The sequence below is a fragment of the Macaca mulatta genome, chromosome 4 (genome assembly GCF_049350105.2).
Source record: "Macaca mulatta isolate MMU2019108-1 chromosome 4, T2T-MMU8v2.0, whole genome shotgun sequence".
NCBI classification, from domain to species: domain Eukaryota; kingdom Metazoa; phylum Chordata; class Mammalia; order Primates; family Cercopithecidae; genus Macaca; species Macaca mulatta.
The window spans coordinates 122,158,585-122,230,673 of NC_133409.1; the positions used below are offsets into that span (position 1 = coordinate 122,158,585).

At 37.4% G+C, this 72,089-nt stretch overlaps 1 protein-coding gene across 1 annotated transcript; it reads left to right on the forward strand.

Annotated features, from left to right (window-relative positions):
- The first annotated feature begins 608 nt into the window (after positions 1 to 608).
- LGSN (lengsin, lens protein with glutamine synthetase domain) lies at positions 609 to 41,708 on the forward strand. Its single transcript, XM_001106349.5, has 4 exons — positions 609 to 1,027; positions 26,274 to 26,400; positions 35,621 to 35,787; positions 40,177 to 41,708. The coding sequence occupies exons 1-4, from the start codon at positions 998 to 1,000 to the stop codon at positions 41,374 to 41,376; spliced, it is 1,524 nt and encodes a 507-aa protein (XP_001106349.4). The 5' UTR covers positions 609 to 997; the 3' UTR covers positions 41,377 to 41,708.
- Positions 41,709 to 72,089: the final 30,381 nt, after the last annotated feature.

Consider the following 72,089-nt stretch of genomic DNA (forward strand, 5'->3'; position numbering starts at 1 on the left):
TGGAAATAGGAATAGTTAATTACTGTCTTTAGGAAATGGGGCTTTTGAAATGGGCCAAGAGAGTCAGGCAGGATTGACTGGTTATAGTATTGGCTTGGCCTTCCTCAGGCCCAGAAGACCTGGACAGAAGTGATTAGCCATGGAGACTATACACTTCCACATGGAAAATACTTAGGGAGAATTTGGTTTGGTTCAGAAGAACTCCATATTCTCCTTTATCAACTATACTTGAAGTTGAGTTGATGGCAGCAGAAGTGTGATTTCAAACTCCCTTTACTAGTGAAGAGAAAGCATTCCCTATTTCCTCTACTGAGTTAGGATTGTTTATGGGACCCTATGGGGCAGCCTGTGTATTATTCCATATTCATTATGGACAGTGGGGATGGTCTCGGATTTGTCTTAGACTGACATTGGAGAATTGAAAAGGCTAAGGAAAGATATTTCAGTTTTATAATGAAGGTCCAAAATTAATGTGGAGGCCAGAGGGACCCAGAAAATAAAATAAAAATGAGAATTACTAATGAGTGGATCTTTGCCATTGGTAAAAATCTGGGTCACTTATAGCTGTATTTTTCCATCTGTGCTTTTGTCTGTGGGCTTTGATAGCATAGTTGTCTAATAAGTGTTTCAGCATCTGAATCTGACAATAGATATCATTCCAGAATACAATTGTTATGTAACAAAGATTCTGTATTCTGGAGAAAAAAGTCAATCAACACAATTTTAAGCTTTCTATGTCTTTTGTTTGCAGGGATTCAGGCATAAACAAGCATTTGTCATTCGATTCTTCTAGTGCATTTCTAGCATAGTGTGCCTTAGGCATGACACATCAGGGTCTGATGTTTATCTTTTATTACCTGCCAGACCTCTCTGGAAAAGCCTCCATGGAATTCATCATCTGCAGTCTTTGTTGTAGGTACATATATAAATACATGTTGAACGCATTCGTTGAGGATATTGTGGTTTCTAAAGCTGAACTTAAATAAAAAGTATTGAGATGAATAATGAAGAGGACTTTCTGCAGAAGGTATGAAGCTAATCATTAAAATGTTTTTAACTAAAATATTGACAGCAAATCTTTTAAAAAATGTGAAGTATTTGAGTGCCAGTAAGAATAAGTGTAGCATAATTGTACTTATTATATGTCCACTTTGGAGAAGTTAATGAAGAATTGCCCTTCTCTACTACACAGTAAGTTTATAAAGATAATGAAAACTAAACAGTTCAAAATATTAATCTAGGAAAGCTCATTTGGTTTGAATAGTCATTTAGATTCAATAGGCACCAAGTTTCAGAAGAATACGTATGCTATAAAAAATTTTATTTCTATTTTGGTTGTTATTGAGAGAATAATGTTTTGTTTTTCTCAAAGCTTTGGCCTCATTCTAACAAATATGCTTTGAGATTAAATGACTAAAGGTGGAAACCTGTTTTCAAATTATATTTGAAATGCACAGCATGAATAGTGATAGCCACTCATTGGGTCTAGCATATATTAAAATAATCAGTTGTCAGCATATAGCATTTCTCCTTACTTCTTAATGTGTGTGTACCCAACCTTTACTCTTGTATTTCTGACCGACCATTTTGAAAGACTGAAGTACAGACTTGGAGGCAAGTTGTGGTAAAATTTGGGAGGATGTGGGTTATCTTTATTAAATTAAGAAAATATATTGCAAGAAGCATACCTACTATGTGAAGAGTGCAGTGAAAACCAGTGCATTATGTATGAAATAGTGGCATATAGAGAACAAACCTGGTCCCCACTTATGCATGGAGTGTAGAAGATCGCTAACATCTAAGAATGGGTTCACTGATCTGTATAGTGAATACAAGCAGTTGTTTTGAAAGAGACAAGAACAAATGCACTTTCCATAAGGAAACTGGGCAAGGCTGTGTGAAGAAGGGACTGCCTGAGGCGGAGGTGTGGCTTATCCTGTACTGTCATGTCACTGTTGTAGGCAACAAATGGTGGTTTGTGTGATTATAAAGAATTTAGCTAAAAGTAAATTCATAGCTGCCAATGAAGGCTTATAGAAAGAAAGTAAGGGTGATTAGCATGTACATTATTAGCTTTTGGGGTTTTCGATTTCTAACTATGTAACTTCTTGGACTAGGTTTTACTTACTACTTCTGAACCCACAGCAAGAACTCTGCTTTCTTCCTCAGCTCCCACAATTTTAGCCCAGGATTCCAGGTGATGCAGCTCCTACGAAAGCCCTTAAAAGCCATGCCCTCCTCAAGACCAGTCTAGACCAAATGTTGATTGTTTACTCTTAGGAGGGCAGAAAAATGAACAACATGATTTTTAAACTGCACAATTCTCACAGCAAGAGACATTTTCTGTCTTTTGAGGAAAGTTCCTTTGGAGTTGGAATAGAGCATTGTATTTACTAGATGTTATAACGGTGAATGTTGACTGTCCACTTGACCCAACTCCACTGAGTAAGCTCTTTTATACTCTCCTGTATAGGGTCACAATCTCAGGAAGTGAAAGAATATGGAAGGAGGCAGGGAGATGACATGTGACATTCCTTTTCCAGCTAACTGATGTCTGGTAAAGGAGAAGATTGTGTTTCATACTAGATGCTCTGGGAACGTGAGCAAGAGCAGCATGAAGTAAACTACAAAACACAGCACCTGAACAAAAGCTCAATGGATTCCGAAAGGCAGATAGTGTGTATGGAGAAAATCTCTCAGAATAATTACTTCCCCAACCTGAACAAATTCTTTGTTAGAATCTTCAGTAAAATGAACAGTTATTAATCTTAGATTTGGTATTTCCCTAAAGAATATTTTACTGAGATTCTCTATTTAAAACAATGATGTAAAGTCATGCATTCAGCCACATTCTTAGCAGTGGCAAACAAAAAATTGATTGAAAACACATTCTTATTTCTTATAGTAGACCCTATGGGGTGTATGAAGTTGAGAAATTGAGTGAAAGAGTAGCATATCATAACAATTAAAATCTGTTTATCAAGAACCTTGTGTGTGGTTCTGAGCTGGGTAATATGTCAAGTGAGTAAGATCTGTTCTCCGCCCTTCAGATATTTATAACTCAATACAGAGAACACTGACACAGGTAGACACAGTTCTGACGTTTCCATATCACAGAAGGAATGAATGTCATCTGGGGTGAAGTCAGAGATCCATCCAGCTCTGCAGCCTGTATCTGTTGGGGGCATGAAGTGCAGCCCCATGGGAGGCTCTGCCTGACCTTCTAGAGGCTTGCTTCAAGAGGCTAGAGGTTTACCTACCCCAACTCTCCCTGCTTTATGCTGTTGTCTGTGTGGCTCTAGAGAACACCTGATTCTTGTTTTATATTTTCCATTTGTTTTGTCTTTTAGAATTCAGAAGATTTGTCTTCTGAAGATTTCAAGGTTTATAGTTCATTTTATAATTATTTACCTCAAACCTACCTACTTCCAGTGTATCAACTAGCTCTCCATTTAAGAAATCTCAATGGAGAGACAAGACAAAAATTAGATGAGAGTTTCAAGAGCAGTGGGTTAAGCTCGCACTTCCTGAAATCAGAATGCCTGCATTTTAATCTCGGCTTTGCTACTTACTAGCTGTGTGATGTGGGGCAAATTATTGGACTTCTCTGTACCTCACTGGGACATTAATAGTGTCCACAGGAAGAGATTTTGTGGAGATTAAATAAGTTAACACATGCAAAATGCTTAGAACTGTGCTTACAATATAGTGAGAACTCATTAAAAAGGAGTCATTCATTACATATACTTTATTTTGTTATGTTGACCTCTAATAGCTCTCCTGTTTTCATTTTTACAGACTTAAAGAGTTTTACGCTTTCCTTTACATGATGGAATGTATTTGCTTATGATAGTAATGATAACAATTATATATAATGTACCTTTTTACATAAACATATATCCATCCACTTCTAGCCTATAAGGGCTTTCCTAAGGCACAATGACTAGAACTATTTTTAACAATCTAGTTACAGGCATATTATAATTTTTTAAAAGGATAGAACACCTTCCCCTCTCATATTTAAAGTATTTTTATATTCATATTTACAGTATTTTTATATGCTGCAGCAGCCCATTAGCTGATATCTTCACTAACAGTTCCATAACGTTCTTGGATCTTTTTCATACTGTATTACAGAGCCCATTATCTTAAATATATATTATATATACATGAATATCTAAATTTTTTCCACGTCTTTTTACCTTTGAAACATTTTTGTTGCTTTTCTGCTCACCCACAAAGTCTTCACAAATTATTTTTGTCCATCTGCATGGATAAATATATTTTTAGCCATACAATCTTAATTTCTCTAAAAAATATGGAGAATTTTTTGATATACTTATGAACATACTAAATAAAACAAAACTTTTTGCTTCCTTTATTATTTTAGTTTTCTTTATTATTTAGCTTCATATTATCAAAATCACATGGTGTTAGACCTTTGTAAAAATTATGTTTTTCCTTCTCTGAAAATGTTTGGTTAGGTATATTTTTCTTGTGTAAAACTTCTATTGTAGATTTTGCATAACTTGCCCATAGAGGTGAGATTTGTTTATGGGTTGATGCCACTGTTGACTATTTGCCAATTTGTTGGGAATAAAAATGAGACTCATAGCGTTTCATATGGAAGCAGCTATATCATTTACATTCTGATACTTCTTTCACACAGAGCTCTCAATAATGATTGTTGCTCTATCATTCTTGGTCACATGTCAATGTTCCACCTAATCCACCAGCTTAGATCTAGGTTATTATCTTGTAATAATAATGAGAATTAAAAAGTCAGAAAGTGAAAATTTGATGGTAGAAGTGGAAATTAACCAGGTTGACCCTGACATTTGGCTATCTAATCTCCCCACAAATGTGCTTGGAGATGAGAAACTCAACACTTTGACAAATAACCCATTCCATTTTGGGCCCATTATATCAAGTAAAATTCTGATTCCTTGCAAATTCCAAGAAATTTATCTGGATTTTCCTTCTGTGCTTTGTTTTACTTCAAAAGATAGAGATACTATTGAACTCTCACTCGAAGTGTGGAATTTTTTTTTTTTTTTTAGACTTGGATTTCCTTAGTTTTCAGTATTTTGTCACATATAAAGTTTTTAAGCAGCATGAAAAAATGAAATAAGAGTTGCAAACCACACATATTTTAATTCTGCTATGTTTTAGGTATGAAGCCAGGCAAGTTGCTGTATTTATCAGATCCTCAGCTGCCTCACTGAAATATATATACATATATATATATTTATATAAATATATGTATATATGTGTCTATATAGATATATAGAGAGTGAAGGCATGCAAACACACACACACACACACACACACACACACACACACACCAGAGACAGAGAAAGAGAGAGAGAGAACGTTTTAGCTATTTCAGAAAAGCATGAGAAATAATGTTTTCTCAGTATCTTAAGTGGGGTAATCATAACCCTAGGGAAAACGGCTGATATTGAGGATAACTACAGTGAAAAAACCCTAAAGAAAAGGTAAAATTTATAGAGTAAAGCTACAGAGGCATTGTAGAGCAGACTTTCACCAGCACAAGCCCATCTAAGTGAAGAAGCACAGGTCTAAGCCTTTCTAGAGAAAACTTTGAAGAATGCCATGCCATATTTTATCTAGGAAAGCTGTTTTGACTGAATCATCCTACTGGGTTACCATCAGGTCTTGTTGACATCCAAAGAAGTCTCATTCAGAATCTTTTATAAAGGAGATGTCTGAGTCAAATGTCCTTTCTGGCCTTATACTTCAACATGGTAGGTCTTGTTTGTAATTAATTAATTAGAAATTATTTACTCAATTACTACTTTATGCTAGGCAATATATTAGGCACAAGGATACATCTAAATGCCACCTTCTAAGAATCTTCAGTCTTTGACATGTTCTTCTTGTCAGCCTTTCCTGACTTTACTTCCTATCCCATCTGTCTTGGATTCCATATCCTATTATTTATTTATTTTTTTTCCTTTTTGTGGAGAACAGGGTCTCGCTGTATTACCCAGGCAGGTCTTGAACTCCTGGGCTCAAGCTATCCTCCCGCCTCTGCCTCCCTGAGAGCTGGGATTACAGGCATGAGCCACCGCGCCCCGGCTCCATATCCTATTATTTTAGCATCTTCCTTGCCCAAATCCTCAACTTATTTTTGCCATTGTCCTTCTGAGTTTGTGACCTCATAAAATCTTAAACCATGGTGTCTTCACATTTCCAGCTGAGCATTGCTAGAGAAAATAATTACCTGTGCAGATTGGTGTCGCTACAACTTTAAAGCCTCCAATTCTTTCTGGGCCCTTGATATTTTTCTTTCCTGAGTCGGCTCTTTCTCAGTCTCCACTATAACTATGTCAAACAATTTCCATTCTCCTTAAGCCTTTAGTCTTCCATATTCCTACTCTATCTGAGCACTTCTTACCCTAAAGGGACAACTGGAAGCACCACAACTCTCCACCTTTTCTTATCCAGAATGGGTAAGATAGATTAAGGTTTAAGATCAGTTTTAGATTGAAATTCTACCATTTATTGGGTGAAAACCTTCCTGAGACTCAGTTATCTCATCTGAAAGGCACTCATGAAATGTTAACAATTCTTTTCTTTCTCTCCTTCTCCTCCTAATAGTCCTCTTCCTCCTCCTCATTTTTTCTCTTCCTTGTTTCAGCCAGTTTGGGCTGCTATAACAAATTGCCATAGGTTGGCTGGCTTAAACTACAAACATTTATTTCTCACAGTTCTGGAGGCTGTAAGTCCAAGTTCAAGCATCTGGCAGATCTAGTATCTAGTAAGGCCTCACTTTCTGGCTTATAGATGCACATATTCTTGTATCCTATATGGTGGAGAACAGAGAGAGAGAAGTAAGCACTCTTCTATTTTTTTTCCCCCCCAGTAAGGGTACTAATTGTATCATGAAGGCTGTAGCCTCATGACCTAATCACCTCTCAAAGGCTCCACCTCCTAATATCACCACATTAGGTGTTAGGGTTTACTGTATGGACTGTGGGGGACACAAACATGCCGTTCTTAACTCTGCTCTTTCTTCTAACAATCTACGTTTTTTCTTCCTCTGATAGAGGAAAATGTATTAAAGTTAATTCTGTTGTTTCAACCTCAGATTCCATCTTTTCTGTCCTCCCAGGACCTCCATTTATTTTTTTTCTACTCAATCCTACATCCCCTTTTTTGGTTCCTTTCATTAAGCATGTATTTATATATGTATGTATTTATTTATTTATTTGTTTTTGAGACAGGGTCTCACTCTGTTGCCCAGGCTGGAGTGCAGTGGTGCAATCTTGGCTCACTGCAACCTCCACCTCCCGGATTCAAGCGATTCTTGTGCCTCAGCCTCCCAAGTAGCTGGGATTACAGGTGTGCACCACCATGTCTGGCTAATGTTTATATTTTTAGTAGAGACGGGGGTCTTGTTATATTGGCCAGGCTCATCTCCAACTCCTGGCCTCAAGTGATTTGCCTGCCTCGGCCTCCCAAAGTGCTGGGATTACAGTGTGAGCCACTGCGCCTGGCTGTCTTAGCATTTAAATATATGCAAGTCTTCTCTACCTAAAAGCAACGTAAACTTTTCTTGAGCCTCTATATTCTCCGCTAGTACACATCTTTTCTGTCTTCTTCATACTTTTGAGTTATATTTCATATCTTCATTTGTTAATATTTCTTGTGTGCTTACTGGGTATAGATCCTGGGCTAAACAACTCACATTCCTCTTCAACTCACTGGATCTTGCTGCTGCTCACATGCTTCCACTGTGACTGTCCTTACCAAGGCCTCCAGTAACTTGGGTTGCAAAATACAATGGGCAAGTATTAATACCAACCTTATTTATCATTTCAGTAGCTTGGTCCATTGGTACTTCCTTTTTATGTTTGCTCATTAAATATGGTGGGTTTTCAGTTCTATTTATTTATTTATTATTTTTACTATACACCATTTAAATGAACATCTCAGTTCTGTTTTAGAATTCTTATTTTCTCAGTCCCTGTTCTTTCCCTTAATAATTCTAACCACTGTCAGGGCTATTTTTTCCTTACATTTCGCTTTTGCATTTTGACCCTTATGGTCAATGCTTGCTGGACACTTCCAGGTGACACAATCACCTTAGATTCCATATGCTCAAAATAGAACTCATAATTTCCCTTCTCAAGTCTTTGCTTTTTGGGTTTCCTAGTAGAAATGTGGCTGTCATTTTTCAGTCCTCTGTCTCTGACACTTCCTATATCCAGCCCGATACCAAACTGCGAAATCTACTTCCCAAGTATGTCTGCACTATGCTCATTTCGCCCCCTACTCCAGAGCTATTCTCCTAGTTCAGATCAATGTAATCTCTACTCTAGATTACCCAAGTGGGTATTACAGATATAAAAAGTTCCTTGGTTTATAGTATCCTGACCTAGATGTAGTGTTTCTCAATTCTACAAGGGACACTTAACTGTATATTTGGCACTTAAGAGATCATAATGTCTGGACTAAAGTAATTAATGCCTTTTAGTTTGGAGAAAAAAAACTTATAGATGGACGAAAGCTCTACTTTAATGATACTGAAAGTTATTTAATGAAGCATTAGGTGAGATCTCCAAAGGGAGACTATATAATTTACTAATTATAATGAAGACAACATAACTATGAGTTATTTGAAGAGGACATAAAGTTTAATAAGGATTCTACTTTCATTGGAGACTTAAGAACATCAATCATCCATTAAAAATAGAGCTACTATATATGATTCAGCAATCCCACTACTGGATATATATCCAAAGGGTGTGAAATCAGTATGTTGAAGAGATATCTGCACTCCCATGTGTATTACAGCATTATTCACAATAGCCAAGATATAGAATTGACCTAAGCATCTGGCGATAGATGAATGGATAAAGAAAAAGTGATATATATACACAATGGGATAGTATTCAGCCTTTAAAAGGAAGGAAGCCTTAAACAGGCAATAATTAGCTTAGCCCAGGCATTATGATCTCTTAAGTGCCAAATAAAATTTTCTGTTGTTTGTTAAAACATGAATGAACCTAGAGGACATTATGTTAAGTGAAATAAGCCAGACACAGAAAGACAAATACTTCATGATCTCACTTACATGTGATGTGTAAAAAGGTTGAACTCAGAGAAGCAGAGAGCAGAATGTGGTTAACAGAGGGTAGGTGGTGGAGGGATTGCGGAGATGTTGGTCAAAGAATAAAAAATTTTATTTAGAAAGAGGAGTAGTTTTGAGAGATCTACTGTACCACATAGTGACTACAGTTAATATATAAGGGGACCTCAAAAAGTTCATGGAAAATGCGTATTATAAAAAAAAACTGTACATGGATTTTAAAATCTTTTTGAACCAAAGTAAGTTCAGGCTAATTTGTTATAACGTGTCTGAACAGGATATAGTTTGAGGCACTAAGCATAAGACATCAGTTTGAATAGAGCGTCTATCAGAGCAGCATGAATTCCGCTAAAATCAAAGTAAGAATGAACATCAAATTTATGGTGAAGGTGGGGTGGAAGAATGGTGAAATATTTGATGCTTTATAAAAAGTTCATGGGGACAATGCTCCAAATAAATCACCAGTTTGAAATGGATGACTCTTTTTGAGAAGAGATTAAACAATGTTGAAGATGAAGCTTGAAGTGACAGACCTTCCACATCAATTTGCCCTAGTTGTTCATGTCTTGATTGAAGACGGCTGGCTTTTAACAGCAGAAACAATAGCCAAGACCATAGACATCTCAATTAGTTAAGTTTACACAATTCTGACTGAAAACTTAAAGTACGGCAAACTTTCTACTTGATGTGTGGCAAAACCATTGTACCCAGATCAACTGGAGATAAGAGCAGAGCTTTCAGTGGAAATTTTAAACTGGTGTGATCAAGATTCTGAAGCATTTCTTCAAAGAATTGTAACAGGAGAAAAACATGGCTTTACCAGTATGATCCTGAAGATACTGCCTAATCAAAGCAATGGCTAGCAAGAGGTGGAAGTGGTCCAGTCAAAGCAAAAGTGGACCAGTCAAGAGCAAAAGTCATGGCAATTGTTTTTGAGATGCTCAAGGCATTTTGCTTGTTGACTTTCTAGAGGGCCAAAGAATGATACCTACTTATTAGGAAAGTGTTTTGAGAAAGTTAGCCAAAACTGTAGCAAAAAAATGCCCAGGAAAGCTTAACCAGAGAGTTCTACTTCACCACGATGATGCTCCTGCTCATGCCTTTAATCGAACAAGGGTAATTTTGTGAGCATTTTGATGGGAGATCATAAGCATCCGGTTTACAACACTGATTTGGCTCCTTCCGTCTTCCTTTTGTTTCCTAATCTTACAAAAATCTGTAAAGGGGATTCATTTTTCTTTAGTTAATAATGTAAAAAAGACTACATTAATATGTTTAAATTCCAGGACGCTCATTTTTAAAAGGATGCACTAAATGGCTGCTATGATTGCTTACAAAAGTGTATTAACCTTGATATAGCTTATGTTGAGAAATAACGTTTATATTTTATGTTTTTATCTTTTAATTCCATTTCCATGAACTTTTTGACATACTCTCATATTGTATATGTAAAAATTACTGAGAGAATAGATTTTAAGTATTTTCACCACAAGAAATGGGAGATAATATATATCCTAATAGCTTGATTTAGCCATTCCACAATGTATACATATATCAAAAGATTATATTGTATACCATAAATATATATGATTTTTACTTGTCAATTAAAATTAATAAACATTTTAAAAGGAAAGGAGATCCAGATCACCTTTTGCAGCCCTTCTCTCCCCAGATAAGAAAATTAATCATTTTGTAATGGATGGCTACATCAAACCACCCTGCAGGTTAATTTTTGGTTGTGGCCAGAAAAGTAGGTAACTGTCTTACCAGGACAGGCTAGAGAATCAACAGGAGCCTAGGAAAGAAGGAAACAGTGTGGCCACAAGAAATGATAAAACTAGTTTTGTACAGATGGAGATAGGGTTTGTACGTGAAAATTCCCAGCTGTGAAGGCTGGAGAGATTGTTGAGAGGCTGGATTATGCAGAGCCTTAGAGAATACCAGTTTCCCTGAAGGTGAAGGGAGAATTGTGGAGGTATTTTCAGCAAAGAAATAACAAAACCAAAACTGTGCTATAGAGAAACAACATGGCAGTAGTATGAAGGATGGATAGAAGAAGGGTAACATTGGATGCACAGAGAATGGTTAGAGATTGTGGAGTTGGTCAAAGGATACAAAATTATAGTTAAATAGGAAGAATAAGTTCAAGACATGTATTACACATCATTGTGGCTATAGCTAATAATATACATTCTTGAAAATGCTAAGAAAGCAGATGTTAAGTGTTCTCATCACCAAAATGATAACTATGTGAGATAATGCATATTTAATTAGCTAGATGTAACCATTCTGTAATGTATATATACTTTAAAACATTATGTGGTATATACCATACATAGAATTTTATCTGTCACTTTAAAAAATTAAAGGAAAACGCTAAAAAAAAAAACCCATTAGACAATCCTATAAAAATGGGCAGTTTTAAAAAGACACATCAAAAAACAAGATATTAAAAAAGTTGTGTCAATTCAGGTGACAAAAGATGGAAAATGGAAACGCTTTTTTTTTTTCTTTTTTTTTTTAGACAAAGTCTTGCTCTGTCGCCCAGGCTGGAGTGCAATGGCATGATCTTGGCTCATTGAAACTCTGCCTCCCGAGTTCAAGTGATTCTCCTGCTTCAGCCTCTGGAGTAGCTGGGATTATAGGCACTTGCCACCACACCAGGCTAATTTTTGTATTTTTACTAGAGGCGGGGTTTCGTCATGTTGACCAGGCTGGTCACAAACTCCTGACCTCAGGTGATCCACCTGCCTCGGCCTCCAAAGTGATGGGATTACACACATGAGCCACCATGCCTGGCCAGAAACATTTATTTTTAAATGTTAAATCAATTGAAAATAATTGCCATGTGTATTTACTCTTTCTAGTTTGTTGTATGTTACTTTCACATTTTTACTATTATAATGAAGGTGGCACTGAACATACATGACGTATCTTGGATTATTTTCTTAAACCAAGTTGCTAGGAGTAGGAATACAAGGTTAATAGGTATGGGTATTTTAAAAGTAGTTAATACAAGTGTGTGATGTAGTCTTTTAAATAACACTTCTCTAAATATTTTAAGCACGTTTTCTTTTTTCTTTGAAGAAGATACTTCAAGGTAACTGAAGGCACATTCTTTCATCTTTGACATATTCTTTTAAGTTTGATAATTATTGATCCCCTTTTCCACTATTTCTAACAGAGGTTAAAACTTGATGAAATTTCGTTTTGCTTGTTTGCGTTTCCATGCACCTCTCTCATTAACAAAATCAGAGTGTTTGGCAAATGCATTAATGGCTACACCTCAGACTATAACTATTATACAGGGGTCAAAAAAAGTTTGTTTTGTTTTTGTTTTTGTTTTTTGTTTTTAATATTGACATTAAAAAGGTAACTGTTAGAGAAAATTAAAAGTAAATCAATAAAATCAGTGATATTTAGAACCTAAATAACACATTATTATATTGGAAATAAATTTATTAGGTCAAATTAGGGTCTACATTTAATGCTTGGCAGTATTCCTTTAGGTTAAGCATTTTTTGGTTAATTTGATCAAGTCACTGAGTTGAAATGCAAAATGACAAACTTATATTAAACCATATAAACACCATTTCAAAAGAATCACCATGGTAAGAAAAACACGAATTATAAAAATGTCTTGTAATGAACTTGAATGTAAGAAGGAAACATTCTTTATGGCCATTCCCATGTATGAGACAAAAAGGAGCCATCTGACGAAACAATAGTGAAAACATTTTGAAATTGTGAAAAGCTGCTCTGGTGAAAATATCAAAAGAATGAAAATCAACCTGTTGTAGGAGAAATTTGGGATTGTCTAAATTAAGCATAAATTAAATTTGTATATGTATGCCATGCAATCAAAATGAAATTGCATATCTGTACTTAGGCTCATGATTCTTCCAGGCTGGTTTACCTCTCTCTCTATCTTCAGCTCAAATGCTCCCTCTTCTGTTTAAGCTTGGCCTATCTGAAGACTGAAATATTCTGCCTGTGCAGTAATAGCATTACTGTAGAATCCAAGCAAGGCTATTTGGGTCACACTGCTCCACTCTGAGAATCCTTGGACTGCTTAATATGCCTTCAGGATCCTGAGCGGTTACCCTATTTTATTGTGTTTAGAATATAGAACTTCTTAGATAAGGGAATAGAGCCCGACCCAAAGAAAATCACCTCTAGGCTGCTCAGGGCCTGTGAAGTAATCTAGAATGAGTTATCTTTCCATGGGAAGTCCTCAGTAATGCATGGTGCCTAGGTAATAATTCTGGCTGACCTCTATTTAGTACTCACTATGCATCAGGCATTGCTTTTCCAACATAATGTTGCAACTAGGGAGAACTGTATCACTGAGTACTTGATAAATGGTCAAATATTTCTAAACTAATTGGTAAACAGTGGCTAACAAGAGCCTCTTAATGGTCTACTCTACCCAAACTTTTCTACCTGTCCTAGCATTTTCCTGGGGCTCTTGGACTTGTCCACAACCCGTCAGTTAAATAGTTAAAGAACTAGTACCTGGCCCTACACGGGTCCTCCAGGACCTTGCTACAGCTTCCCAGCACCCCAGCAATGGTTGGGAGGATATCCTGATGACAGTGTTCATCAAGAATGTGCCAAGTACTTGGTGCTCTGGAGCCAACTGGCTGGGTTCAAATCTTAGCTTTGTCACTTATGAGACTTGTGAGCTTAGGTTAGTTGAGTAGTCTTTCTTTGACTCAATTTTTCTCATCTCTGAAACAGGATGGTAATATATTTATCACATGGGATCTTTTTCAGACTAAATAAATTAAGACATGTAAAGCATTTAGAAGAGATCTAGCACATAATAGGCGCAATGTAAGTGTTGGTTATTTTTATTAGATGTACTGATGGCTAAATGTTGTCACTATCACCCTTCAGTGCCACGCTAGATACCACTGTTGGGGAAAAGACAGGTGGTCACTGCTGATACAGTTGTGCCTCATATCTCTAGAGCTGCTCCATATTCTAAACAGCATTCCAGTAGTTTTGAGACCTAGTTGTGTGGTAGTTGAGAAAGTTTATTTCTTTACTTCTTACCTTATATTTTAAATCAATTGACAGTATTTAACAATCACAAAATTTCAAATAAAAATCCATATTTCTGGCATTTTTTGAAAATTTGTAAAACTGGCGACATGAGGGCCACGTTTTAATATGGCAACAATTGGCTGGACTCCTGTTTTGGCTCCTTCTTGGGAAGGGGTATCAACTATTGTGTCTGCCCTCCAGCCCACTGTGTTTTTTTGTAATCTGTCTGGTATTTGAGTTTGCTCTCCGTGAACTAGGCTAACCTAAGCATATCTCTTTCTTTAGAACATGGAGGCCCTTAACTGCCACAACAACACTTTATTGCCTCTACTAGATTGTAATATTCTTTGTGAATCATGTTTTATATTTTATTTATTTTTATGTCTTTGATTTTGCCTTATCCATACTAGGTTACATCCTCACTCTTGGGACAAATGAAGTTTAAACTGGTGGTGATCTGAATTAAAATGGGTTTTACTTTTATATAGAAAAGAGTTATAAAAATACAATTGAAAAAGAATATATAATTGAAGAAGTTAAACAAGTTTTATGAGTTACACAGATAACATTATATCATAAAAACAGAATTCCATTTAAGTCAATTGTCAAGCTGTGGTGATGTAGGAAGAACCTCAAACAAAATACGTGGATTTGAATTCCCATTCTTCCTCAGATATGACCTTGGACAAATTACCTAACCCCTGTGGGCCTATTTCTGCTTTGGAAAAAATATAGGTAATAATAAATACTCCCTGTATGTTGTGGGTATTAGATGAAATATAAAATATTGTCTTGATATGACAATGCTTTTAAAATGTTAATATTTTTATAGGTATTGTTTTAAAGACTTTTTTTGTTGTTGTTGTTGAGACAGAGTCTCACTCTGTCACCCAGGCTGGAGTACAGTGGTGCAATTTCGGCTCACTGTAACGTCCACCTCCTGGGTTTAAGTAATTCTTATGCTTCAGCCTCCCAAGTAGCTGGGACTACAGACATGTGCCACCAAATCTGGCTAAATTTTTGTATTTTTTGTAGAGATGGAGTTTTGCCATGTTGCCCAGGCTGGTCTTGAACTCCTGGCCTCAAGTGATCTGCCTACCTCAGCCTCCCAAAGTTCTGGGATTACAGGCATGAGCCACCACACTTGGCTGGATATTATTTAAAAGACTTTAGACAAATTAAATTTAACAGAGTTTAATTGAGCAAAGAATGATTTGAGAATTGGGCCTCCCTGAGAACCAAAATAGGTTCAGAGAGACTCTGAAGCTGCCACATTGTTGGATAACATTTATGGACAGAACAAGAAAAGTGATGTACAGAAGACAGAAATGAGTCACAGAAACAGCTGAATTAGTTACAGCTGGGAGTTTCCCTTATTTGAACATGGTTTGAACAGTTGGCTGCCTGTGATTGGCAGGCATCTGAAATTCTAATTGGTACAGGAGTAAGTTATAGTCTGTTTATAAAGTTCTAGGCCAAACTTAAGATATGTAAAGAGGCAGCTTTATGTAAATAATTCCTCCCTTTGGGTCAACCTCTTAAGATTGAGAGGTTGACCGAAACCTTAGGCATTGACGTCACTCTCACACCATTGTAAATGGACTTATTTGGTCTCAAATTCCACTGGGAAATAGCAGTACAGTGGATTTTGTAAGGTGGGAATATGGAAACAGAATGAGAGAAAAATAACCTGATTGTTTACTTTAGGTTAATTTTTTGTAAAGGTTAGAGCAGAGGGGACTTCTTTATTATGCTGGTATCTCCTGTTTTCAGAAGAAAAAAAAACCTATTCTGCTTTGGAATCTATCTTCTTCCTTAAAGTTTCACTGTGATTATGTTGTATTAGCATGAGTGATTTTGTTTTGATTTGGTCTGTTCTGTTGGGGCCTAATGCAAGAGTTCAGTCCAAAACAATGGTCTTCCATAATTTTAACAATTCTCTTTTTTTGGTCAGGTTCTCACCTAGATGAGAGTGTGACCAAAACTTAGGGCTTTGGTGCTACTTCATATTACCATTATTTTGGGTTTTCTGTCTTAGCACGTTATTGTTAGGTTATAGTGTCCTCATGATCAGGCATTTCTTTGAGATTTTGTCATTCCCGTCAAAGAGACCATCTGACATTCTACACATGGCTGTCTGCAAACATTTAAAACTTTGGAGAGATATAGCATACCAGGGAGAATACTGTTGTGACTGTCAGAATGAAAATGATAATGACCACTATAGTGACTGGCAGGAGCATACCAAGAATTTGGAGTATGCTCCTTAGCCAGGGTTCCTATTGGTTCCTATTAATCAACTAAAATTAAATAGCTCAAAGAATAAGCCAGGTGAAAAGTCTACATGTTTTAATTAAGGATCCTGTTATTAATCTCTTGTAACTGAATCTCTACAAAATCCAATGTGTTTATTCATATACAATAAGAAGTGTAAGCCACTGTGCAGATTTCTCCCTGTTCAGCCTGTAGGTAATCTAGAGCTATCTAGCACAACTTTAGAAAGAGAATTTAAAGAAGTCTGCTGCACAGCCACAGGGTTTGCAGTAAAATCTGCTATAGAGACTACTGTAAGGGATACATTTCTAATCATTACCTCATTTACTCTAAGCCATAGAAAAAGGGACCTAACAAATGACGCCCATCAAGAAAGTGGAAGGCTCCTGGCAATGTTTTATTTAACCTAGGATGTAGGTTAAGAGAAGTGGACTGATGTTCTATTTCTGACTGATTATGGAGTAACAAAAGTGTCATTAAAATTCTTAGCCTACACTGGCCCTTCATCCTGCATCCGTCAAGAGATAAGGTTGCTCATGTATAAGGTTGTCTGTGAAATCTAACACAAATAAAAATATACTCCATGGGTACACACAAGGCCCCTTTTCCCACTCTGTTGTTCAAAGAGGCATAAGCAAGGAAAAAGTTAAGAAAGGTTAGGAATCTTATGATGGGAGAGAAGTCTTGTTCCATGATCTTGGGAAAGCTTTCTATGTCTAGGATGCCATCTGCTTCTAGGGAGAAATTTCTCTGGTTAGCTTTACCTTAAGGTCTCTAAGAAGTATTTGGTTTCAAGAGGCTGGATGGGCCTTCTGAGTTGTAATATTACAGACTCAAGGTTCAAAGTCCCAGCACTTTATTGCAGTGTGGGTGGCAAGGGAAGTCTTTCTCTGATGGTGTTTCCAGAAGGCCCAATCTCTAAGTTTTAGACCATGAAGGGTTTGACTGTACTCGGTCAGTGGATCATAAAAAGCTCTTTTTACCTAATGAAAATACACTTTGGCACAATGCATTAAAGCCTGCATTGTAGCATTTAGTCATATGAGAATTTAGGTGCAGAAGATACATAAGGTTCTATTATTAGAGGCCTTGCAGTGACCGTTTCATAAATAGTCAACTCATGTTTTGATTGGAAGAGGAACTGATTGTCATCAGTCTGCAGTACCTTTGACCAAGACAATTCAGTCCATTCAGTTAGATTTGCCTAATCCTATTATATCTGTAACATCTTATGTTTTACAACTTGTCCAGTGAAACAAGTACCTTTATTGTTGGAGATTTCTCTAGGAATGTCCCATGACAGAAACACATTTCTTGGTAACCGTTAAGCTATTTTAGCTATGGTTATTGCATTAGCCTTCTTGCATGAAGAAAGCTTGTGTATAACTAGAAAACATGCATTACAAATAACAATTGAATAGAAGCCATGTGTAAATGTTCAAATGGCCCATCAAGTAGCAAAAATGTCCTGAAGTTTTTATTGTCTTCCTGGGATTATGGATTTGACAAAACAAAATAAACCACTTTATATGGCAACTTAGAATAGTCATGACACCAATAAAATTTTAAAAATATAATTTGGACGCAGTCTCGGCTCACTTCAACCTCTGCCTCCTGGGTTCAAGTGATTCCCAAGTAGCTGGGATTACAGGTGTGTGCCACCATGCCTGAATAAGTTTTGCATTTTTAGTAGAGATGGGAGTATCACCATATTGGCCAGGCTGGTCTTGAACTCCTGACCTCGAGTGATCCACCTACCTTGGCATCCCAAAATGCTGAGATTACAGGCGAGAGCCACCATGCCTGGCCAAGTGTAGAGCTTTCAGTGATGGAAGTTTTAATCACACAAGAAGGACCAGGCAGCTCTCCAGACTCTCCATGAGTCCACACTCGACACTGAATTTATATTATCTTAAATACAAATTTTGTTTCTTCAATTCAGGTGCACAGCACTGTTTGTTAAATGGGTTATTATAGGCAACTTGACTTGAACCACGAACCTCATTCAAATGGTGTATTTTAACAATTTCAGTACTGGCTGATCTAGCATGGTAATCTGCCAAAGTATTTCCTTGGTATTCAATTAGTTCTTGTGCTACTTAAGTTAGCAATTTTATAAACTGGTCAACTTCTTCATTAGAGTTTTTAGTATTCCTATCCCGTCCAAATGATATAATTCTAGAGTTATCAGAGACCTGTATTCAAGAGTGTTTATGAGCATTCTTTCAAACCTTTCCATGAACCTCCTTGAGGACACAACATTTTAGGATTTTACTTGATTGTAATGGGCTTTCAGAAAGTTCATCAGAATTCATAAACTGTCAATAAGACTTAAAATGGTTATGGTTAAAAGGAAATTTGGCTGTTTCTGTATCCTATAATAATTTGACATAAATAAACATAATTATTACTGATAACTATATTAAGATATATCAGAATATTAGGAGTCACATACAATTTTGAAACACATATTCACAATATATTCATAAAAATATAACTCAGAGAATGTTAAGTATCATTTATTTTACAATGCTTTCCATTTTATTTACCATATCAAAGAAGCCTATTTATTATCTCTTCTTTGGATGCTTCAGGGACCTTTTGGAACATCCTAAAGTTAGTTTGAAGTAAAAAAGACTTAATTTTAGAATTTGAAATTTGATTTTAGGAAGCCTATCAAATATGCCAAAGGTTTTAAACACTGTTAAAATAGAATCGCAGATTATGGCAAAATAATAGTAATTCATTTAGCCTAACTGATAATTAAAAGGTTTTCAAAAGCAAAAATCCTTATTCTTTGATGAAGAGGAGACTCAGTTTTCCTAATCAAAAGACATAATAAAGACAGCATAAAACAAAATCTGTCTCTCCTCTATTTTTCTTTGCATTTTACTCAAAAGGTGGATGAAAATCTTTCACTCTTATTAATACTACAATAAATTCTTATTCAAAGGAAAAAACAGAATTTTACTTTTTTCCCCTGTGAACTCTGCAGAGAAATATGAATTTGACTTTGTATTAGTGTATAATCAATACTACAGCTAATTTTAATAAAACCTTATAAACAAATACATTCACCTTCAATCAGCTTTTGAACACACAGGATTTCCATAAACCTTTTTATAGCCTCTTACATTTTTTTCTATTTTCCCTCAAACTTGAATATCCATTAAATTTTATATATGTCATTTTTTCATTTTGAAAGAACCTTTAAAAAACCTCTAAACTAGACAAAATTATTTTTTCTCAACAAACACACATTTTCATTTTCTCGTCAAAGACAATCTTGCTTTTCTTGTACACTTTGCATATGCAATTATTTATTTTATTTTGTTTATTTGTTTTTTTAAGACAAGAGTCTCACTCTGTCACCCAGGCTGAAGCACAGTGGTGCAGTCTTGGCTCATTACAATCTCCACCTCCCGGGTTCAAGCCATTCTCCTGCCTCAGCTTCCTTAGTAGCTGGGGTTACAGGTGTGCATCACCATGCCTGGCTAATTTTTGCATTTTTAGTAGAGACAGGGTTTCACTGTGTTGGCCAGGCTGGTCTCTAACTCCTGACCTCAAGTGATCCTCCCAGCTTAGCCTCCCAAAGTGCTAGGATTACAGGCATAAGACACCATGGCCAGCCAAATTATTTACTTTAGTAGTTATAGTTACATATATTAACTTAAATTTAACTCTTAATAATTCTAACTTCCAGTGTAAAACCTAGAAAGTAAATGATTTTGAAGTGTTTTATATCAGTATCTGCAGATGAAAACCATTTCATAATTTTTTAGAAAGACGTTTCCTCAATTATTTTTAATAGATCTAAATATATTTACCTTTTCAATATCATATAAAATAAGATGCTAAAGCATAAATTTATGTTAATAATTAATATTTCAGTATTTTAACTTACTTAGAAATGACTCAGATATTTAATGAGTATTTATTTCTGAATTTATTCTTATTTTTTATTTTTATTTTTTGAAGTAGATCTTGCTTTGTCACCCACATTGGAGTGCAGTGGCATGATCTTGCTCACTGCAATTTTTGCCTCCCAGGCTCATGTCTTTCTCCCACCTCAACCTCCTGAGTAGCTGGGACTACAGATGCACACCACCATGCCTACCTAATTTTTATATATTTTGTAGAGATGCATCTCACCATGTTGCCTAGACTGGTCTCAAATTCCTGGGCTCTAGTGATCCTCCCACCTCAGTCTCCCAAAGTGCTCGGATTATAGGAGTGAACCACTGCTCCTTTCCCTATTTCTGAATTTAACACGGCTTTAAGATTTTAAGTTTCTGAAAATAATTTTGAAAAAATAACATAGGTATTCTCCCGAATGTCTTTCCCAGTCATCATGGGTCCTGAGTGGCACCTAGGATGGCTAGGAAGGCCAGGGCCCATCTGGGTCCCTAATTTATACACCAAGTGTAGAGTCAAGGACAGAGGACGGAGCTATGAAAAAGATGTCTGGAGGATCCAACCCCTCTCAACATGGCCAGGAGGCAAAGCTGGAGGAGGGAGGGCAGGACAATATTGGGCTTGGCTGTGCCCTGCAGCTGGTGGCCCAGGTACAGTGGACATACATGTCTCCAGGCCTCACCATGACCACCTCTCCATGCCTCAGAACTCAAAGGCTCAAAATCAAAGACATAAGCTCACAGTAAGATGTGTGAAAGGCCTCAGGGGTGCCCAGTAGTCAGCCTTTTCAGTGTCAGCTTACAGACAAGTCAAGCACATATCAAAATTTTACGGAAGCAGCAATTTTATGACCTTAAAACATATAGCTGGGAGGCCGAGACGGGCGGATCACGAGGTCAGGAGATCGAGACCATCCTGGCTAACATGGTGAAACCCCGTCTCTACTAAAAATACAAAAAAACTAGCCAGGCGAGGTGGCGGGCGTCTGTAGTCCCAGCTACTTGGGAGGCTGAGGCAGGAGAATGGCGTGAACCCGGGAGGTGGAGCTTGCAGTGAGCTGAGATCCGGCCACTGCACTCCAGCCTGGGTGACAGAGCGAGACTCCGCCTCAAAAAAAAAAAAAAAAAAAAAAAAAAAAACATATAGCAAAAACAGCATAAACCTTTCTGACCAGTAGACCCAGAAAAAAAAATTCTGAATTATATTTAGTATTGGCAATTCTGAAGATATTCGTATTTTATTTTGCCAACAATATAAAAGCGTGCTTCATTTGCCAAATATTATATAAGATCAGAAAGAAACATCTGATACACATAACAGATATATACATATAGACAGACACACAGACAAGAGCAGAAGTTAAAGTTTTCAGAAAAATTTTTCATTTGCTAGTTTCCTAATAGTTTTTCTTTCCCCCAGTTCAGACTATCAATATTCCAATTACCTGTTTCATTGTTCTAAGCAATTCTTAGCTAGAAAATCCTAAAATTTCACTTCCAAAGGGATGACTTTTAGGTAAAATAATGTAGAAATTTTATCTCTCAAATGCATACAGCTGAGACTTTAGGCCTACGTGTTGTACCATCTTTTGCACTAATCAAGGAAGGAGGATGTGGATAAATGCCCAGTAAAGACAGGATGGATAGGAAAAGGTACTTTAGAGGTGAGACTTCTTACATAAATCTAAGTCAATGATAAGAGTCTCTAGTAACTTAGTCTTTCCTCTCTTCCTACTGCACAGAGGCAGACACCCTTAAAAATGGAGGTCTCCTTTATAGATGTAAATTTCCTTTAAAAATGTGTTTCAAAATAGCCAGCTAAATGCCAGAAAGGTGAATTTGGAGACCAATTTAGTTCAATAGGCAGTCTTTTTAAGTTAGCCACTATTTTTTAGCTAAAATTACTGAGTTCAGGTTGGAGTCTATTAATTAATAAGGCCAGGAAACAATTCTCTATGTGTGGTCTCAGCATGGATAGCTCAGAAAAGAAAAAAGTCTACTTTACTTGAGGGCCTACCTTCCATGAACACTTTATATAACTCGCTTTTTATCTTTGGGGCAGGATAGTAACTAAGCCAAAAGATTAGCAGATTCAATTTTTCTTGTCAATTAGCTGCTTAAGCTTTCTATTTGCCCTTTGAAAGACTTTTAAAAGAGGCAATAGAAATACTAACTTTTTTAGAAGGTTCTGCACATCATAGGCGTCCCTGGATATGCCTAATTTGGGAGCCTTCATTTTTAAATGCACTTCTTAAAGTGTGGTGTTGGTGTTATTTGGACCATTCCACTATAATTTTAAATTATAAGCTTTTGCCATTTTTGTACGTATTTGTGGCTCGTAGGACCTAATAATTATACATGTAGAGGTATGGGGTAGACAAAAGTAGAGTGCTCCATTCTTCAGAAATTAAGGATCCCATTTTTATGTTGAATATTGGTTTTGGCTCTCACATCTCGATCAACTAAGCCAAAGGTTTTTCCCTACCTAATGCATTGTAGAACACAAAATCCTGGTGAATTTCTGAAAGCCAGAGTTCACACCTTCTGCAGTATTGCCATTTATTGCCAGTTTGTCTGACCAGTCAGCTATCTAAGACTTCTAACTGGATATAAACCAGTTAATTATTAAGTCTAACCCAGTCCAGTGTCTGTCATGACTTCTGAACCTAGTTAAGATAAAAAATGTGCACATCCAAATTTAAATAATCAAAACACAAACACAAGTATCTCCATAATTGGAGAGACAACTTACCCATGATCCCCTGTTGATTCGAGAGAGCAATGGACACGATGGAACTGGTGGATACCTTGCTTAATCACTCCGTGCTCCTGGGGGTTGCTGGAAGCTCTACTTCAAATCTCACTTCTGAGGCCATCTGTTAAAAGAAAACCTTTAGAAAAATTAAATTTTAAATTCAATTAAAGAACAATTCAAGAGTCAGGCAGCCCTCAGAACCAGAATACATTCAGAGCGACTCTTAGACTGTCACATGGTCAGATGATATTTATGGACAGGAAAAGAAAAGTGATGTACAGAAGATTTCCATCTTGGTGCAGAAGATGGAAATGAGACACAGAAACAGTGTTTGAATATGTTTTGAACAATTGGCCACCTGTGATTGGCTGAAACTCTGTGATTGGTAGAAGAGTAGTTTCTAGTCTGCTTAGAATGCTTAAGTCAAGCTTAAAATATGTAAGGAGGCAGCTCTAGGCTCAGTTAAATTTAACAATATGATTGTATTTATATTAGTGTTTACAGATGAGAATGCCAAGGCTCTAGAAGGACTTGCTACTTTGTGGAAAGGTCAGAATTACAACACAAACCTCAATCATCTGGGCTAGTAGGTTTTTCACTGAAGCATCATTCACATTGCACCTAAGTGCAATTAAAAGATTAAGGATTAAGGAGAATAAAAATACTCTACTGGAGGTGGGATAAATGAGGGATCCAATAAATTTGTTTCATTATAGATATGTTTATATGCTGATCACCCTCGTATGTAAAAGAAAACCAAAGGATTGAATGAAATGTATTCTTCATTTGAAACTCCCACTCCCTTTTTTGAGCATTTTTATGAAGTAAAAGGTATGTACTACAACTTAGTTTTTGGGCTTTTTTATTTTTTTGATACCGAGTCTCACTCTTCTTGCCCAGGCTAGAATGCAATGGCGCCATCTCGGCTCACTGCAACCTCCGCCTCCCGGGTTCAAGCGATTCTCCTGCCTCAGCCTCCCGAGTAGCTGGGATTACAGGCACGTGCAACCACGCCTGGCTAATTTTTGTATTTTTAGTAGAGATGGGGTTTCACCATGTTGACCAGGCTGGTCTCGATCTCCTGACCTCGTGATCCACCCGCCTTGGCCTCCCAAAGTGCTGGGATTACAGGTGTAAACCACCACACCCGGCCGTTTTGGGGCTCTTATTGGTAAAATTCTCAGTTAGTAACTAGGAACATTTTTTTTTTTTCCTTAAGAAACTTTCCCTTTTGATCTGGTTTATATGAGGGCAAGTGAATGTTTCTAAAAATACCTTTCTTTTGTCTTAGATCTCTGGCTTTTAGGAAGCAGAATGGCATGTTGAAAAACAAGGTATTTTTAGAAACTGCATCTTTCATTCACTCTTGTGGCCTGGGGCAAGTTACTCTGAGTCTCATTTTTCTTATTTGTAAAATGGTGAGATTTTATTAACTTAAGGGGTACCATGAGAAAACATGCTTGACAATGTGCTCAATTTTAACACATTGTTATTTAATTGTTTATTCAGTTGGAGGTTAGAGTTTGAAACTCAAAGAGATGTTAAAGTTTATCTCACCCGATTCCTTCAATTTATATATGAAAAGATTATATATGAGAAAGGGTCAAGCTAAGACAAATTTAGTCTGCTCATATTGCATTGATAATTATATACCTGGCTAAGTATTTCATTTTCTAAACAATACTTCTTTAAAAGACTATATAAATAAATAAATAAAAATAAATATATACATACGAATTTAACAAAAGTAAAATTATAGACTATGCATTTCTACCAAAACAATTTTAGACATGGTGAACATGTACAATAAATCTTTATATTTCTGCCAGATTCTATCAGAAGTGTGTTGGGAAAATTTATGCAAATATTGAAATTAAATCCTAAACTACTTACAAAATTATTTATTATATCATATATTAAGTATCATATTATCCAAATATAAGGTTATGTGGAGTGAAAAAGACCACAATTTTCTAATAAGTGAAACTTTAAAATTACAGAAAAGCCTTTGTTCTAGGAAATATAACTTTGTTAATAACAATAATAGCAATGCATCATAATTACATACAAACAGCAAAAAATGAAAATCTTTCTTTTTCTGTTTTAGCCTTGGGAGGATGAACTGGTTTTATAGGTAAACTGATACAGTTGCTCCCCAGCAACTACTCAACATATATTTATATAACTTGCCTACAGAGGTGAACCCCCTCGGAGGCTGCTTTTCATGAAGATACTAAGCTCAAAGCATTTACGACATGCTTTTTGACCCTGACCCTGTCACTTTCCTCTCTCTTCAAACCACTATGAGGGGTTTGTAAAAAACCTTAAAAATATCAGTGTCAGCTTTTTCAAAATTTTTGGTATATTTTTTTCAGTGACAGCTTTTGTGTCTTGGGACTGCAGGGGTGACTCTGTGCACTGTTAGTGCTGAGATTCCTGAGTTCCCAGCACCAGCCCTTGCCTCACTGCCCAGCTCCCCACTGGGCACATCCTCTCATGTCGAAGATTATAACTAGATTGTGAAAGCTAGGTTATTTTGTTTTAAATGCATTTCCTTAGATTTTCTTAAGCTATAAAATGGTTTGGTCATGATGTTTGTTTTACACATATAAAACACAGTCACAAAATAGCACTTCATGAACTCAAGTACTTTTTTGCAGTGAAGTAAATATTGATGCAATTATTAATTGCATTATTAATTTTTCCTTTTACATAAGGAAAAAGAGAGCAGAAAACACAATTCTTCAGATGCCTATGCCTTCAGACAAAAAGGTTAGAAATCCTAAAAAATAGAAATCATAAAAAGTAAACTTTTTAGTTAAAATAGGTTTTGCAAAAATATTTAGGAATAAATAATATAAAATTCCCCAAGTAAAAAATAAACATAGAAATCTTGAGTAATTAGACAAGGTTTTAATTAACTTAACAATATTTTCTGTACCACATATAAAAGGAGATAGAGAATATCTGGCCTATCAGCACAACGTTGGGCTTTTAAATTTTGAGTTATTCAGGTGAGTGTGGAAGTGACAAAATTTTCATCATTATAAAAGTCTTCTATGCTCATTAAAAAATTGAGCTATTCAAATATACTCTTTTGACATCCAGATATCATTGTTTGAATAATCTGTTATTTGGCTTTTTGTTTATTAATTATCAACAGGACTCAACAAGAGATGAAGGCAGTGAGACTGAAGACAACAGCATGAATAAATTAAGAAGGAAGAAAGTCACTAAACCACGTGTTTGTTCCACTGAAGTCGGAGAAATGGATATGTCCAATTCAAATGGTATCTAACTACTCTGAGCCCTCAGAAATGGTGTGGTCAATGGCAATCTCCATTTGGTCTTTCTTTTCATAAAACATCTTCATTTCTTTTTTGGGAGAAGCAAAAGGACAAATAAAATTTATTCCTATATAGGTGTCATAAAAGATGGCAAATATAAGCTTACAATGTGAATATATAAAAATAACCAATCAAAATATTTACAATGTAAAGAGGGTTAGGATTAGGATGATAGTAGTAGAAAAAAAAAAAGAACAAAACAGAGGAATGTATGAGTAGGAAGAGAGACAGTTTTCTGCTCTGAAAATGAATACAAGAATCATTACAGAGGATTTGAGGGGCCATAAGAATGGTATGGAAGGTGTTTTCATAACACATTTTGGAACTCCAATTAGATCTCAACAGATCTGAGACACTGCTAAAACTAGAAGTTAATTTGGGCGACAGGCTCAATCCTAGGAATCGCTGTGTCCCCAGGAATTCCCAGCATACGATTATAATAAAAAGAAATCAGATTTTAGTAGAATCTATCTATCTATCTATCTATCTATCTATCTATCTATCTATCTATCTATCTATCTATCTATCTATCTGTTTAGAGACAGTCTCACTCTGTCACCCAGGCTGGAGTGCAGTGGCATGATCTTGGCTCACTGCAATCTCTGTCTCCCGGGCTCAAGCGATCCTCCTGCCTCAGTCTCCTGGGTAGATGGGATTACAGGGCATGCCACCACGCCAGGCTAATTTTTTTGTATTTTTAGTAGAGATGGAGTTTCACCATGTTGGCTGGTCTGGTCTCGAACTCCTGACCTCAAATGATCCACCTGCCTCAGCCTCCCAAAATGCTGGGATTACAGGCTACAGACATGAGCCACTGCACCTGGCCTGTTTTTAAATTCTCTACAAGCAATGCACTTTCTTGGCCAGTGACTAGGGTAGACCACTCCCATTGCCCCTCATTTAATATGTCACTGCTAGGAATATACTATTTTCTCAAGTATTCCTCTCCATATTATATTAAGAGACAGCTGAAAACAATGGGAACATATTTTAACATTTTTCCTTATTACTACAGAGAGGATCAGAAACCAAATTGTGTGCCACAAATTAGGGAATACAAGCAAACCCATCATGGGACCTGGTTCTGATGAGTCTCATCTGTCACATCATGACAAGGAGTCTCAGGATGAGACAACAGTGATAACACCATTGCCCCCCAGAACAACCACCAATGTTCCTGGAGGTGAATTTAACCCAAACTCTGGTAAGGATTTACTGGTAAGGGTTCTGGAACAAACTGGTATGTGGTTCTAGCCCCTAACCCTAAGTCTGTATTTGAATTAGAGAGAATGTAATGTTGGTTGAGGAATACTAGCCTGGAAGTCAGAACACTTACAAAGATTTTTATACCTATCTTTTATAAAATGCTTTGTAGTTTTCTTTACCCTTTAGGCTGTTCATCTGGAAAATAGCGGGGTTGCAATGGAAGATGTCTTGCCTTTTCTAAAAGTAAAATCCTATTATTCTAAGTTTCTGGCTGATTGATAGTGATGTAACTATTTTGGTACATGAGTGTATTGATTAAAACTCACTTGAATGAAAATGCTGGAAATTGGTTATAAAAGGAAATCTAAAAGCCAGGCACAGTGGCTTACACCTGTAATCCCAGCACTTTGGGAGGCTGAGGTGGGGAGATCACTTGAGAAGTGGAATTCGAGACCAGCCTGGGCAACATAGGCAGACCCCGTTTCTACACAATAAAAAAATTAGCTGTGTGTGTGGGCACATGCCTGTGGTCCTAGCTACTTAGGGGAATGAGGTAGGATGATCATTTGAGCCCAGGAGGTTGAAGCTACAGTGAGTTGTGATTGTGCTACTGCATTCCAGCCAGGGTAACAGAGAGAGACCCTACCCCACTACCCGCCTCAGAAAAAAGGAAATCTATAATGACAGGGTTAAACATACAAGATTTGGAAAGATGAGAATATACCAGAGTGGGAAGTTAGAGGGATAGTGTCTACCATGTTACCCTCACTTCTGACACAAATTACAAGTTTTGGAATTCCCCAAGTTAACCTTAGTTTAGATAATTTGCTGGAAGGACTCACTGAACTCACTGAAAGCTGTTATATTCAAGGTTATGGTTTATTACACTACAAGGATACAGATTAAAATCTGCCATGGGCAGTCCAGGCAACTTCTAAGCACAGAATGTTCACTTGTTCTTTGTTCACTTGTCCTTTCTTAGTGGAGACACGGACAGACAGCATTATTCTCTTGGCAATGACATGAGGAATATTGCCAACCAGGGAAGCTCACTTGAGTCTTGGTGTCCAGAGTCTTTACTGGGGCTTCATGGTTAACTGGGCATTTGGCTGACCTCACTCTCCAGCCCCTTTGGGGATCAAGCAGTTACTGCATGACTTGAAGTCACCACTATAAATAACATTGTTAGAGTTTCTGGCGTGGCCTAGAACCTCTTGGTAAACAAAGACACTCTTGTCAGGCAAGACATTCTAACTGTTTGGAAGGGACCAAGGGCAGAGACCACAGCTCTCTTTGGGCAAGGTTAAATCCTTTAGTACACACAGGGCCTGAGGAGAAGCTACAGCCTGGAAAATAAACACTATCAGAATTCTATATGTATTAGTCTTCTATTGCCACCATAACAAATTACCACAAACTTACTATCTTTTTGAAAATACAAGTGTACTATCTCACAGTTTTGTATGTTAGAAGTCTAGGTTGGTTCATCTGGTTTCCTTGTTTCAGGCTTTCCAAGGCTGAAGTCAAGGTATTGCCATCTGGGTTCTTATCTAGAGACTCCAGGGAACAGTACATTTACAAGTTCATTCAGATTGTTGAGAGAATCCAGTTCTTTGTGACTGTAGAATTGAGGTTCTTGTGTCCTGGCTGTCTGTCAGCTGGGGTGACCCTTATCTCCCAGAAGCCTCTCTCGGTTTTTTTTTTTTTTTTTTAATCTCAGAGATAACAATGCCTCAAATCCTTCTCATATTTAGAAATTCTCTGAATTCCCCTTCTTCCACATCCCTTTTCTGCCTTCAGCTGGAGAAAGCCATCTAATTTCAAGGGCTTACATGGATAATCCAAGATAATATCCCTATTTTAAAGTCCATAACCTTAATTACATTTGCAAAGTCCCTTTTGCCATGCAATTTAACATATTCACATGTTCCAGAGATTAGGTATGGTAGGAATTTTCGTAGGGCTATTCTGTCTACTGATACCAAGAGGAGGCAGGGAAATACTGTGTAGAAGAGGGCAGTTCCCCGGCAAAGGCCCCACCCTCAAGCCTGGAAACCCATGGCCCTGAATAGGAACAGGCGTTTCTGTTTTTGTTCCAAAATGTTGCCTTTTCCAAGACCACTCTGGCCCACCATGTCCCTATCCTATGCCCATATAAACCCCAAGCTCCACTGACAGAGCAGCAGAACAGCATGGCAGAGAAGGAGCATCTGAAGGTGGAGAGGAGTTTAGCTGGGGACGGTCAGAGAGGAGATCCATCGCGGGACAGCCAAACTCCAGGGGAAAATGGTATTCCCACTCCATCCCATTTCCTGCTCCCCAACCATCCCACTGAGAGCCACCTCCATCACTCAATAAAATCCCTACATTTGCCGTCCTTCTAGTCCATGTGACCTGATTCTTCCTGGACTCCGGACGAGGAGCCGGGTACCTAGAGAATAGGGTGTAAAAGGCTGTTACCCGGACTTTCCACTGAGCTGGTTAACACTTAGCCGTCCGTGGATGGTAGAGCTAAAAGAGCATGGTAACACCCCTAAACACTGCCATAGGGCTGCAACCCGAAAGTGCTCACCTTGGCTCACCTGCACGTTCCCCCCTCCCATAAGTGGTTTGAGTGCAATGGCCGAGTAAATGAGTCATGTCCCTGTGGCAAGCCCCGCGAGGAGGTCAGGGAACTCTCCCATCTCACTACCACACCATCTTTCATAACTGAATTTCTCTCTACTTTGGCTTTATGAATTTATCCAAAGTGAAGAGCATGAGCACTACCAACCTCTGAACATCAGGCAGCTGTTGATACAAATGTCCACAGGGGCCAGACAGTTAATACAAAAGATGGGCTGGTATAAGAACATAGGGAGTGGTTCTGGTCATGAGTAAACTGGAGCAGAGAGCAACAAACTATGGCCCAAAGGCAAATTCAGCTTGCTGGTCAGTTTTTCTAAGTAATGTTTACAAATTGTTTATAGCTGCTTTTGTGCTGAAATGACATTTTGCTAAATGAGTAGCTGCAACGAATACCATATGGCCTACATGGTTTCAAATATTTACTATCTGTTCCTTTACAGAAAATGTTTGCCACCCCGTTAAGTAGAGGTTGCCTGCCCATCTAGACTACCTCAGAGTTCCAACTAGTTGTTGCTGTGGAGAAATACCTACCCAGGGTTGCCAGATCTAGTTTCAAAATAAATTTGAACTCAAGATTTTTACATAAAATTTTCTAATAGTGAAGTGCTGTCCACTATTTCAAAAAAGTTTCTGAACACTGGGAAGACTAATCGGATAACATCTGCTGGCCACACTGGCTCCTCCAGAGCTTATGGTCATTGTTTTATATATTCTAGTTTTAGCTGCAAAAGAGAGATGGATTTTCCATTTCTTTGTCTTAAGCCAGAAATCTGGAGAAAGATCTTGTGTCGTGAGCTCTCTTTGCACTGTCAGTTGTGACTTAGGGCATGGGTACCGTTACTAACTCAACTTCTTTAGCTCAGAAGTTCCCTTTTTGGCCCAGAGTGTATTAAGTTCTCTATAGGCCCTCAGTACCAAAAATTTAAAACACAAACCAATACATATACATAATTAAAAAAAAATTTTAAAATAAACCCCAAAAATAAGTGTAAGGAATTTTGATATGGTATTGCTTCTTTGGAATAACTTCTCTGAGTTTCTCCAAAAATAATACTTTGTTTTTTTCAAAGAAAAGCCCCCTTTCCCTCCCACTTTTTATTGTATTGCTTTTTTTCCCCGCTTTGTACCTGGTTATTCTGCCACCTGGGCTTTCCAACAATGTCTGCGCTAATATGATGTGGGCAGAAGGTAGCACAAACAGGGTGACTCTCACCATAGCCACAATGATGAAAGATGGCTGGACCTTGAAACAGCATGGTACATTATACTAGGTGTGCAGTAAGCTGAATGTATTCCAGGGTTTTCTCTCAAATGCACTTTTCCCTTTCTTTGAATTGGTGTTTCTGAAGCCAAAACGTCTCTTCAATCTCCGTTTTATAAGTGACCATGGCTTGTTCTGTATAACTGATATATGTCCTCATTGTCACTGAACACGGACAAAATTTCTCCAAGGCCTACTAGTTGCTATAGAGCTTTGACTTTTTTTAAAAAAATGTTTTCTTATTTTTTTCCCTAAACATGCACAGCACTAAAACATCTTCTATAAAAACACATTGATTTAATTTATTAATCCCTTGATGGAATAGAAAAGAAGAAAATCTCCCAGGAACCACACTGTAGGAAAAACAAATGAGCTCCTGAACTGGCAATTATCTGCCAGCTATTCATCTTGTGCAACTGGGAAAGGCTGACCAAAAGGTTTAATTGTAAATAACAAGTATGATTTATTGAAGAAAAATTCAGACAATGATGCAGCAAGATCAGTCGATGCCTTGAAAATGAAATGGGATTGGAAAGGTTTCTCATATTTGGTGAAAGAAACTTTTAAATGAAAAATAGATACTTAGGATATATACTAAAATATATGATGACAACTTTTACTTATCAATTAGACAAGGTCAAATCACACAGGATGTATTCATTCATTCACTCACTCACTTATTTAAAAAATATTTGTCCAATGGCTATGAGATGCCTATACTGCTACAAGTACCAAGAAAACAGCAGCGGGTAAAACTAAGCCTTGGCTCTCAAGGAGCTGATAGGCAATGGGGGATGACAGAAACATGTGAGTATACAGTGTGGCAGGTGCCAATAAGGACACTGAAGATAATAGAAACAGAATGATACACTGTTATGTGTTGAATGGTGTTTCTCCAAAATTGTTAAAATGATATCCTAACCTTCGGTACCTGATAATGTGGCTGAATTTGGAGGTACACTCTTTAAAGGGGTAATTAAGGTTAAATGAGGTCAGCAGGGTGACCCCTAATTCAGTATAATTCATGTCCTCCTAAGAAGAAGAGATTAGGTCACAGACATGCACAGAGAAAAGAACATGTGAAGGTGCTGGAAGAAGATGGCTGTCTATTAGCCAAGGGGAGAGAGACCTTAGAAGAAGCAATCCTGCTGACACCTTTGGTTTCCGACCTCTAGCCTTCAGAACTATGAGAAAATAAATTTCTGTTTAAGCCGCCTGTCTGGGGCATTTGTCATAGTAGCTTTAGCAAACTAATACATGTACTCTACTCACTGTCCAGTCACAGAGCAACTTAGAGACTTCAAAATGAATCAAGGGTTAGAGCTGTCTATGTTGTGATCAAGTCTCATACAATTAATACTTCAGGGGATTATGGTTTTTGTTTTGTTCTTTTTTCAGCCCTTTTACTGTGTGAACTTATCCCACCCTTGCATTTGATGGCATGTTTATTATCTATACCTGCCCCACTTTATAATATAAAGTTCTGTGAGTGTAGGGCTCTTCCTGGCTGATTCCCAGATACACGTTCAGTATGAATAGTATGTGATGATGAAAAATATCTATGTTGAGTGAATGAATATTATTATTAATTTTATTGATTATTTTTGTTTTTTGAGATGGAGTCTCACTCTGTTGCCCAGGCTGGAGTACAATGGCACCATCTCAGCTCACTGCAATTTCTGCCTCCTGGACTCAAGAGATTCTCCTGCCTCAGCCTCCTGAGTAACTGAGATTACAGGCGAATGCCACCGCCTGGCTATTTAAAAAATTTTTTTTTTATTTTTATAGAGATGGGGTTTCACCATGTTGGTCAGGCTGGCCTTGAACTCCTGACTTCGTGATCCACCCGCCTCAGCCTCCCAAAGTGCTGGGATTACAGGTTTGAGCCACTGTGCCCAGCCGAATATTATTCTTATTTTAAAATAATATGTATTCATTGTAGAAAGTTTAGGAGACACAGATAAAGCAAAAAGCTAGTAAGACTACCTGTTATCCTATTACTGGTGAACCAATAAAATTACCTTTCTCCTTAAAGGGATGTCTTCTTTATAGCTTATGTATAATTTCTTATTATGTTTAGAATATTCATTATCTAAAAATTTCCATATTATTATTATTATTTTTTAAGACAGTCTCTCTTTGTCGTCCAGGCTGGAGTACAGTGGTGCGATCTTGGCTCACTGCAACCTCCACCTCCCAGGCTCAAGCAATTCTTGTGTTTCAGCCTCCTGAGTAGCTGGGACTACGGGAGCACAACACCACACCCAGCACATTTTTGTATTTTTAGTAAAGATAGGGTTTTGCCATGTTGCCTAGGCTGGTCTTGAACTCCTGACCCCAAGTGATCTGCCCACCTCAACCTGCCAAAGTGCAGGTATTACAGGAGTGAGCCACCGCGCATGACCCAAATTTCCATATTTTAAAATGCCTATCAATTTTGCTTTAAGGAGCATTATTCATCTTGGGCTGAATACCTAATATTTCAGAGTAGGTTGGGAATACAGCAAGTGTTAATTTAGCATGAAACACTTTAATTGCTACAGTTTGTTTGTTTTAAATGGAAGGTAGTTATAAAGCCTCCAGAGTTTCAGAGTAGCCAAATGTATCAGTGATAGCACATTATCACTAATGTATTTGCATATATGGAACCAGTAATTTGTTTTTCCCATGCTTCATGTACTTAAAATCTACTTAATCTATGTTTCTAAACTGTCAATCTTTATGCTTAGTTTTAAAGCCTAATTATATCTTGCAAAAGAATACTCAGGTATCTCTTTAGAATTATAGCTGCTCAACATCAATGATGTGACGGATTGATGAGTGTTTGGTTGCAGACTTGATCATGATACCATTTACTAGGGCTAGAGTACTTGTACTCACTTTATGCATTTAAGTAGCACTTATATGGTGCTTACTGTCTGCCAGTAACTGTTAATAACCTGTTTAATCCTCCTAACAAGCCTGTGAAGTAGGTCATATGTTACTGATGAGAAATTCAAGGCATAAAGAGGATAAGATTGTTGCTAGGGCAAAGGTAGGATTGGAATGGAGGTGGATGGGCTTCAGTGTTTTGTGCTAACCCAAACTACACTCTGCTGCCTCTCCTAAAAGTTCTGACAGCAACTAACATTTATAATGTATACTATTTGCCTGACAATTCTATGTGCTATAGACATACTAATTTAATTTGTGGTAATAAACCACCCAGCGTGAATCAAAACTCTGCATTCTAGTTTCAGTTCTGCAGTGAACTGATAGTGTGGTTTTGAGTAACTCATTGTGCCACTTTGGGACTCAAGCTAACGAGTTGGTTAGATTAAATGATTTATCTCCAAGGTTCTCTTCTAGCTCTGAAGTTGGAATTTGCAAACTATCTTAAATTCTTGAAAAGAACATTTTTTATGTTTCTAATTTTAAATTGAGTACGCAGTCCAGATTTTTAATCTCCTACATGCTCATTCTTAAAAAAAAAAAAAAAAGACACATTTGTTTGCTTATTTAAGCAAGTTTTAAATTTGACAGAAATGTGTAGACTTCTTAGAGTTAGATGCCGTTAAAAATATATAAAGCCCTTTGGGTAAAAAACTCCCAGAATGAGACAAAACCCCAGAAAATAAAACCAAATTCACTTTTAATCACATAGAAATTTAAATTTAGAAATTAACAGTTAGTTCAAGAAGCCCAAATATGTTCAATAATAGTCACCTACAGACAGGCTTTTATGGTCCCTTTTTTGCTGTGAACTTATGCAAATATGTTCTAATTTCCATAAGCAAAAGGATTTTCAGTAAGTATCTACATATGATTTCGCTATATCCTTATGCAAATAATGTCAATTTTGACCTCGTCCTAACTGATAAATGATCTCAGGTTGTTTAGACACAATATTCTTGGGAAGATGGTAAGGGTAGAATGAGAAAAGTAAGAGATCCAACTGTAAGCCAGTGACATGATGAATATTAATGTTTTTATTAATAATATTGACTAATTCACTACTCTGTAATCTCCTTTTGCTTCTCAGTCCATCATGATCTCCTGAGTTAGAACCTATTTTTTTTTATTTTGCAGATTGCATGAGGGACAGCAGTCAAATTCTGGCCCCACCTCAACTCTCTTCTAGAATGAAACACATTAGACAAGCCATGGCCAAAAATCGCCTCCAGTTTGTACGATTTGAAGCAACAGACCTCCATGGCGTGTCCAGGTCTAAGACTATCCCTGCACACTTTTTTCAAGTGAGTTTAACACAGAGTTGTGACTGAATGTAATTTCATGACCATTAGCAGGCAAATGGTTCTTATTACTGTTTCTTATTTTCTTGTAATCTATACAGCAATTCAAGCTGAAAATCAATAACTTATTTTGTTTCTTCCCTTGTTCCTCCCAAACATGTTATTGCTCCCCAAGGAGCTAAACGTGTACTCTCGGCTCTCAAACAGCAATTTCTTTACCCAATAGAAATACAAAACTAATTAAGACTGGTAAATTTAGTCCTTCTGCCTTGAATAATTTTGCTCTACAGAATTATTTTTTCTCCCTTACTGCAATTATGAAGATTGTATTTTATTTGACACAAGAAAATTGCAACAGAAGACCCAAGAGCAAACATAAAGAGGAAAAAATGATTAAATAGAAATAATTTGCTAGATAAAAAACATATTCCTTTCGGCTCCAAATTCTGATAAGAAAATAGTCCATTGTTGTTGGATGACTTAATGAATATTATTAAATTCCTGAAAATGATGATATCAACAAATACTGTGTTTTTGTTGTTTTGAGACTTCCTTAATTTTTTGTATCAGTTTTTGTCATGTGTTTATTTTGATGACTGAGTTGTTGTGTTAATTAAATATCAAATTTCTTAGCAAGGGACATCAGGTCAGTACTATTTAAGAAAGTGTGAAAGTTAAGCATCCTCTAGGTTTAACTATTTTAAAATATTATACTTTTATCACATTAATATCAGATTCTAATTGTTAAATTTGCTTCATGTTGGGAAAAACTGGACATCTTCAAAAACACTTTTTAAAGAATTCTAACAGATTCAAACTTGTTTCTTAAGGAATTATTTGGAGCTGCTTGCAGATATTGTTTCCTCTTCATCCAGGCAAGAATATATGTTGTTTAATTTTTATAAAAAAATGTGGATTTTCTTGTGGACAGGCCCAGAATATAATTCAAATGAATCTCTTCCAATCATAAGGAAAAGTAACTGGCACTTTAAGTACTTGCCAAAGACCTCAATATAAAACTGTTTGCTATTCAGTTTTTATCAAATTTTAATCATTTATTTTACTAATGGCACCTACAAGTCCATATATAGGACATTACTCTAGTTTCTCAGTGGAATCCTTTTACAAAAATAAAACAGTATGCTGCTTATACTTGCTAAGGATTGATATAATTGACACAAAGAGAAAAATTCTGCATACTATTTTTATCCAACTGTTACTGAAAATATTTTTCACTATTTTGTTCAATATCCCACATATAAAAAACACTTTTTTTTCTAGAGTTTAGCTAGAGAAAAAGTTTGTCTATCATGAAAATTTTAATGTAACTCATTATACACCTTCTCAATGGCTATATTTATTCTTAGTCCCAGTTTCCTAATAACTAACTTCATTATTTCATTACCTTGTTATTATTATTTTGTTCTCATTTAATGATCATAGAGTATCGATATTTTTTTAAGAAGCCACTTTAAATTCATTTTTGAAACTTGTGAAGGTATAAATAATGATATTAGCACAATGAATATTTGTAATTTAAGACAAAATAATTTATTTTGGAAAATTTGCTGTGACTAGACATTAAAAATAGGTTTAAGAGGCCAGGCGCGGTGGCTTATGCCTGTAATCCTAGCACTTTGGGATGTTGAGGTGGGCGGATCACCTGAGGTCAGGAGTTTGAGACCAGCCTGACCAACATGGTGAAACCCCGTCTCTACTAAAAATACAAAAATTAGCTGGGCCTGATGACAGGGGCCTGTAATCCAGTTACTTGGGAGGCTGAGGCAGGAGAATCACTTGAACCTGGAAGGCAAAGGTTGCAGTGAGCCGAGATCACGCCATTGCACTCCAGCCTGGGCAAAAAGAGTGAAACAGCGTCTCCAAAAAAAAAGAAAAAAACAGATTCATCTGTGCAAAGTAACCTAAATATCGTGTGTGTGTGTACTTTATTCCATCTCAAAAAAAAAAATTCATTTGTGCAAAGTAACCTAAACATTGCATGTGTGTGTGGTGTTTAAGGTTTAAACCTTACAACCAACTTATATTATCTCTGTTCTATCAAAAGTGTTGATTTTTATTTAAATTATATGCAAATAATGTAGGCTCTTTCTATATTTGATCTAGCCAAAACATGATACATTGCTATAGACTCGTAACTAATTCTTGGCTTATTTCAAAAGATAACCTTTACTATGGTCCAAGTTTCATTTTTGATAAGGATTTAAGTTATTCTGCAAACATGTTATTGAGCCCATAGTGATCTATATTGAAGATGAAGTTGTTCCAGTGCTTTATATCTATAAACGCTGCTTCAGACAATATATTATCATGAGTATATTCATGTATATTCATATATTTCCCATAACTAATAGAGAGTAGTTTGCATTCTCTATGTCCAAAAAAAGAATAAAGCAAATTACAGTGCCAGAAAAGAGTGTTCAAAAAAAATACGTATTAAATAATCTAAAGAATAAAGTGTGACTTTTTACTATTTTTTGAGTTCATGAAGGACTATTGGAGTGAAATGGCAACCCAGCTGTTCTCTACTACTCACAGCCAAGTGAATACAAACACAGATTTAAATTGCAGGAACTCATAGAAGTCTCATGAATAAAATATATTATTTCTCATTTTAGTTATGTAAAGAACTAATATACGGAATTTCAAACTAAAAAACTGACAAGCAGGGAAATGACATTATTGCTTATAGTGAAAATATGAATTAAAGGATTCCATGCTATAGTATTCAAATATCCCACAGTATGCATGCGTGTGTGTGTGTGTGTGTGTGTGTGTGTGTGTGTGTGTGTATAAAGTTTACATGTACAGGTCTATGAGTGAGTTGGAAAATTAGGTAGGCACCAAATAGTGCTTGGCTCACTCAACTTTATTATTAGTGAAAGTAGACTTGGATCAGTTCAGTCAAATAGCATTCAAAAATGTGTGTAGAGATGGTGGAAAGTGAAGGAGGCAGTGGTTCATGGGCAAATGCAGAAGAGTGAACCAGTAAATTACTTTGGCTAATACCAGCCCCTCTTTGATAGCCATGCTTCTTGGATTCTGGAGGTAACATAAGAAATAATCTGGCTTCCTTCCATCATGTGAGGATACACGAGAAGAAGCCATATACGAACCAGAAAGCAGCCCTCACCAGATACCATATCAGCTGTTGCCTTCATCTTGTACTTCTCAGTCTCCAGAACTAAAGAGGAATAAATTTCTGTTGTTTATAAGCGGAAAAAAAGAGAAAGAAAGAGAAAGAAAGAAAAGGAAAGCATCTGGCTTACAGATTGCTAGGTTGTTTTATTAACCTCATGATCTTCACTGACTTCATGGGAACCAACCTTTTATACTCAGTGATTTTTCTCCATCTATTAAAGTAACCTTCAACCTTGTTGATATATCTAATACATAATTTCCAGAAATTGTTTTACGCGTCTGTTCAACTTAATAACCTTATCACTTCCCTGTTGCCTGGCACAGAGCAAAAGTTAAATAAATGACCAAATTCACTGAAACCTAGAAATAAACGACTAGAAAGTACCTTAGCAATCGTCTAGTCTAACACGTGTTTTACCGATGTGGAAGCTGAGGCACATAACCCAGTGACTTGCCAAAATTCACAGAAGCAATTAATGAAAGAGCTAGGATGAGAAGGCAGATCTGTTGACAACCAGTTCATGCTGACTTGAAGGTTACAACATTTTGGAAGCTCTAACTTTGGAGTTACAGGTCCACATTCACAGACAAGGGTTCTGGGACTCTGAGACAGTGAGGTTTTTAATTCTTAAATGGGTTGTAAAAGTGAATAAAGAGAGGAATGCAGCTGTCAGCGTCCTGGCTCCCCTGGTGTTAGGACAAATGTGCTGTGTGCCACAGTATTGACCGTAGTCTGCAATTTGAGAAGGATTGAGAATTGTTTACTGTAGACTTTTGAGGGTCAGTTAACTCAGGGTTACAATAAAATAAGCAAAAATAAAGCCTTATCTGAAGAATTAACAACTGTACTATAAAATAAAAAGTGCTTCAGGAAGTACTTTTGATGATGATAATTTCAAATAATTCCATAAGGCTTTACCTTTATTTTTTGCTATAACGGATTTTCTTTATCATTATATCTTTTATTTATAACTGCTATTTTGAGATCTAAGAGCATTTAAGGCCTTCAAGGCTTAAAACATTGCATTGTTTGGGGGTTTTATTTTAAAATATTTGACATTTATCTGATACCAAGTTAGTGTTAACCAACAAATGTTAAACATATATATATATATGTGTGTGTGTGTGTGTGTGTATATATATATATTTTTTTTTCATTAGCAAGGCTTTTTCTCCCCCAACCCTTTTGTTTGTTTTCAAAACCTAATTTCTTCATTTTTTTTCCTTCTTTAGGAGAAAGTGAGCCATGGAGTTTGCATGCCCCGAGGTTATCTTGAAGTGATACCGAATCCTAAGGACAGTGAAATGAATCGCATAAGAGCCACATGTTTTAATAGTGACATAGTCCTAATGCCAGAGATATCAACCTTTAGAGTTTTGCCATGGGCTGATAGAACTGCAAGAGTGATATGTGATACTTTCACTGTGACTGGTGAGCCTCTTTTGACTTCCCCAAGGTACATTGCAAAGAGGCAGCTGAGCCAGCTGCAGGCCTCTGGCTTTTCCCTGCTTTCTGCTTTCATCTGTGATTTCTGCATTTTTGGTGTGCCCGAATTTTTAAATTCAAAGACTATATCATTTCCTGCTTCAACATTTTTAAATAACCATGATCAGCCCTTCATGCAGGAACTTGTTGATGGCTTGTATCACACTGGAGCAAATGTCGAGAGTTTTTCCTCCTCTACCAGGCCTGGTCAGATGGAAATCTGTTTCCTGCCTGAATTTGGCATTAGCTCAGCTGATAATGCATTTACCCTCAGAACAGGTGTCAAAGAAGTGGCAAGGAAATACAATTACATTTCCAGCTTCTTCATTGAGACTGGATTTTGTAATTCAGGGATTTTGTCTCATAGTCTCTGGGATGTCGATAGGAAGAAGAACATGTTTTGCAGCACTTCTGGAACTGAGCAGCTGACGATCACTGGGAAAAAATGGTTGGCAGGACTCTTGAAGCACTCTGCCGCACTCAGCTGCCTGATGGCGCCTACTGTTAGCTGCCGAAAGCGTTATTCCAAGGACCGTAAAGACCTGAAGGACAGTGTGCCTACAACGTGGGGATACAATGACAACAGCTGTATATTTAATATCAAGTGTCATGGAGAGAAAGGCGCCCGGATAGAAAATAAGCTAGGCTCAGCAACAGCAAACCCTTACTTGGTGCTGGCTGCAACTGTTGCTGCAGGCTTAGATGGACTTCATAGCAGTAATGAGGTCTTGGCTGGTCCAGATGAGAGCACAGACTTTTACCAAGCGGAAACTTCTGAGATCCCTTTAAAACTGGAAGATGCCCTTGTGGCACTGGAAGAAGATCAATGTCTGAGGCAGGCTCTAGGAGAAACCTTTATTCGATATTTTGTTGCCATGAAGAAATATGAGTTGGAGAATGAAGAAATAGCTGCAGAGAGAAATAAATTCTTAGAGTATTTTATTTAGAGTAGAACTCATAACTACTCCTTTAAAGATGTAATTGTTACTTAAAGCTAATCTACCAAAACAAAGACTGAACTTTTGTAATTAACAACAGTAACAATAACAAGACTAGGAATGCTTTTGACTTTTTTTTTTTCCTCCATGGAATATTTGACAGATGAAGTAGGACTGCTGAGAAGATTCTGATAACAGAAACAAACAACAAAGTCGTGTTGAAGCTACAATATGCAAACTTACCAGATCTTGTCAGTTAGTTATTTCCTATGTGTATGTTGACCTGGATAGGAATATCCAATTTTGGGGGGCAATAAATATATTTGCACATTAAAAAAAAAGACTTAAGCATTAGAAAGCAAATTTAAATGACTAAAAAAGAAAAAAAATAAAAGGAGGAAAAATTTTAATGGTACACATAGGTTATGACTTCCAGGGAGACAAATATACTAATATAGTCTTGCTAATCAAATAATATTGTGAATCTAGGTTGTGTGCATCATTATGGTCTTTCTAAACAAGTTAAATAAACTTTTGCCAAAATAATGACAGGTAGGCAGTTTTCCCCTAAGTCACTTCTCTTTTCACGCTTTTCCACTAGCTCCTGAAAAGCTTATGAATTTCAAGGTTATAATGTCCTCAAGAAACAAATCCCTAAGGAATAGAATTGGAGCTGGGAACAACGAGGTCAGATTTTAAAAGTAGTTAAAGCCTTTCTTTAAACAATGCCTCGTATAGAAGTTTGATACATAAAGTATAGATAGAAAGAAGTTTGTGTGTGAGGGTAGGCGGGCTCTGTCTACTCTGCTTCACTCTTTGAAACTAGATGTCCCTCTGAAACCTCTCGTGCTCTGTGGAGTGTCAGAACAACTTCCCGGCTAGCCGGGGCTGTTTGGAGTTTAAGTTTGTTATTCAAATTACTAAATCTGCTGCTCACAGAGCTTGGTACCTCCCCAGAGAATATTACATGTTCCAGGCCTTTGTTTGAATGAGATAATATTGTAACTATCACTAAAGTTTAGCTTCTTTTGGGAGGAAGTCCAAAATCCACTTACTAGCAAATGAAAATGTTGTTCTACTGCTTAGGATCAAACAGCAGATTTTATGTTCAATTAAAACTGACTGTGGTTTCAATTTAGATAGCAAACACACAAGGAGAGGATGAGAATTTGGCTCAGATCCTCTTATTAAAATTCTTAGTACTCAGTAGCTTAAATAGTGAAAGTCAGTCTGTCCTTCACTAATTACTCCCTTCTTTTCTCCACACACAAAAGAAGTGTGTTTGGATACATAAGAAGAAAGTTCCCAGCACTTTGGGAGGCCAAGGCGGGAGGATTGCTTGAGGCCGGGAGTTTGAGTCCAGCCTGGACCACATAGAGAACCCATTTCTAAAAAAAAAAAAAAAAAACAAAAAAAACACAAAACAAACCCTGGCATGGTGGCATGTGCCTGTAGTCCCAGCTAATTGGGAGGCTGAGAAGGGAGGATCGCTTGAGCCTCAGCATTTGAGGCTGCAGTGAGCCATGATCACACCACTGCACTACAGCTTGGAGGACAGAGTGAGACACTGTCTTAAAAAAAAGAAAAGAATAAAATTCATGGATGCATATGGGGTAGAGAAAAAGATAGTGTAGGGTAGGTGGGGGAAGGAAGGGAATCTGTCCTGAAACCTCCAAAATGAAATCCCACACATTACATCATGTGAGGGATAAGGAAGACTCTCATGCCAATTTTCTAGTTGTCTGCCTATATTCATTTCCCCCTCTGTTCTCAGTAATAAAGCCTCAATATGTTCATTGAAAGCAATGAAAAATGAAATGATATTTCTGAGCCTTCATTAAGGTTGGATGTGGTCATGTTATTAGGTTCAGTGCAAAGAGGTGAAAGTAGAAGTGTTGTATGTAAGTTCTTTAGGACATTTTCTTTTCTTTTCTTGTATTTTTTTTTTTTTTTCGAGATGGAGTCTCACTTTGTCACCCAGGCTGAAGTGCAATGGCGGGTCTTGGCTCACTACAATCTCTGCCCCCTGGGTTCAAGCAATTCTTCTGCCTCAGCCTCCCAAGTGGCTGGGATCACAGGTGCCTGCTACCATGCCTGGCCTTTTAGTAGAGATGGGGTTTCACCATGTTGGCCAGTCTGGTCTTGCACTCCTGACCTCAGGTGAACAGCCCGCCTTGGCCTCCCAAAGTGCTAGGATTACAAGCGTGAGCCATCATGCCCTACCACACTTTAGGACATTTTTCTAAGTGACAGATGCTGTGTACTCTGCCTTTTCTCTCTAGCTACCTTCACCCTTCCTGCTGACTGGCCTACAGATAATATGGCTAGGATAATGTCCTTGGGAAGGAAGGTTTGCTCCACAGGGTGCAGTAATAAGGTGGAACCTCTGCTTTGTAGAGCAGTTTGACTTGCCTACATCCAGACATTTACCTGAGAGAGAACCAAACTTCTATCTTCTTTAGGCCACAATGGTTTTGATTCTTTGTTAGTTGCAATGAAATTTTTCTCTTTTGCATGTGTGTTTTGAATGTGTGTATGTGTGTGTGTGCGCGTGCGTGCATATGAGTGGGGCATTTGAGGGATTTGGGGATGAAAGAAAAAAGGTATAAGAACCAGTGAAAGACCACTTCCTCAATATTCCCACTTCTAAAGAGGATAATCCCACTTCTAAAGAGGATAATCTGAGTTAATCAAAGGGATCCACACATGCAAAAAATGGGATTGGCTCTAACCTATCCCTATAAACTGGCATATCCCTTTATAGTCCATAGGCCTTAATGAAATATGTCTAATGCATTGACTTCATTTTACCATAATAAGTAAAAGATGCTGTAAAAAGTCTGTTAATCACAGTGTTTGAAGCCCTTTTTTCCCCTTTCACATTAATAGCATAACTTAAAACACAGTACTCAGGATGCCATGTGAAGACATTATATATATTATCTTCAGAATTAAGTGTACAGTAGTGAGTCAACAGAAAATATTCAGCCATAGATTACAAATCAGTTGATAACGTAAGTTGGTGTGGCAGTCTCCACCAAGATTTCAGTCAGGTGTGTGCTGATGTATATTCTTGTTCTTTAAGGCAACCCGAAAAGAGGCATTGGCCAACAGAGTTCAGGGCCAAAGACAAATTGGGGTAGGTACATGTCAAAATCAGTTACCTATTTTTCTATTTCTTTCATCTGTTCATAGGCTTTCTATTGTTGAAGGGACTTTCTGCTGATGCTTCTACCTTCTTAGGCTGGGTTAAGAGGGTCAGACATTCATTCAGCAGCACTTATTGAGCACCATTTGTTTGCTAGGCCTTTTGCTGGGAGCCATTATACTAGGGGAGACCAAAACAAAGATGAGCAGACAATGAAAGAGTTTTGGATCTGGGTGTCTTAAGCAGAACAGAAATAATTTTTTTTTGGAGGCCTAATGCTGAAAAAAACTATTTGGAAAGCTTCTTTATGGCTCAAAAAGGGTTTTTTATGAATAGCTTTACAAAAATTACTTTCTTATTTTCATTTACTATAATTGTTCTAATCAAAGCTTAGGGGAAAAATGTGATTACTGAATTTAAAGTTGGTTATTAAATGAGTATACATAAGAAATGTAAATTAAAAGCGATAATGTTTTAAGACTAGAAACTAAAACATTAGTATTGTAGTAACAAGTTTCTATTTTCAAGGACATTCTATAATCTAAAATTTCATTTTACAGTGTCTGAATAACAACAAAGCTTGAAATGATTATTTGAAGGCAATGAAAGATAAAAAACTTTAATCTGAATAAAAATGGAAAGCATACAGTGAAGTCTGAGCTTATCAGTAAAACAGAACAGTCTATTGACATATCTCCAGTCATCTGTTTGACAAAATATACTTACCAATATGTTTATGATATAGATATAAATGGACAATACCTTTAACCCTGGGTTTTCTATTATAGGGGTTAGAATTTGTATCTTTAAACATTACCTATGTGCACAGTGCCTTCCCTATTAAAGCTCTTCTCATGCTGCCTAAAATTAGGGGTTTGCATGATACTTCCTAATTAGGATGTGAATTCTAAGAATAAAAGGAACAGATCTTACTTACATTTGCATTAATACTTCTTGTTCCTTGCGTATTTTCTGGAATTCAATTAATGTTTAATCAATCAATCAATCAATCAATGCATATGTTATTAGCATAATACAATACTGTGCTTGTTCAGTATAAAACACACAAATTCACATATCCTGAGAGAGGGAGGAATAGAGACAGTGGAGAAGACCAACAGTTTGTGTTTTTTCATTGATCCTACAATTTCTGCCATTAGAAGAACTTCTTCAGGTTTTCTGCTTCTAGAAACTCCTGAATAAACACCATTTGATTAGCTTGATGGGGATCAAAAGAACAAGAACAACAACAACAACAACAACAACAAAAACAAAACAAAAAAAGAGAGAGCAAGGTGAAGTTGTCATGTTTTTTAGCCATGGGGAACCTTTCAGTAGCTCTCTTACATTTGTGGAATCCCTCTTCTTTGGGCTCTTGTCTCCCAAGTAGAAGTCAGAACCTCACCTTCCCAGTTTCTCTTGCTGCCATGGTACAAGGACCATGCAAGATGCAGTCATAAAACCCTCAGGGACTCCACTCTGCTGAGCCTGAAGGAGGCAGCAGCGACAGGCATCCATGGGTGCCATCCTGGGGTGGCATTGTGGGGGGGCATTGGTTTTGCTATTGTCCAATGCCAGTGGCTGTCAGGTCTCTGGAAGGGTCAAGCATAGCTTCTGAACCTGATTTTCTGGACCTCCCAGATTCTATTAAATATCTAATTTTTTAAAAAAAATTCCCTTTTTCTTAAAGTAGTTTGAATTTTTAAAAAGAAGCCTGACTGAAAAACAGTATATAAAAAGACAAGCAACGAGCAAGAAAACTTTGATAAGGGAGAAGAAGAAAGAAAGGGAGAGAATTACCCTTAATCAGAAGACTAGGAACAATTGAATGTGTATACTAGATACAGATTAAACAAAGGTTTATTAAGCTCCTAGTACATAACATACATCATGTGGGCACTTTCTCATTCATTTCCTTATTTCATGCTGTCTACAATTTTATGAGAAAGGTATACTTATTATTTTTAAAAACAAGAGATTTAAGACCCTAAAAAGTTGTTGTGTTGAAAGAACTAGGAATCAAATCCAGGTTTCTACTCTCAGTCTCATGGTCTCTGTGCTACACCAAAATGCCCTTCACTACACGGACTCAGCTGAGTACAACACCGAAAATTATGCTGAATATTACATTTTAATTTTAAGGCTTCTAGGCATTAAAATGAACAGACGTAGGTAGTAGATATGTGCTTGATATCTCTATCCAGACCAGAAGATCTTATCAAAAGTATGATGCCATAACATTATTTCAGAACTTTTGTCAGATAATAGTAAATCAAGCCTTAAGTAGTTTCATAATTTTTTTGAACACCAAAAAACACCTGGCTGAAATTTCTGACCGTCCTTAGAATTTGAAATAGTGCCAATCATTTATTTTGTTTCATTTTAAGAAATATTATTTGACAAGAACTCAGCATTCATTGAGATCATAAAGGATTTGATACTTCTCTCTGGCTGCTTAAGAAATAAAAGATAAGAAAACACATTGAGTTTTGAAAATAGCCAACCTACATGGAGGGGAAATGTGTAAATTAAGGCAAAAAGAAATTGGCTGAGAACCTGCTACACAATGACATAACAAAGCTTTTTCTTTTCTTTTCTTTTCTTTTTAAGATGTTCCCTAAGATTAATACAATCAGTTTTACCTGGAAAGAAAAATAACACTTTAAATAATAACTATAAAAATTTAATGTTTATAAAACCGCTAATATATGATTCATTATATACAAATGAATATCAATTTATTGGGCATATCCAAGAGACTACTGGATAAATTGTTACATTATAGAAAAGTTTTCAAACATAAGCTAGAGGGCAGCAACGTACCATTAAACAGTCAGTGTTGGTGGCTCAGAATTCAGTGCAAAGCTGAATATTAAACATAAAAGTAACTGGATTTCAAATCTAGTTACTGTGAATAAATGAAAATTGAAAAAATGTATTAGAAATACTAACAGCAGAAAGGCATTCCCAACCACATGACTTGCATTTGAATATATTTAGGTTAATAGATATTAAATACAGGCTCAATATCAGAGGGGAAGGGGGAAAGGATTGTTGGCAGGATATGATATTACCAATATTTAAGGGTATATTCAAGAGATGTAGAAATATAAAACCGCAGAAACATTAGCTGCATTCTGTGATGCCTAAAATTAATCTAAATGTCTTAAATTTTGGATGACTCTGCAATGGATTTGAAATAAATAGATCTGAAAAGAACTAAAGAAGAAATCTTTAATAAACTATGAAAAAAAGAAAATCCAGTAATTTGTTACTTTGGAGGTTCATTGAAATGAATCACATTATAAGAGCTTCTACAATATCTACAAGTTAAATAAATGCTACAAAGTGTTTGTCTTCTTTCTGTGATCACTAGAAAACATATATATCAATTCACTTTTTATGAGGTAAACAGAAATTATGATACTTTAGTGTTTGAAGTGAAAAACGATTATTAGATAGATAATGAATTGTTTAAGTTAGACACTAGGTAGCATTTTTATTCAATTTTTGAAATAATTGCTTTTGAGAGCCATTTGTATGTAAGTTACTGAAGGGGAAGATACAAAACTGGACAATACATGTTTTACTCCCACAAAGAGTTTTTAACTTAATTAAGAGAAGTGTTTCTAAATGTCTATGGACAGAGGATAGAATTTATGTTGTGAGGAGAAAACAAAGCAGCATAGGGGAGGATGACACTGATCAAACAGTGCGAAGGCTTGGGCTGGATCACAGATTTCCTTAGCTCCAACCACCTTTCTCACAGGATGGCAAGGGTTATAAGGCCCCATGACCTCAGCACTTGAAGAAGGGAAAGAAATGTGGCTAGGAAGGGGCAGATAAAACTAACTCTAATAGGGCTGTGTCTCGTGGCAACACTTCCTTAATTCCCTGACAAAGAACAGGCGTCTTATATCAGACTTATCACCTTTCTACTTTCTCTCTACTTTCAGCGCAAGTGGTGCCTCTCACTGTTGTCAGAATCCCACCCCTCTGGCCTTCTCATGCACTAATGCTAGTAATACCCTCTCTCTACTGTATCTCCAGTAATGTCCCTCTCCGTTTCTTTCCCATCAGAATTTAACATGTTGACATGGTTGCAAGGTGCATAATGCAACACACACACATGCTCACACACACAAGGACAAAATCTATTAACCCCAAGTACCCTTCTCACTTCTCTCCTTCTCTTTAAAATCAAACTTATTTGTTAGGTTACATGTCCTGGCTCTTTCTACTTCCTCTTACTATTTACTCCCCATAGCTTCCTGTCACTGCCCCTAAATATTTTGGTTTCTACCTCCACCAATCCACTCCAACTGTTCTCATTAAGATTAATAGTAACCTCCCTCTTGTTAAATACAGGGGATATTTCTCATTCATGTTTTATGACTAGTAAACAGAATTTGAAACTGCTGACCTCTACCTCTTTGTCAAAATCCTTTTCTGTTGACTTGGAAGACAATAGAGGTTCTAGATGTTCTGTCTCTGGCCACTTCTCAGCTTTTCAACGTCTTGTGAATTCCTCTTTTCTGCCTGAAATTTGATGTTGATTATTATTCAAGATCCTTCCATTCTTGGTCCTTTCCTCCCTCTAAAAATTGTCCCTACAACATCTATTTGTTATTAATATTATTTTCTATGGATTAAGATATTTATTTATTTATTTATTTATTTATTTATTTATTTATTTATTTATTTTTGAGACAGTCTCATTCTGTCATCCGGGCTGGAATGCAGTAGCGTGATCTTGGCTCACTGAAACCTCTGCCTCCCAGGTTCAAATGAATCTCCTGCCTCAGCCTACCAAGTAGCTGGGATGATGGGAACGCACCATCAAGCCTGGCTAATTTTTGTATTTTTAGTAGAAACGGGGTTTCACCATGTTGGCCAGTCTGGTCTTGAACTCCTGGCCTCAAGTGATCCATCTGCCTCAGCCTCCCAAAGTGCTGGGATTACAGGCAAGAGCCACTGTATCTGGCCAAGACTCTTGGTTAAAAGTAATGGAAATCAAATTGAATTTGATTAAACAAAATAAGGAATTTTTTCAGTTGAGATAGAAGAGTGCCTCAGGGACCCTAAGACCTTCAATGCATCTAGGTGTTATGAGTGAATCTAACCTGAAACAGAAGTACTGTAGATAACCCAGGACATCTTTTCTATCTGTTCTCACCTCTGTTGTGTTTCTCCTCATGCCAACATCATCCTTTCACTTCTGCTTTAGACTGGCTTTCTCTGTTTCTTTCTCTACATGATGGAAAATGCCTACTGAAACAACTTCCCAAATTTACGTCTTTTATGTTGAACAAGCAACCTGTCTGAAGCTAGTCTCTTCTAGTCTGAACTCCAAATTCATTAGTACAGTTTGGGCAATGTACTCACTCCTCATCCAGTGAACTATGACCTGGAAGGGAGATGGCACATTGTGTGAATATGGCTGTTCTCTCTATTATAATACGGATGGGACAGGCAAAAAGGGAGTCCTGGTGGGATGGCATAAAAACCCAATGATGGTGATGGTAAAGCCTACACTTTCAGTTTTTACTTATAAGCAAATGATTGTCAAATTAGTTTCTCAAAAAGTACATCCACTGGAATGCCCCACCGGTATTTCAAAGTCAACCCATCGGTGTTTAATTTATGACCTCTTCCTCACTCTGTTGGCCTAAAAATCTACATATTGGTTCTTTACAATTTTTAGAGTCTTCACTGGCCTCTCTCTACAGGAAGTCCCTTGTCACACCTGGTAATTAGTCATCTGCTGCCGCCTATTGTTTCAGACTAGGAGGTCTGGTGAGACATGCAGTCTCTTCTCTTCACATGGTGAGGGCATCCTCGAGATCCGTCTCTTCTGCCATCTCAGTGCTACTTCAACTCTTTCTGGCACTGTAGGTGCTGTAGCCTCAGTTGTGCCCTTCATCCAATGACGGACCTAGGAGGCCCGCTGGGCAGCTTGCTTCAGCTACAGTTTCACCTCATTCCACATACTGTGGCACACAGCAGGCCTGCTGTCTGTCTGTCAATGTTCTTGACACATGTTCTTGAAAAAGTAATCTGATTTTTAGAACCACAATTCCCCCATCTAGTAAATGAGGATGTCCTTTTTACCTATAACAAGTCTGTTACACTAATTGTTTTCCTTTTTTTTTTTTTCATAAAAATACTACATACAAAGTCAGATCCTGTTGCTAAGAAGCTTCACAAATGTATTACATTAAGCTTCTTTGGACATCCCTCTTAAGAGGTAACACTAAGTGAGTGATTGCATGATTTAATTACTCAACACTTCAACTGACCACTATGCTATGGGTTGGAATAACAGAAGCCTAAAGCCAAGTGGAGAATAAAGAAACATCTTGACTGAAATCTACAAAGCATTTGAATTGGACGCTACATGTACTTCAAATCATCATGGCTTCTCTTCATAGAATGAAACAACAACCAAGAATTCAACTGGCAAGGTCACCTGCCTCAGTTGAAGCTCATGGAGAAGGTGGGATAGAACGGATCCCCCATTTTAGAAATACTCAATTTTCATACTCATGTTCCCAGTTAGAGAAGCCCTATGCTGCACAGTGACCTTATGGTTGCCAGAGCTGTTTTTCTGTCTCACTGGTATGAGAAAAAAGAAAAGAATAGTAAAAAAAGTGTGGCAGTTTCAGGAATCACACTGGTTGCAGGATGCCCTGAAATAGCATTGTTCAAAGCAACTTAAACTGGAGGCCTTGTAGCAGCAGAAGCATTAGCTCTGAGCTTTTTAGAAATGCAAACTGACAGGCTCAGAAATATGTATTTTCACAAGTGCTCTAGGCATATTCTCTGAATGCTTAAGTTTGAGGAGCACTGTCCTGCAAGATCAAGACCTGTCCAATAGTTCATGGAGGTTTCCATAAGCCCTGAATCTGAGGGCAAAAAATTCCACAGAGCCTTTTGCTGCTTTCAAGATGCCACTTCCATGCTTATAGTTTCGTGTGCCCTTCGGGCTAACGTTTGCTATTCTAAACTGCTACAGAAGCCAAACAGGTGTTCTAACACCTAGAATATTTCTTAATATCCAAGGAAGGTTTTTACATGCTTAAAAATGTATGTTATCTGCTGCGCTATTAGGTCCAATGTGATGACTATTAATCAAGTTTGCAGTGAAGACAGTTAAAAGCTTCTTGACGTGTAAATGATCTCATTTCACTTCATCACTTACTTCTTTTAGGAAGGAGAGAGATTCTATAGAAAATAGTTGCTGATTGAATGGCTTCTGTTTTATTTGTTTTGGGATATTTTTAAGAATATAATTTTGGCAGCACATTTAACCTTTTTGAGCTATCTGATATTCCCAGGAGGGAAAATTCTTGCAATGTCAAGAGATCACATGCTTTTTGTTTGATACTGGTTGGTGTTATACAACACCTCTTTGTTCTCTTTAATAATAAGCACAGTTATAGGACAGAAACAGCTATGTCAGGATATGTACTTACAACAGGAAAGGACATTTTACACATTGCATTTTGCCCACAGTACTGTAAAGAATTCTGAAATGCATTATTCACATCAGATACACACACACACACACACACACACACAGAGAGAGAGAGAGAGAGAAAGAGAGAGTATAATGGGATAGAAGGAAATAATGTATTTACCTGTAATTGATCGAAATCTCTACAAAGAAACACACACAACTGAACAACCTGAAAAAGTATAGTCACTATGCTTATTGGAGAAGTTGAGTGTGGAGTCTTACATGGTGTAGTCTCTGGAATTAGACTATCTGAGTTGGAGGCTCAGCTCCACCACTTACTATTTCTTGAGTCTTCGGTAGGTTTTTTTTGTTTTGTTTTGTTTTTTACCTTCTGTGCTCAGCTTCTGCATTGGTAAAATGAGAATAAAACGACGTACAATAAAACATCGAAAGTCAATGTGAGGAGTCAATCAGTTACTGCATGCAGAACTACTAAAATAGTGCCTGATATTTGTTAAGCACGTATTTAATTTTTTTTTTCAAATTTTCTGTTTTCTTTCTTTTTTTTCTTTTTTCTTTTCTTTTCTTTTTTCTTTTTTTTTTTTTTAACTATTCCAGTTGGAGAAGGAAGCAGGAATTAAATATTTGCCAAAGACCTTCAGAATTTTTAATCTTTTGTGACAAGAGAGAAGACATGGATTTCTCCTTACCATGTCCATACGGTTTAAGACCTCTTTAGTTGGGAGCTACAGCTTAAAAGAAGGAGTTCCCTTGGGGGCAGACATGCTGTGTGCGTGGTGGGGAGAGGAGGAAGCAAATGTGGGACCAGTTTCAGGATTTTAATCTCAATATGTTCTGATGTCTTGGCTTGTTTCCTTCTTTCCATTCTCAATAATTCTCATTGCTTTGGATAGGATAAAGGAGTACTTTTTGTGTGTGTGTGTGATTTTTTTAAAAAAAATTTACTTCATTACTTTTAATAGACTGCAGAGGTATTTAGTTGTTGACTGACAGAAAATATAATGATACATCAGATTCAAGCAGTCCCTCAAACATCATTCTTCACAGTTAAATTCTATATACATTTAAGAAAATGAGAACATTCAAAAATGAAACTTTCTGGAACACATCTGACAGATTCGTATCTGTCTATAAAGTTCAAAAGAATCTTTCTAGCACACTAAATCACAATGTATTTCTTGAACAATAAGACTGAAATACAGGGCTATTCACTCATTTTCTTACTACTAAGTACATATTTATGAGTTAGAGAAGAAACATGCAGAGTTAAGAAAAAGACAGATTTGAATAATTTATAAAAAGGACAAAACCCCAACATATACAAAAAATGATGTTTGATACTGAGTTTCTTCTAAAAAGAGCTTATTTTATTAAATTTCAAGAAAAGTAAGCCTTTTCTAATAAGTAACAGATTTATAATCTTATAAAATAATAACTCTTTCCCAATTAACTATGGTATTTACACCAAGAAATATAATAAAATTTTATACACTTTATGGCTTCTTTTACGTAATTTTCAAGTTTGAAAATCCTCCCACAATACACTTTTTTTCCTGAAAATTTAAAATATCACTCCTTAAATAATAATCTATTTTATGCTATCTTATTTAGTTTTGTAGTTCAAATAATAGACTTTTCTAAATAGAAAATAAAATGTGGGCAAATGAAGATAGTCACTAGCCATCTCAAAGTATTTATAAAATATAGCTAATCTTAAAGTGAATTAACACTAAAGAGGATCACACTGTTATTTCCCCTCTCAGATTTGGGCATATTTATGCTATGAACTTTGTTATTAATAATTTCCTGATGAGGGTAAAATCTTTCATCTTTCTTACCAAGAGGAAGATTAGTAATGCACATGTCTTAAGCCAGAAGATGTTCTGAGGTTGCTTTTTAACGACTTCCATATAGTAAGACTGTGCTTGCCGTTGCCCAAGGCATGGCTAAAGCCATGTCTCAGGCTACAGAAGGGCTTCTACTGAGAAATTCACGATGAATTAACACAATTTCAAGTTTTATTACCATACAGGGACATAATACAATCCTTTGGGATCCATATTAAATCAGAGTTTCACCATGAAGTGACTCAGTTGGTTTCATAATATTACACAGTGAATAGGAGTCTCACAATAAAGCTTCAGCATGAGCTTCTATATCATACAGTAAATCAATAGCGTTTTACAACAGAATTACATGGTAAGCTTCTCTGTACTTTACTTTAAATCAATGGAGATTCACAATAGGATTCACCTTTTAGCTTCTATGAATTGCATGGTAAATCTGAAGTCTTTATTCATTTTAAAGCTGGATGGTTGCCATCACATTAGACAATAAAGCTAAAGGAAGACCATTTTTGATAAGAAAGAAGTCCCATTAGCAAGACTTGCCTCAAAATATCTAATGAGTTTCTCGAGAATAAAGGTAGTTACCTCTATTATGTCAAATGTTGGAATCACTTGGAGGGAAGAAGTAAAATCTTCTGGAAATAACAAGAAAATCTTCTGAACCAAACTCATGAAGAAACTGAAAACTAAGAGAAGTCTTTCTGTTTTGGGAAGCTAAGATGATGGTGGAAAAAAGGATTCAGCAAGAAAAAGGAACTTGCAAGAGGGAAGAGGATGGTATGCTGGTCAAACACTGAAAAATCCTATCCATAAATAGTAAAATCTATTTTCTTTCCAGAGAGTGTTACTTGACTTCATGGTCTTTTTTTTTTTTTTTTTTTTTGAGATGGAGTCTTACTCTGTTGCCTAGGCTGGAGTGCAGTGGCATGATCTTGGCTCACTGCAACCTCTGCCTCCTGGATTCAAGCAATTCTTCTGCCTCCTGAGTAGATGAGATTACAGGTGCCCGCCACCATGCCCAGGTAATTTTTGTATCTTTAGTAGAGATGGGGGTTTCACCATGATGGCCATGCTGGTTTTGAACTCCTGACCTCAAGTGATTTGCCCACTTTGGCCTCCCAAAGTGCTGGGAGTACAAGTTTGAGCCACCACACCTGGCCCCACGGTCTTCTTTAATTAAAACAGTTGTGGGATGTAGAATTAACGGGAAACAATTTTGTTATTTTTGAGACGGAGTCTCAGTCCATTGTCAGGCTGAAATGCAGAGGCGCGATCTCAAGGGGAAACAATTTCTATAAAGATGTTTTACCTTGAAACATTTTCTCCATTATGGAAAATGCCTGCTCTTTAGTAGAGCATTATTAATTTTCTATAGACTAAATTGAAGTAGGGTGAATTCAGGTGGTTTTAGTTTTCTAAAGGGGGAGGGAATGTAAGTACCAAATTCAATTTTAAAGCAATTTTCTTTATAAAGCAAACATGTAGATCTTTTAGACAGTTCGAAGTTTGAAGTTTCCAAGTACATCAAGAAGTAAATGTTTTGGAGATGTGGAAGATACTAATTATGCCTAACCTTTCTTTCAAGTATGAAGAACCTAAGGTTCTGAAAATTGTATATGACTTCCTCAGGGCTCGTAGTTATTGACAGAGTTAAAACAATATGAGGATCAGCCTGGTACTTTTTTTGTTGTTGCTCTTGTTGTACAATGTCAGCTTCTCACTATCCCATATTTAAATAGGATTTGTGTGTGTGTGTGTGTGTGTGTGTGTGGTCACTGGAACTTGTAAAATATTTTTAGCCTTGAATTTGCCCTTTTATTTGCATTTTGCTGTGCTTTAAAGTCTTTTATTTTCTAGAGAAATTTTGAATCAAATTGTATTTTAGGTTCTAAACTTGTTTTCAAACTTATTTTCTGTTGACTTATAAAATTCTGAGCTTGTCCTGCTGGAGTTTGGACCCATCCCATCCCCTGATTTAAATTGACTTAGATATAAACTGGAGGTAATTTTAAAATTTTCTCTACTTTCCAATCACCAAGCAGACTATTGCTATTTTATTTCACGTTCTTATGACAGACACTGAGGAAAGCATCCCAACCCTTGGGGTGATTTGAGAGCACACTGGACCAGAATCAAACACATTAGGGAAAAAAAAGGACAGGAAGTAGATTTTAGATAAAAAAGTATATTCAAACGTGTTCCAGAAAAAAATGCCAGCAGGTGTTGATGACTCATAGCCTGCCAGTCCTTTATCACCTCATTAGCTTTGATTGCCTGACCCTGGATGCTCACACCGGCTTCCTGTTTTCTCTGAGGAATCTGAATTATCCCCCACTCAACTTAAAGCTTTTACCAACAATGCCCTTTGGGAATTGGAGTAGTAGAGAAATGCTGTGTAAAAAGTGTTGTATCTGTTTTTGGCACCTTTACTGCTAACCATCAATAATCTTTGAGATTTTAATTTTATCTTCTGTGTGTCCATTCTTACACAGACAAAACAGGCAGTTATAAGGATCCTAGAGTGCCTAACAATTCTGCCTGCCTTTCTTCCCATCACGGTTCTGAAATACACAGAGACAAAGTTTTAAGCAAAAATTTTCAATAGAGATTATATAACTCTGTGTGTGTGTGTTTGTGTCAGCGTTTGTACGTGGATATGTGTAAGCAAGTTAGAGTATAACCTACGTTTCTTTGAGTGAGTGAAAGGTAATATTTACATTCAGCTTAAATAACTGTTGGATAAATAAATGAAATTAGGATACATTGTTCTTTCACATTTCAGTTTTGAACACTTAAATGTTTTGATCCAGTGGAGGACAAGCCACCCAGAAGCTGCAAACCCAGTTCCCTGCTCCCTGTTGGAGCTATAGTCAAGATGAAGAGGGATGTTCACATGTCATCACATTCAGGGTGACAACTCTGCAACTCTAGCCCAGAGAGTGGAATACGGAAAAGAGAGAGGAGAACTGCAGAACAAACAACCAAAATAGGCTGTAATGGTAGGTAGCTAGTCACACAGGAGCAGGGCAGGAGAGAGCCCCCCAACTCCCAGGAATGTCAGGCAACCATCAGGTGATGGTCAGGCAGTTGTTACACAGTCTCTCTAAAATAATAATTGGTTGCAGCAGCACCATGGAAAGGCAGTCTTCCAATAGACAGAAACACCTGAAACTGGTGATCAGCAGCTTCCTGAGAAGATCTGAGGAGTTGGGTGAGTGGGCACAAGCATGTGCACTAAGAGGCAAAATGGCGGATGACCTTCCTTTAGGAACACTGGACTGGTAAGGAAAAAACACCTCAAGTGAGCATGCGTACAATTCCAGTAAACACACTGCACATACTCCCCTCCCAAGTGCTAGCAGGCTGCTGTGCATGTGGACAGCCCCCCCCCCAAAGGAAGAATGGGGGATAAGGAACACAAGACCCTGGAATCATGCTAATGTATAAAACCCTAAGTCAACCGTTAAACTGTACACTTACTCTCTCAAATTGCCCAGTTGACCCTCTTCCAAGTGAAACTTACTTCCTTTTATTCCTGGTTTAAAGTTGTTTAATAAAATTTCACTCTCGCTTTAAAATTTGTCTCAGTCTCTCCTTCTGCCTTATGCCCCTCAGTCAAATTCTTTCTTCTGAGGAGGCAAGAACTTAGGTTGCTGCAGACCTGTACAGCTTTGCTTCTGATAACAAAACTCGGACTGATTATTTCCACCCTTAGAGATTCTCAATATTGGCTGCATATTGTAGTTACCTGGGGAGCTTTAAAAAAACTTTAAAAATACCCCACCTCCAGACATCCTGATGTGATTGATCTTGGCCAGAGCCTGAACATCAGGATTTTAAAGATGTCAAAAGGTGATTCTAATGTGCAACTGAGTCATTCTTAAGCTTGGCCTTAATGAAGTATTGACTATCAGTTCTGCTTTTGATTTAGCCAGTGGTTCTCACACCTGCCTGTGAATGAGAATCACCTTAGAAGGTTTCACAGAGAATTGCTAGGCTTCTTCCCAGCTCACCTAAACAGAATTACTTGAAGGAGGTGCTCCTAAAATTTGCATTTAAAAAATGCATTTTCAATGATATTTTAGCAGCCAACCATTGAGAAACAGATTTGTCTCATCTGACAATTACTAAATTAATTTCTACTGGTTTATGTCTGTTGCACTCATAGGAACTTCAGTTGTTAGTACTACTCGTTGATGACAGGGAGGAGAGTGTGCAGGGAAGTGGAAGTTATGCTGGAAAACACCTTCCAAGTGTGAAAAAGAATAGGGGGAATATAAAAAAGGAAGAGAAAATTTTTGTGTAAATTCAATACTATTTAGTTATAAACCTATCTTTTTGTGTCTGGAATTGGTTCCTTCCGGTGGCTTCTTGGTCTCACTGACTTCAAGTATGAAGCCACAGACCCTTGTGGTGAGGGTTACAGTTCTCAAAGATCGTGTGTCCGGAGTTTGTTCTTTCAGATGTTCATATGTGTGGGGAGTTTCCTCCTTCTGGTAGGTTTGTGGTCTCGCTGACTTCAGGAGTGAAGCTGCAGACCTTTGCAGTGAGTGCTATAGTTCATAAAGGTAGTAAGGACCCAAAGAGTGAGCAGCAGCAAGATTTATTGTGAAGAACCAAAGAACACAGCTCCCACAGCCTGGGGGACCAAACCTGGTTGCCACTGCTGGCTTGGGTTGCCTGCTTTTATTCCCTTATTTGGCCCCACCCACGTCCTGCTGATTGGTTCATTTTACAGAGTGCTGATTGGTCCGTTTTTGCAGAGTGCTGATTGGTGTGTTTACAAACCTTTAGCTAGACAGAAAAGTTCTCCAGGTCCCCACCCGACCAGGAAGCCCAACTGGCTTCACCTCTCATTTTGACTTATGTAGAAATCAATCATGTAACTCTCTAGTGTTGCAGAAAGAGCTGGATTTGTATCCCAGAGATGCCAGTTACCAATATGTAAACTTGAGATATCTGTGTTTCTAGCTATGAAGTGGATATAGCACTGTCTCTTCTCTGGGGTTGTTGTGAGATAACAAATGGAAGGTTCCTAGTACAGTCTTCATATGGCTGATCGTAAGAGGCAGCCATTATTTTTATAATATACATATTATAAAAATACATATGTATAAATATGTATATATGTATACATACATTTGAGTGATAATACATATAGAGAGGATTATAAGGAGAGAAGGAAAATTAGGCAGATGTATACCAACCCTGGAACAATCGAAAACCTTAATTGTTATCCAATAAAGAAAAACTAAAACTTCAAGATTGTTTTTAATTTTAGTCTTTTTATTACATTATTTTAAAAATGTAGTTGGTCTCAAAAATTCAATTTTATTTTGAAATATTTTCTTTAAAAAATCATTAGCATCTTCTATGTAATTGTTTAAAAACCTTTGCAATTATCACCAGTATTATAATTATCATCCACACAATTATTATTTTTTGATCTTAGATATGCAAAATAGCCCAGAAGATCGAATTTGGCTTAATTATACTGTATTTTACTTTCTGTTTTCCAAAACCCTATAAATCTCTCAAATTATAGTAAAATAAGTGAAATTTGATATTTATTAACTGTGCTATCTATTTGACATGATACATCAATTTTAATATATTTAGGTCTCTGAACAGTCCTTGTGAACAGGAGACTGGCTGTATTTCTATGATTATAAACAGCAAAAAGACTTAAAATATCTCCTGATCTGGCAATAGGAAATAATCTCATCTACTATCTTCATTGCCTAGTTTCAGATAGAAGAAAGAGAGGGAGAGAGAAAGAGAGAAAGAATAAGGAAGGTATGCTACTGCAGTAATGTATCACTTAATGATGGGAATACAGTCAGAGAAATTATTTGTTAGGTGATTTTATCATTTAAGTCTTTACATAAACCTAGGTCATATAGCCTACTGCACACCTAGGGACTATATACCAATCTAGTTGGTATTCAACCATGATCTTGTGAATATATGGTTGGGTGTATATACCAATATAGTTATGTGGCAAACCCATACAGTTTGTTACAGTACTGAATACTGTTGCCAGTTTTAACGTGCTAGCACGTATTTGTGTATCTAAACAAACAAAAAGAAAGTACAGTAAAAATGAGATATTATAATCTTATGGGACCATTGCCAGAATTGCCTTTATATGGCACTGACTGTATAACAGAATTTCCTCCTTTCTTAGTATGACCCCCAACACACAATACCTCTAAGACTTGCAAGTCATGCTACAACTATCCCTTTTTACACAGTATATATTAGTGATCTATTTTTTAAAGCATCGTTAGTTACTACCGCAGGCCTAGAAATGCACAGAAGAGGCCGGGCATGGTGGCTCACGCCTGTAATCCCAGAACTTTGGGAAGCTGAGGTGGGCGGATCACCTGAGGTCGGCAGTTCAAGACCATCCTGACCAACAGGGAGAAACCCTGTGTCTACTAAAAATACAAAAAAGTAGTCAGGCGTGGTGGTGCATGCCTGTAATCCCAGCTACTCTGGAGGCTGAGGCAGGAGAATTGCTTGAACCCGGGAGGCAGAGGTTGCAGTGAGTCAAGATTGCGCCACTGCACTCCAGCCTGAGCAACAAGAGTGAAACTCCGTCTCGGAAAAAAATTAAAAAATAAAATAAATAAATAAATAAATAAAGAAATGCACAGAAGAAGAATTCATAAGGGAAAGAAGACCACCAAGGCCTCAGTAGTAATAGGGATGTGAGAACCACAGGCATATGTTCTCTAGGTGAGTAACTCCAGTGGGATAAAGAACAGAAGCAGTGCGTTTCATAAAATAGCTTAAGGTTATGGTGTGAGGGCTTCAAGCTTTAAGCCACAGTGCAAAACAAACATAAGAAATTAACTGGTTTCAAAGATAAGGGGAGAAAAGAAGACTCCAAGTTGACCTCTGTAATGAAGGACATTTATAGTGTTGTGTTACATTATAATGTTTGATATATTTTCAATGTTAGTTCCACATCTCATGTTGAATTACAAGCCCCAGTGTTGGAGGTGGGGCCTGGCAGGAGGTGTTTGAATCATAGGGCAGATCTCTCATGAATGGTTTGGGTGATAAATCACTTGGCAATAAGTGAGCTCTCTGAGTTCACATGAGGTCTGGTGGCTTAAAGTGTGTGGCACCTTCTCCCCCACTCTCTCTCATCTGCTCCTGCTTTTGCCATGTGATGTGCCTACTCCACCTTCCCTTTCTGCTGTGATTGAAGGCTCCCTGAGGCTTCACCAGAAACCAAGCAGATGTTAGCACCATGCTTCCTGTAAAGCCTGAAGAACCACGAGACAATTAAAACTCCTATGTTTATAAATTACCCAGTCTTAGGTATTTCTTTACAGCACTGCAAGAATGGCCTAATACAATGTTGATGGGGAATAGTTTATTAAAAGTAGTTTGTGTTTTATTGGCATTGTAGGCTAATTAGCTTCAATGTGTGGTTCAATCTCTAATGACTCTCACAGTATTTCTGAATGACAACCAGGGTGGAATGGACCAGAGCAATTATGCATTAGGATATGCTAAGAATGCTAGGCATTTTTCACAATAGCCAAGTAGCATTTGTTGGGTGGAAGATTAAAATGCCTTCCATTATTTGTGCAAGAGAATATAGCTCTGAGATTAGATTCATATCATTAACAAAAGGACAGATTATTCCAGGCTGGAGGATTTAGGTCTTTCCAATGCATGCGTTCTTCAAATTTTTCAGTCAGAATAATGAGTAATCTAAGAGTCTACTTACAGTTGAGGCCTCCCAGGGCAGCGTACACCTGGTCATTTTTGATAGGGCAGTAACTTAGGTAACCAATGCCCAATTCTTGTCCTGTGTTTCCTATTTTGGATCTTGGATGCCAAAATAAGTGCATGCCTTCTTGTAAGTTTTCTTGTGTTTGTGCAGTGACATATTATACACATATTTTTTTCTCACTGTTGATATATCCACAAATAATATGGATATTAATCCTTCTTACACACAGATTAATCTTTTTGAAGTATAGTTCAGATACTGTCACATCCTGAACAAAAACAACCATGGCTCACAACTGCCTACAGCACAATATTTATATTCCTTCACATTTAATTCAGTGTGCATTTTCCTTGAAGAAACCATAGCCCAGAAAAATGGAACTATTTACAAATCCTGTTTTCAATTGGCATTTCTCATCTCTGTACCTGCTTTTGTTCTTGGTATTCCTTTCACCTGAACTGCCCTTTATCCACATCTCTATCTGTCCAGATCTTGTGTCCTTCTAAAGCTAGCTACAATGTTTTCATCACCATTCTATCCTTTATTCCCTTCATGCCACACATTCCATTTAAAGTGTGTGTGAGTGTGTGTGTGTGTGTGTGTGTGTGTGTGTGTTGCTTTGAATTTCTGGTCTAGCTTGCATATTAGGAGGAGATGTTGTGAATATCACAAACTCAACCAGGATCTTGTGAATAATTGATGTAACATCCTAAGTCAGACTCAAATCAGTGAACATTTTCTCACATCTAATATAGACAATTTCCATGTCAACATTACAATGTCTTCTTCAAAGTCTTATTAGTTCAGCCCCCTTGTCATATGCTGAAATAGAAAATTACTAATCTTGGTTTTAATGAAGTCCATTATTAAAAGACCCAGAGGGGGATGCAGGCAGAGGAAACTTTTGATATTTCTCTTCAGCTATTTCATCTAGTGCACTTATTGTTTAATGTCTTGTCTTAGTATATTTGCACTTGCTAAGCTTCTAGTACAAGATCCTGCTGAGATCTAGTATAAGGCTTTGGTGAATGCCTGAAATCTATGCCTGAAGTATTCTGCTTATTTTTTATTTTCCTCATGTTCAGTCTATAAATCTAAGGAAAACAAGAAATCTGCAGAAAAAAATAGGATAAGGGCAATGAAAGCATTTCTAACTACTCAACTATACCCTAATTACAATTTGTAAAATATTTTAAAACAAAACAGGATACAGATAGTCTTTCATTATCCCAGAAAATAAAATGTAAGATACTAGAGAAGGCATTATTTATGCTGAAAACTTTGAACTAGAAACCACAGAAGAAGCTGAGATAGATTGGTCAGGGCAAAGGACCAGCCTGACCAACATGGAGTGTTAGGAGCAAGCCCCACAAAATCTGGTCATAAACTGGCCCCAAGACTGGCCATAAACAAAATCTCTGCAGCACTGTAACATGTTCATAACGGCCCTAATGCCCACGCGGGAAGGTCGTGGGTTTACGAGAATGAGGGCAAGGAACATCTGGCCTGCCCAGGGCAGAAAACCACTTAAAGGTATTCTTAAGCCACAAACAATAGCATGAGCTATCTGTGCCTTAAGGGTGTGTTCCTGCTGCAGTTAACTAGCTCAACCTATTCCTTTAATTCGGCCCATCCCTTCGTTTCCCATAAGGGATAATTTTAGTTAATTTAATATCTGTAGAAACAATGCTAATGACTGGTTTGCGGTTAATAAATATGTGGATAAATCTCTGTTTGGGGTTCTTAGCCCTGAAGGCTGTGAGACCCCTGATTTCCCACTTCACACCTGTATATTTCTGTGTGTGTGTCTTTAATTCCTCTAGTGCCACTGGGTTAAGCTCTCCCCAACCGAGCTGGTCTCAGCAAGTGGCGTCCATTCGTAGGGGCTCGAATCCAGGTCAAAGGGTTGCTGGAGTGACGGTTGGAATGGAAAACTAGCTGGAGGACACCTGAGTACTCTTAAAGCAATCCCCATGGTGAGTAAGAAGGGGAGCTCAGAAGTGTCAGGGTAACATTGGGACAGGTATGGGGTCTGGTTTGTTTCACCTTGGAACTTTTCCACACTGATAATGAGGAGGAACAAGAGTATAGCAAAGTCACAGAAGAGGTTACAGAACATGTTTGTTTACCAGCTAAAGCTAAAGTGGCAAAGGAAGGAGAGGTTCATCCATACCCTTCTGCACCCCCTCATTATTTTGAAGAAAATGACCCCCCATATGTTTCTTTTCTGGAGGACACTGGGTGAAAGGTAGTTGCCCCAGTGACTGTTTGAGCAGCACCTCAAGCAACCGCTCTTAGTTCTATTCAGGCAGGAATTTGGCAAGCTAGACAAGAGGGTGATTTAGAGGCTTGGCAGTTTCCTGTTAGAATACACCCCCCATATCAACAGGGAAATATTACAGCTACATTTGAGCCTTTTCCTTTTAAATAACTCAAAGAATTAAAAAAAGAAATAAGTCAGTATGGACCAGGTTCTCCTTTTGTAATGGGACTATTAAAGAATGTTACTATTTCCAGTCAGATGATTCCTACTGACTGGGACGCTCTTAATCGAGCTTGTCTAATTCTTGCTCAGTTCTTACGGTTTAAAAGTTGGTGGACAGATGAAACTTCCATTCAGGTTGCTCACAATGCCCACCCAACTTCAAATTAATATAGCTGCAGACCAACTTTTGGGGGTTGGCAGCTGGGCTGGTTTAGATGTACAACTGCTCATGCAGGATGATGCCATAGAACAGCTTAGAGGAGTGTGCATTAGAACTTGGGGAAAAAATCACTTCAGGTGGAGAACAATACCCTTCCTTTAGTGCTATAAAGCATGGACCCAGAGAACCATACATTGATTTTATAGCTCGGTTACAGGAGTCTCTTAAAAAGATGATTGCAGGTTCAGCTGCTCAGGATATAGTGCTGCAGTTATTAGCTTTCAACAATGCTAATCCTGATTACCAGGCTGCCCTGCGACCTATTAGAGGGAAAGCACATTTAGTTGATTATATCAAGACCTGTGATGGTATTGGAGGTAATCTGCATAAAGCTACCTTGTTGGCACAGGCAATGGCAGGACTGAGAGTAGATAAAGGAAATACTCCATTTCCTGGAGCTTGTTTTAACTGTGGAAAGCATGGTCATACTAAAAATGAATGTAGAAAAAATCAGTGAGTCTGGCCACCAGACAGGGAAAAAAAGAAAACTGCTCAGCCTGAAATATGTCCAAAATGTAAAAAAGGAAAACACTGGGCTAGTCAGTGTCACTGTAAGTTTGATAAAGATGGGAACCCAATTTCAGGAAATGCCATGAGGGGTCCATCTCAGGTCCCATTCTAAACCGGAACATTTCCAGCTCAGGCCATTCCCTCACCCCTGTACAATGTCTGTCTCCTACCACAAGAGGTAGTGCTGCAGTAGATTTATGCTGCACAAAAGCTGTGAGCCTTCTGCCTGGGGAACCCCCGCAAAAGGTCCCAACAGTAGTCTGTGGACCCTTGCCAGCAGAGACAATAGGATTACTTTTAGGATGGTCTAGTTTGAGTTTAAAAGGGGTACAAATACATACAGGAGTCAATGATTCAGGTTACAGTGGGGGAAATTCAAATTGTTGTATCTGCTTCTGTTCCCTGGAAAGCAGAGCCAGGAGAGCGCATAGCACAGCTCCTGATGGTGCCATATGTGGGAATGGAAAAAAGTGAAATTAAATGAGCAGGAGGATTTGGAAGCACAAATAAACAAGGCAAAGCAGCTTATTGGGTAAATCAAATTACTGATAAACGACCTACCTGTGAAATAACTATTTAAGGAAAGAAATTTAATGTTTGGTAGATACAGGAGCAGACATTTTCATCATTTATCTGCAGCACTGGCTGTCCATGTGGCCAATTCAACCTGCTCAACTTAACATAGTTGGAGTTGGTAAAGCCACTGAAGTATATTAAAGTAGTTATATTTTGCATTGTGAGGGGCCCAATGGACAACCTGGGACTATTCCACCAATTATAACTTCTGTACCTATAAATGTATTGGGAAGAGATTTATTGCAACAATGGGGAGCACAAGTTCTAATTCCAGAACAATTATATAGCCCTGGGTATGTCCCTGGTATGGGACTAGAAAAAAATTTGCAAGGTTTGAAAGAACCACTTCAAGGGAAAAACAAAGTTCCTGCCAAAGATTAGGAAATAATTTTTGAAGGTGGCCATTGTTAAGCCTCCAGAACCTATACCTTTCAAATGGTTAACAGAAAAGCCAATTTGGATAGAACAATGGCCGCTAATCAAAGAAAAACTGGAGGCTTTATATAAATTAGTTACTGAACAATTAGGAAATGGGCACATAGTTCCAACGTTTTCTCCTATGAATTCTCCAGTTTTTGTAATTAAGAAAAAAATCAGGAAAATGGAGAGTGTTAACTGACTTAAGAGCCATCAATTCAGTTATACAACCTATGGGAACATTACAGCCAGGATTGCCTTCTCCTGCTATAATTCCAAAAAATTGGCCTTTAACAGTCATAGATTTAAAAGACTGTTTCTTTACTATCCCTTTAGCTGAGCAAGACTGAACGGTTTGCATTTACAATTCCTGCAGTAAACAAGCTGTAGCCTGCTAAACGTTATCATTGGAAAGTGTTGCCACAGGGCATATCAAACAGCTCAACAATTTGCCAGACATATGTGGGGCAAGCAATTGAACCTACTCGTAAAAAATTTTCACAGTGTTACATTATTCACTATATGGATGATATACTTTGTGCTGCCCCCACTCGAGAAATATTACTCCAACGTTATGATCACTTGCAAAATTCAATTTCTCATGCTGGGTTAATTATAGCTCCTGACAAAATTCAGACTACTACTCCCTACTCCTACTTAGGGACCCTAGTAAATGACACTATCATTGTGCCACAGAAAGTAACTACATGTAGGGATCAACTAAAAACATTAAATGACTTTCAAAAATTACTAGGGGATATTAATTGATACGGCCTGCTCTAGGCATTCCTACCTATGCCATGAGTAATCTGTTTTCTATCCTTAGAGGAAATCCTAGTCTCACTAACCCTCAGCAATTAACAAAGGAGGCTGAGGTCGAGTTACAGCTGATTGAAAAGCAAGTCCATAAAGCTCAGATAAATAGAATAGATCCATAGAAGACTCTAAATTTGCTAATTTTTTCAACTCAGCATTCACCTACTGGTGTTATTGTCCAAGAACAGGACTTAGTAGAGTGGCTTTTTCTTCCACATGCTAATTCACGGACTCTAATTCCTTATTTAGATCAAATCGCTATTATGATAGGGATTGAGAGAACTTGGATTGTTAAATTACATGGATATGATCCTGGAAAAATTATTGTCCCTCTCATGAAGGCACAAATACAGCAAGCTTTTATAAATGGTCTTACTTGGCAAACCCTTTTAGCTGACTTTGTGGGTATTCTCGATAATCATTTTTCTAAAATGAAGCTGTTTCAGTTTTTGAAATTAACTAATTGGATTCTCCCTAAAATAACTAAATTTAAATCAATTGAAGTTGCTAAGAATGTTTTTACAGATGGGTCTAGTAATGGTAAAACTTCTTATTTTGGCTCAAAAGGTAAATTTTTCCAGATGTCCTATACTTCAGCTCAAAAAGCGGAGCTTGTAGCTGTAATTGAGGTATTGACTGCTTTTGATATGCCTATTAATGTGGTTTCTGATTTTTCACACGTGGTTCATTCCACACAGTTAATTGAAAATGCTCAGTTATGATTTCATACAGATGAACAACTGATGACTTTATTTACTCAATTGCAAATAGCAGTTAGGAGTGGAATGTATCCTTTTTACATCACTCACATTAGAGCTCATATACCTCTTCCAGAACCTTTGACTGAAGGGAATCAAACAGCTGATTGCCTAGTTGCTACTGCAATATCTAATGCTAGACACTTTCATAATTTAACCCATGTTAATTCCTCTGGTCTCAAACGCAGACACAACATTACCTGGAAAGAACCTAAAGTTATTATCCAGCGATGCCCAACTTGCCAAATGGTACATTCCTCATCTTTTACAGGAGGGATTAATCCTCGAGGACTGGAACCTAACTCTCTTTGGCAAATGGATGTCACATATGTTCCCTCCTTTTGGAGACTAGCTTATGTACATGTATGTGTATGTGTGGACCCCTTTTCTCACTTTGTCTGGGCCACATGCCAAACAGGAGAGTCTTCTGCCTGTGTTAAATGTCACCTTTTACAGTGTTTTGCAGTGATGGGCATTTCAGCTTCTATTAAAACAGATAATGCCCCAGGCTATACTAGCCAAGCTGTAGCTACATTTTCCTCTATGTGGAATATTAAATACATTACTGGTATCCCATAAAATTCTCAAGGACAAGCCATAGTGGAAAGAATGAATCTCTCCCTAAAACAGCAGTTGCAAAAGCAAAAGGGAGACAGAGAATATGGAACCCCACAGATGCAACTGAACCTAGCATTATTAACTTTAAATTTTTTGAGCCTGCCCAAAGGCCAGATGTTATCAGCAGGTGAACAGCATCTACAAAACCAGCTGCAAAGACAGAAACAGAACAACTGATTTGGTGGAGAGATCCAATAACAAAAAGTTGGGAAATAGGTAAAATAGTAACTTGGGGTAGAAGTTATGCTTGTATTTCTCCAGGCCAAAATCAACAGCCAATTTGGATACCATCAAGACACCTGAAACCTTATCATGGGCTAGATGCTGAGGAAGAGACTCCGGGAGGATTCTGAGGACCCCCTGATTGCAGCCATGTTGAGACTGATGCTGAGGAGGACCCCAACTGTCATGAGTGACACACATCGAATACAGTCACCCACCTGGGGACAGATCATGCAGCTGTCACAGATGGCAGAAGAAAACTTGAGGAAAGTGGGACAACCAGTCACAATGAATAATTTAATGGTAGCTATGATAGCGGTTATCACCACTGCCATGAGTATTCCTTCAATAAGGGCTGGTAATAATGCCTGGATGCAATCACTCTATGACAGAGTTACACATGCTTTCTGATCTCAGTATTTACCATAATAAATCTGCTCCTATAATTGGGCAAACCACCCTCAAAAACCTATTTGTAAACAGGATTGGACCCTGTTAGAAAAAAATGAATATACTTGTTTAGGAAGATTGCTTTGCAGAACAGGTGGAGGTGCTGCACAATGATTCCTATGGAATCATTACTAATTGGTCCCCCAAGGGGATGTTTAGCTTGAATTGCATCTCTCAGTCTGCATGCCACAGTCACACTATGTTCAGCTGATCTAAAGAAAACAGTCATATGGTAGATATAATAAGAAGTATGGCAAAAGTTCCTATTATCTGGAACCATGGAGGTATAGTGACACCTCAGCCTCAAATGATATGGCCCACCCTAGGAGCTTAACATAAGGATTTGTGTAAAACTATTAAATGCTCTTAATAAGATCAAAAATTGGGAAAGAATAAAAAAGCATCTAGAAGGATACTCTACAAACTTGTTTTTGAATATAGCAAAATTAAAAAAACAAATATTTAAAGCATCCCAGGCACACCTGGACCTTAATGCCAGGAACTGAAGTGCTTAAAGGAGCTGCAGGCAAATTAGCAGCTAGTAACCCATTAAAATGGATAAAAACACTTGCAAGCTCTTTTATTTCAATGACGACTGGTGCTTTTAATCTATGTTGTTTGTCTTTGTATATATAGTCTGCAGATGTGGATCTCGACTCCTGCAAGAAGTCGTGACAAAGCTGCCCTTGCTTTGATCTCTTTGCACATCAGAGACAGGGGACATGTTGGGAGCAAGTCCCCCAAAATCTGGCCATAAACTGGCCCCAAGATTCCATAAACAAAATCTGCAGTACTGTAACATGTTCGTGACGGCCCTATCGCCTGCACTGGAAGGTTGTGGGTTTACGGGATTGAGGGCAAGGAAAACCTGGCCTGCCCAGGGCAGAAAACAATTTAAAGGCATTCTTAAGCCACAAACAATAGCATGAGTGATCTGTGCCTTAAGGGCGTGTTCCTGCTGCAATTAACTAGCCCAACCTATTACTTTAATTTGGCCCATCCCTTCCTTTCCCATAAGGGATAGTTTTAGTTAATTTAGTATCTGTAGAAACAATGCTAATGACTGGTTTGCTCTTAATTAATACGTGGGTAAATCTCTGTCTGGGGCTCTCAGCTCTGAAGGCTGTGATACCCCTGATTTCCCACTTCACACCTGTATATTTCTGTGTGTGTGCCTTTAATTCCTCTAATGCCACAAGGTTAGGGTCTCCCCGACTGAGCTGGTCTCGGCAATGGAGAAACCCCATCTCTGCTAAAAATATAAAGTTAGCCAGGTGTGGTGGCACATGCCTGTAATCCCAGCTACTTGGGAGGCTGAGGCAGGAGAATCACTTGAATCTGGGAGGTGGAGGTTGCGGTGATCTGAGATTGCAGCATTGCACTCCAGTCTGGGCAACAAGAGAGAAACTCTATCTCAAAAACAAACAAACACAAACAAAAACAAACAGAAATGAACTCTGCATGTTTAGCTGCATGACCAGACCAATCCCAGCTCACTCATTGAGTGTTCTCATTTTAAAACCTATCAAACAGACAGTAAGTGAGCTCCTTGAGATCAAGCTCCATATTTTATTTCCCTTTACAATTCCTTCAGTACGATGCTTTGTATAGCATAAGCACTTAAGAAATAATTATTTAATTAAAGAAAATGGATATCACTGTGTGTTGTGTGAAAATGTTTACAGTTTTGAGCTTGAGTGTCAGCTCGGTCACGTGCTAACTTTATGATATGAGTAAATCATTTAACTTCTCAAGTTCTTAGTTTAACCATCTGTAAAAATAAGTTAGTAATGGCATCTAATTTACAGTTTTATTGCAAGGATTAATGAGTGTGCTTAAAAATTTCTATCCTCAGTTTGTATTCATTTATTCAACATGCAGTTAATGAATGCCTGCTTTGTCCTAGGCAGAGTTCTATGATCTTTTGGGATACGTCAGTAAACAGAATAGATAAAAACTCTCGCTATCATAAAACTTGTGTTATAGTTAGGAAGAAGCAATTTAAAAATCAAACAATCAATCAGCCAACCAATCAATGAATTGCATAGAATGTTAGAAGGCCACAAGTGCCCTGGAAAGAAGAAAAAGAGCAGGAAGAGAGGATAGGAATCACAGGGTGTGACCCAGGGGCCATACTAGAATATTGACTTGAGTATTCAGAGCAGGCTGTACAGGTGATTTAGGCAATGTTTGAATGAGGTGAGGGAGTTAGTTAAGTAGGTATCAAAGAGAAAAGCCTTCTGGGTTAGGCCAACATCCTTGGGTAGAAGGATTTCAGGGGAGGCTACAGGTGGATGAGTGGGCAGAGAAAGGATTGGGAGATTATAGTCAGAGAAGTAAGGATGGGAGTAAGCAGTGGTAGACATTTAGGGCCTTGTAGGGTCTTGTCAATATTTTTGGTTTTCCTTTGGGTCAAACTGGGTACCGTTGCAGGGGCTGAGCAAAAATTACGTGACCTGCCTTTTATTTTACTCATGTTTAGTGTGTGGAACACAGTGGACACCCAGTATACCTCTGGCAATGCTTATGAATTAAAATTAATATTTTTGATGATTACTCATGATTTTCTTCCATCACAATAAAAGTTTGGTAGCATCTATAGCATGCCAAAATGGTCAACAAAATAAAACAAACAAGGAAATTTCCATCAGTCTATTGCCTGTTGTCTAGGTTAACTGAAGATTATTAATAATGTATTTGAATTTTTATTTTCCAAAGAGTTAGATCTTAGAAAGTGAACAAATTCTGACATATAGAAAAGTCAGTACAAAATATCCTATCTTTTCTTCTTAAGTGCTCTGGAAACTTATGACAAATTTTGGGAGAATTTAAAGTAATTTAGTTTTCTTAAACATTATACCATTTTCTACTAAGGAATTTTTCTGACCTATGCCTGGTAGAAGTGTTGAGTGAGACCTTCACCCTCTAGTGACTGGACTGATTTCACTGATTTCAGTCTGGTTATTGTGCTATTTGGGGTTTAGTTAGTTGCACTGCTTTTTTCTTTTCTTCAGACACTTATCCAGGTCTCTCTATTACTCATGCTGCTTGGCAGTACCAGAACTTAAGAACTTGCACACAGTGCCTAATTTTCTTCTTTTCTGACTTGCCACTACATTCTTCTAAGAATTCCCTTACTTCTAATCAGAAGAAACAATTTAAGACATGCTTTTCTTACCTTCAAAGGGTCTTGAGGGCACAGTCACAACAACTATACTAGTTACAATTTAATTAAATGACATTCTTTGCTCAGTAAATTACTACATCTACAGACATTTAGTCTTCAAATTATCTCAGAAGGAAAAAAATTCTCACAAATTTGACAATCGCTCATAAAACAAATGTTTGAACTCCTTTACGTTTAAAATCATTTCATGCAATTTATTGACAGATCTTTGGTCCATAAAATGACAATACATTCT

What these genes read in the sequence shown, in the direction of transcription:
- LGSN (XM_001106349.5), top strand. Translation starts at nt 998, where the DNA reads ATGAATAATGAAGAGGACTTTCTGCAGAAG. An exon ending in AAGAGGACTTTCTGCAGAAG is followed by an intron (nt 1,028 to 26,273) that starts GTATGAAGCTAA and finishes AATTATCAACAG; the next exon opens with GACTCAACAAGAGATGAAGG. An exon ending in GGATATGTCCAATTCAAATG is followed by an intron (nt 26,401 to 35,620) that starts GTATCTAACTAC and finishes TTTATTTTGCAG; the next exon opens with ATTGCATGAGGGACAGCAGT.